Here is a 71,157-nt window from a genome sequence, read left to right on the forward strand (position 1 = left end):
GACTATGTTTATCTAAACCTTTGATGTTTTCATTTGCCAAACTCTGCTTCTCTTCCTGTCTTATTACATCCCATATCTCCTGATGCACTTTTCACACTTTCCATAGCATCACTGCCCCCAAAGCTTTTGCTTTTGCTGATTGATGTCATTATTGAATGTGATCTCTTGCGAAAATCTAGTGTAGACTTCCCAGCAACTTATCAAGACTGGACAACTACAGATCCTCTGGATCTTTTTGAAGCACCAATTCGTAAGACAGAAACTAATCCAAAGGTGAGTTTGTCAGCTGAATTGCAAATATTGCTCTTACTGTGAATATTGATCTATCCTTCTATCTCTGTGGCACATAAAGCTGGATTAGCTACTGATCTATGATTGCAAATTAAGAAACTACTATTAAAAAAAAAAAATCTTTCCAGTTGATCCCTAATTGCATTTGGTTCTGAAACTACATCTCAAATTTCTTCTATTTGCTTTCATGCAATAGAATCTTTATATATCTAGAAATCGGGAATATTGTTGTTTGCATTATATTTGTTTGAAATCGGGAAATGTGCTTTTTTTTTCCATCTACAAAAAAATTATGTTATATTTCAACTCAAAATGAATACTTGTGAAAAGACGGTTGTTTTTCCTGTCTGTCCCTTTCTCTATAGTTTGAGTACTGACAACAAAATTTGATATAATAGCTTTTGGGGTGTTTAAAAAGGTCGTCAGTCATGTTCTTGCCTGTTCTCATTTTGAAAAGAAGTGTTTGTAGTCAGTTATATATGAAACTTGAGTAGTTTTATGCAAATACGTCTGTAGAAGATGTGAGCTTTCTACATCCAGTGCTCATATCATTCTTCTAATCCTCATAAGGCTGGAGGATCTTTGTGGTTCTAAATGGCTTGTAATTTCACTAAATTATCAGTATACATCTTAAAAACACCAAATGATGTGAGATTCTTTCTATGATTGGCATCTCATAAACTGAGCTAGAGCAACTTTTTTATATCATTCTACTAGCTTGGTTGAATTTCCCTCTGTATACTTGCAATTACTTTTTTTTTTTTGGGGTTTTGCTTTTCTCAGGCCAGGGGAGAGGTGTTCATGGTGTAGGAAATCTTGGCATGAGTTTTGATGGTAATACATGGCTCAAAGACAAAGTAGAAAAAGAAAAATTAGACAGCATCAACATCTTTCTCTATTATTTTAGTTTAGTTAATGGTTACTTGCAATACTAGAAGCTTTGTATTGTTTGTAGTTTATATTCAGGTCACAGTTTATAGAATTAATTCTCCTTTTTATCAAGTAAAAGTAGCTAGATTATTAGAAATAAGAGCCAACTCTACTATATCTTCTGCTTCTTTTTCGATTTCTAAAGCGTAAAAAATTTTCTTGATGGTAGTATATTTTGGTGTTTGCTGGACAGTTTCTGTTTAGAAATTTAACTTATGAATGGATTTTTCATGCCACTAAATGGTGAAATGGCAATGATTTTCCCTTAAACTTTTGATTCTGAATCTGACATCCATATTTATATTATATTTGGAATATTTATTTCAGACAAAAGGTTTGTGGCCTCATCCCCGCTTTTCTTTTAATTGAGGGCATCCCCAATCAAATCTTAACCATGAACTGAAGAGTGTAGAAACTATTAGTTTGGTGATGTGACTTGTTATATATATATTCCTGCTATGCATTAGAAGATTGCTTACTAATCTTCTGAAGGAAGGCTCACATTTGTAGGCATTTAAGCCAAGAAGCTCGTGGTTGTGGGCACCTGGTGTTATGGTTGGATTGTGACCGTGAAGGAGAAAACATATGCTTTGAAGGTATGTGGTTAGCTGTGTTTTTGTAATTCATTCTCATACTTGATGAATGATAGTAAATGATTGCAATTATATTCCATTATGTGGTGCACATTGAAAGTGCTGTTCTGAGGCAACTTTGAACAAGCAGTACAGAGGTTGAGTTTGTCAAAACAAAGAAAACTACTATCAGTGAGTGATCTGCGAAGAGCCATTCTTCAGGCAGAATTCAGTGTGGATATCATAACCAGCAGGTTAAAGAATTTAAGGAACTGGGGATTGATTGCTGCTCAGGGAACTTTGTTCGTTTCACCCCTAGAGGGGGGAAAATTAAAACATGGAAGTTCTACTTGACCTCATTCAGTGGTGTCTTGTGCTAAAAAACATGTCCCGTTATGCTCTTTATGTGTGGTCCAAATTGGGGCAATATGCTATCTCCTGCAATTAACCAGCTATCTCAAAATCCTGTTAGCTGCACTAAGCAATTAGGCATCTTCTTTTCGATGCTCTTACCAACTGATTGGATGTCGATTGAAAAACATCTACCACAACTTCCTTGCGGCTTCATTGTCATAAATGTATATTGATAGATTCAACATGCTTAACAAAAGGGGGTTTTCCTCTTCTTTTTACACAAGATCCAAAATGCAGATGAGCTATCGAACTTTGAGGGGAGCTTTGTTCCTCCAAATATCTTTCCCTGGATAAGAAACAGTCCCCTGTTGCTTAAGGTATTAATTTTAGTACCTTCCCAGTCCACATTGTAAGAATCAGCCCTATCTTCCTCAGCAGTCTATGTATATGCATAAACAGTAAGGTGCAGTTCAAGTTTCTAATTATACTGCCCACCAGTAGGTTCGCTGGAGATAGTCTGAACTTACCACTAGATTGAGAAAGGCATTTGAAGTGAGATATAACACAAGTGATATTGGTCCTTAATAACAGGAATAGGTAAGACATGTTTTTGTCAATAGTAGTAGCTAAATCTGATTAATGATGCACAACAATGAATAGGTTGCAGACTCACATGTTCAGAGTTAGCACAGAAACTACTTTAAAAGTTAACTTCCACAAATATCTTCAGCTTTGCCTTCATCTTTGACATTAAGCAAAGTATTCTGAAGTATCATTTGACACGAGAAGTCTGGGATTGCTGCAGCAAATTATACATTTGTTTAAATTTTACTTTGAGTAGGAGCTCACGAATTATACTTCCATGGATTAGAACTACTATTGTTCTGATGGGAGCAATTATATATCAAACATCATTAATCTTTAGAGATTGTTAGTTTATACTATTAATTATCAAATCATTGCTGTGCTTGTATGCAACATGTTTATTGTTTGTCCTAACAAACTTATTCAGTTAATTTTTCTTCATTTTGTACTGGGACTAGCGTATGAAATTGTGTTGTTCTTGGGTTTTTAAACTAATTGTGTTGTTTACCTGGATTGGTTTAGACATGATGCACGATTGTTAAATGAATCTGCTCTTTGTTAATTTTTTTTCTTGATGGTGATGAGACATGGCTGGTGTGTAGTACTTGTACACCCGGCAAAGTTTGTCTGTTTTACTCGAGGGTTTATTTTGTTCCTGTATTTTCTGTTCCAGTTATTGAATCCACTGGATTTCATGTAAATGATGATCGAAGAGTTCATCGTGCGCGATTTTCATCTGTCACCGAGAAAGATATTTCTAAGGCCATGAAGAACCTTGTTGAACCCAACAGAGATGAAGCATTGGCTGTAGATGCCCGTCAAGAAATTGACTTGAAAGTTGGAGTTGCTTTCACTCGGTTCCAGACTAGTTACTTCAATGGGAAATATGGCAATCTTGATTCCAGAGTCATATCGTTAGTTCTTTTCTTAGCTTACTTGATAGTGCATCTGTCTTCAATCTCTCTTAACCGTCTAAAAGTTGCCTGAAAAATTATGCTGGGTGAGAATACAAAAAACCCATTGTGGTTTCCATAAAAGTCAGATAATTCCCTTTAGTGTACGTATATCCTGGTGCTATGGATTAAAATGGAAAATGGAGGGAATCGTTCAAAACTGACTCAAAACAATTTTTTAAATGTCTATACCAACCTCAATATTTTTCTTTAGAATTTCATTTCTTATATTTTCCTTTCCTTTTTCCATTCCAAGCCTTACGAACAATTTCTTGAACTTTGTTTTCCCTTTGTTCTTTTCTGTCTTGCTTCTTCTTCCTCCCATCTCCTTTGTCAGAAACCAAAGAACTTGCAGCCATGGAATTGCAGCAGCACTGTTGGCAGCCATTGGTGGCTGACAGCCATTTACCACCATGGCCACCCTTTTCCACTAACAACTTTTGGATTATATTACATGGTCTGCTTCATTTTTTGCATTGATCTCAAATCAGCTTTTATTTTTCTGAAACTGTCATTCAAAATGCCGTAATTGGACATGAACAGCGGTAGGTCCACCAACTCCTCTTCAATTTTTACTCCAAACTTCACAGGCTTTGCAGAAAAAATTCATCTCATTGCGTTATTTATGAACCCACCATGACTTGACCCCAAAAATTGCCCCAAAAAGTAACCAATTAATGCCAAAAATTGTGAATCCTAAAAGCATTGTTCCTAAATACATGCACTCCCAGATCAAAAATCATTGCCGCTTGCTGAACCTTGTTTGGTGGGGAGTCAAAATCTGTGAAAGCCAAAGCTTGAATGATTCTGGATTGATGCGTTATGTGGATGCAGTTCTCTGATGAATAAGCTTTGGCCTAATCACAGAGAGAGAGAGAGAGAGAGAGAGAGTAGGAGTAGAAGGATTGGGTACACAGGGTGTCCGGTTGGTAATGGCTGAAAGGTTAAAGTAGAGAGATGTTAATATGGGATTTAGATGGAGGTACAGGAGGTAGAACAACAACAAGAAAAGCATCAAAATAATAGATATGAAACGGAAAGAAAACTGTAAGGCTTTAGGGTTCGTGGGAAAAAACATTTGTATGGCTCTTTATAAATCCTTTTTTGATGTTGATAATTGCATCTCAAGCTGTGTAGTTCAATATCCATCAGTTTGGAGGGTTTCTATCCTTTTCCCAATTCAGTCCAAAGCACAACAAAGTTCTCGTCTGACTTTCTTGGAAATCAGGAGGGGTTTACTTTGATTTAACTCTTTATACTGATGTTATCAAAACCAAATAAGGGCACTGCTCAACACCCGCAAACAATTGCTAGGTCCTCTTATGTTTGCAGGCCAGCCATTTGGTGAAATAGTGCCAGCATTATAGTTCTTCACAATTGTGCCCTACAGCACAGCGCTCATTCTTCTTTCTAACACAGGAGCACAGAATTGTGTTGTTTAATATAGTTTAGTTTAATAGTCAACTCTGCTTGAGTTTTTTTGTGAGTTCTATAAACTCAATTGAATTGTCTTTCATAGTCTCAACACTTTTGCAAACTTTATCTATTGTAACATAAACTATTGCCCTAGGGCTTGTCAAAGACATAAAATCTCTTTCAATGGATTATTCTTTCCTCTCGAATTGATTACTATATGCTGTAACTATGTCACTATTAAACTTCTGAAGTAATACAACCCATTTTAGGTGCAGCATTTAGGATGTCATCTATTTGATTTTACACATTCTTTTATTGTTCTATGTCTTCATCAGCATTACTATTTGAAGATGCGATCTATAAACTCAACTGTTGCAGTTAAGTCCTCTTTTTCACACAACTTAGTAGTAAACTTAGTAGTATTATATTGTTCTTTCAGTTATGGTCCCTGTCAAACGCCTACCCTTGGATTTTGCGTGCAACGGTACCTACAAATTACCTCTTTCAAACCAGAAAAGTTTTGGGTTTTGCATCCTCATATATTACACAAGGGCTATGAACTCAAACTGGAATGGGCTCGCAATAAGCTTTTTGACATTGATGTGAGGATCACTCTAATTTGATTTTTGCAGTAATAACTATTCTTTTTTTCCATGCTCATGTTTGCCGTACTTTTCACTGATCTCAGGTTGCTGTCATGTTTCGCAACTTAGTAGCAGAAGATGGAATTCTAAAAGTCAAAACCATATCAGAGAAATATGAATGTAAAACTCGTCCTTCTGGTCTTAATACAGTGAACCTTCTGAAGGTAAGAGTGATAACAGATAAAAAGTAGTTTATAGCACTTTCTTTTCTTTGATCTCTTTGGTCTATATATGCTAGGTTTACTAATTTAAGAGCACACTGTTGTCTTCTCGTTAGAATGGGTCCAATAATTTGCTCAGTGTACAAAATAACATTAAAAGTGGTTATACACACTAGAACAGTAAAAAGCAGAAAAATTAGAAGCTAGAAAGAGGAAATATGAGAGAGGCCAGGAACAAGACTTACAGGCTAAAGTGTGGAGAACAGTAGTGCATAATATTGATAGACCCTTATATCAGTCTCAATGCTTCATTGATGGCAGCTAAAATAAATCACTGCTGGAAGGGATATTACTTTAGTTTACAAACTAGTGCTTATCAGTCACCAGTGACAAGATCCACGTGGTCTACAATTTTTTTTTTTTTTTACGTGTTCTACTTTTTTGAAATGGCAGATATTCTATGAGAGCGGTAAATTTTGAAGCATTGACAGAAACCAAATGAAAATGATCAAATGGTTAACTTATCCAATGACCTCTTCCTTGTCATATTCTTTTTTCTCTATCATTTTGATTGCAAATGCTTACCGTAACAAGACAGCAGAGGGAGGCTGTCCTGTTTTATTTTATGATTCTTGTGTCTGAAAGCAAAAGCTGCCATCTTTTAATAGTAACATCATCGTTCACTGGCCCTTCTACGACAGTTGAGGAATAGAAGGACCAAGTTCAAACTGACGGATTAACTCCCATCTAGACATTAAAAGTATCCCTTGAAACACAGAGAATCAGAAATTTAATTGCAACTTCAGTTTATCCAAAAATAGGTGTTTTATCATATATCATTGTTCTCCACTCTCTTCCTTCAAATGTCTATACTTTAGGACTAGACATATTCTTTCTTATACACATTAGGGGGTGCCTTGGTGGTAACAGTGAAGTTTTTCAGCAATGACTTGAGAGATTTCTTGTTTGATATCCCTACGAGGAACAGAAGCATCAGAGAACCCTTTATTGGTATAGGTATCCTTTTCAAAGTCAAGTAGTGCCGCAAAATGAAGGGGCTAATACCTTGTGTTTTAGGAGAAGGAAAAAAAAAGGTTATTACCTGGGAACCTTAAAAATAAAAATATAAACATATGTCTAGGTTTACTTGATCTTCTCCACGGTATCCTGAAGGAGTCGTGTATGAAAATAATGACATCTTAACACTTCCAGGTTGCTTCAAGCGCATTAGGCTTCGGACCTCAGTTGGCTATGCAATTAGCTGAGCGCTTATACACCCAAGGTTTCATCAGGTTTTTCCTTCTCATCTCGGTATTTCAATCTCCTAGTTTGTTTTGAAATACTATACATAGTAGCTGTATAAATGTAGTCATTCACTTATAAGCTTAATTTTAGATGTATAAGCTTATAGCATAAATGGCTTTTAGTCAAGTAAATTCTCTATTTAACTTCTATCTGAAGTTTCCCGACAAGAGCTATATATATATATATATTAGGTTTCTGCTTATTTTTTAAAAAACCAACATATGCTCATACTGCTACCTGAAGAAGTGTTTAATTGCTTTAACTGTGACCTCCAAAACTTAGATGCAGTATACTTGCTTTCAAATGGACAGTGCCAGATTGATGGTTATGTAGGTTGGTTATGAGGGAGAGAGTTTAATGATAGAAAACTGATGCAAATCCTTATTCTATGCTTGCACTAGTTCTAGTTCTTTAGGTGCAGCTGTCGCTAATTTGAAATGATTTAGTTATGACTGCACTCAAAAGCCAAACTACCTATAGTACACTATTCATTCTAGTTCTTTAGGTGCAGCTGTTGCCAACTCGAAATGATTTAGTTGTGACTGCATTCAAAAGCCATACTACCTATGGTACACTATGTGTTCAACTTGCGTACCTGCAAAAACTTAGCTATCATATCTAATTGATCTATTGGCTTCTGATACACTTTCTGAAACTGTCCTGATTCTCCTTCTCTTGTTTCAAGAAAATTTAGGTTAGGTTATGATTTTGTTGAAAGGAAACAGTTAATTTCGTAATAATTTTTTTCCAATCTCATTCTATTCAATAATATAACACTCCATATGGGCAAATGTATGCAATTTCTGTAAATAGCACTTTGTTCAAGTTTTAATATATCTGTACCTCATATTGCTGATCCTCCTGACTAATGCTTGTTTCATTCTTTCTTGGTGCTCTTTAGCTATCCTCGAACAGAGAGCACAGCATATCCTTCTTCATTTGACTTTAAAGGTACCCTTGAAGGACAAGCTCATAATCAAATATGGGGTGACCATGCTCAGAAGCTTTTGGCTGATGGTTATTCAAAGCCACGATCAGGAACTGATGCGGGTGATCATCCTCCAATCACACCTATGCGTTCAGCCACCGAGGATATGCTAGGGCACGATGCATGGAGGTTGTATCAGTATGTTTGTCAACATTTTCTAGGGACATTGTCTGCTGACTGCAAGTACAGAAGGTAAGAGCTGTATTCTTGGTTTTAGATAGCTAAAGTCTATCTCATAATCTAGTCTCACATTTGTTCTCTAAGGATTACTATTTGTGCCACTTTTGTCCAATTCTCCAGCATTGTCTTGTTTCAACAAGTTTCTGAACTTTTTAATATTCTAATGCCAAATGTTGGCCTGGCATGCTGATGAATTTATTTTTTTCAATCTTTGAATGTGCTCAATCACCATAGACTTTCCATAGACTGTTAAAAGTTCTTCCTTTTTCAGCTATATCTAAACAACCGAATCATTGATACATTGATATCTAACTTGTGTTATTCACATATTTTGACAAGCATCCAAGTATCACAACTCGAAGTGTATTTTCATACATGTGAATGTGAAGGAACTTTGGAGTACACTTTATTTCCTGTAAACTTCACTGCTAAATACAATGAACTAGAATAAAACATGTATAGTTTGTGTGGGTTTTAGTCAGAAATTGTGTGGTCTTTTCATGTTGTGTGTGTGTTTCTCTCACGTAACAGGTTAGGAATTTATGATATGACCTTTATCACTGACTAATCACACAATATAGCCTGTTAAACTGCTCACCCTCTGGGAGATGATGAGAAGGCTTCTTGTGAACGGTCCTTGCTCTAAGCAGATGGTTTGGTGCACATAAAATGAATGGTGGCACCAACTTTTCAAGTGCATCATGTAGTTGTCAATTTCCTATTAAATAGCTCAGTTCTTGAATGAGTCTCAATCCTCCATGTTCGAATACTTTGACATAATTTAAGCATTGCCTCGCTTATCTGAATTCAATTACTGGAGAATTTTTAATGGACAAAGATAGTTGAGCTAGTGTGTTGTAATTTTGATCACTTGACATGAATGTCTTGCTAAAAGTCTTGATCTTCTCAAGTGTTTATGTGCATATTTTGATGTTGAAAATAAGACATGCAATCATGTTCCTTCTTCAGGATAAAAATAGAATTTGAAGCTGGAGGAGAATTGTTTCATTGTAATGGATATAATGTTATACAGAAAGGATTCACATCAATTATGCCATGGTTGGCAGTTTCTGAGAAGAATCTTCCTCAGTTTACTGAAGGGGAAAAATTAACAATTTCAAGACTTGAACTTGACGAGGTATTGCATTGAAGCATTAGAACTTATTATGCTATTTCAGGCAATCATGTTTATCTTATCAGATACAACTTCCTTTTTAGTTGATTTTCCATTCTTTTGTTTGTAACTAACTTCTGCTACTTACATATGGTCCCTTATACTGTTTTCTTTTTCAATCATTTAAAATAAGTGGCAGAGTAATACAACAAGCTCATCATATGTCTGCATGTCTCATGGATTAGTGGCCTGGGGTTTGCTGGCATTTTTAACGCATTGGGAAGTGCTGATGTATCTTCTTTTCCATGTCAACAGAGACAAGTTTTACAAGTACAGACACGTATAGTTGTGTGTATGGATTTATAGCTATAAGTTAGTATATTGATGTTTTGTGTTGTCTTAGAGTGATAGTATTTTGAATTTATTTTATTTTTGTTAGTCTCGTCATATTGTGTGTTGGTCCAACATCTTCAATTACATCATCACTACTGTTTTTTCTAGCTGTATTTTTCTGGAGGGATTTTTCCTCATTTAGTAATACTATATTCTCTTTTTTTTTTTGTTACCTGAACATCTTTTTCTGGAAACATGTAGGGCAATACTCTGCCTCCAGATTACTTAAGTGAGAGTGAGTTGATCTCACTGATGGAGAAGAATGGAATAGGTACAGATGCGTCCATTCCTGTACATATTAACAACATCTGTGAACGGAATTATGTACAGGTTTGTCAATAGATCTTTAATTTCCAACACATGCCAATCTAGATGAACAACTCTCTGCATATTGTAATAATTTCATGTCATGCTATTGAAGTTAGTGTACTTTGTTGTATAACACTGCAGGTACAAGCAGGGAGAAGATTGGTTCCTACTGCTCTTGGTATCACTCTGATCAGAGGCTATCAATGTATAGATTCAGATTTATGTTTACCAGACATCCGTAGCTTTATTGAGCACCAAATCTCTCTCGTTGCCAAAGGTCAAGCACACCATGCTTTGGTTGTACAGCATGTACTTGAACAGTTCAAAAGGAAGTTCAGCTACTTCGTAAAGCAGGTGATGAGACAGAAAGTTATTGTTTCACCTTAGTTGTCTTCTGTCTGTTTTCTAATTTACACTTAGTTTGGTTGATTCGATCCGCCAAAGTTTCTTGTGAGTCAAGTCCATTAGATAACATAGAACCAGTTTTGAAGTTTTCTTCCCTAGGGTTTTTCTAAGAGCAAGTTCTTTTCCTAGATGTGAACTGGATGTAGATTCTACATTATTTCTTTTTCCTTTGGGTTGCGTGTAAAAGTTAGAATCTCTTAGTACAAGCCTAAATATGTGGTAAGTCGTGTTCATTGATGGCAAAGTTATTCTTTCAAGTAAACAGTAAGTACTAGTTTGCCTGCCAACTTTTAAAGCCTACATGACTTGAAGCTCTGTATTCATGATTCTTATGATTTTGTTGATCAAATAATTTTTTGCTTTCTTTAGTTGAGGAAAAAGGAATCTGCATCAAGCAAAAGTTTCTTTATCCCCTGTCCAGTTTAGCATCGCAGTATGCCACAAGAATGGGGACTTGTTTGTCATTTAATTCCTTTAAAGGTTTCCTCTAGAACATAATGCCTTCTTGATGCAGATTGAAAATATGGATGCCTTGTTTGAAGCACAGTTTTCTCCACTTTCTGAGTCTGGACGTTCGCTGAGCAAATGTGGCAAATGCTTGAGATACATGAAGTACATAGCAATGCAGCCATCACGGCTCTATTGTGGTACATGTGAGGAAGTTTATTATGTTCCTCAGAAAGGTACAATCAAGGTAACAGATCAGCATTCTAAATCCAATTTCCTAACTCTGTGATGTGAGGATAATATGGTGGACTGAATTTCCTTGCCGTACTTTCAGAATGTTCTAAAACCTGGCAAAGGACAGAAGGATACTTTATATGATGCTAGTGAATCCAGTTAAAAAATACCTTATGTGATACTAGTCAATCCATATTGTTGTTATGTTTGCATCAATTAAATAGCAAAACAGATACGGAACTGAAAAGCTAGAACGAGGGAGGTAAGGATTTTAAAATAATGAGTATTTGAAGTGCTGAAAAGAAGTCACGATAACTCTTGTCATCAGAAGTGCCTTGAACCTCCACTGGTTGTTAGATAAAGTCCTCATGTGGATGGTATCCGAGTGACCATCGAGGATTTCTGATCTTAGACCCCCTTTTGGATTAACACAAAAGTTAATCTTTTCATCATAAATGTTAAGCCCTCCTGCATATTTCCCTTATGACTTCTGCAATATTTGCTGTCCTCTATTAGGGAAAACCTCACGCATAGTACTCCTTAAGTACAAGTAGATGTATGACAAAATTCGTTCACAAGTAGGTTAGGGTTAGATCTTGTGTCGAATAATTGCTTTATTCTTTTCCAAACTCAACTTCATCACTTTTCCTGATTGATAGTACATTTTGAAACTGTCATCTTAATTTCAGTCATTTATGATGACTTTGCCAGGTTTAGACATAGAATGAATAGATAAAGATTTGTTTTATTTCTCATTGGTGATCTTTTTTCTTTTTCTCTTTAGGATGACAAGGCGATTGAATATGTTGTGAGCTTCTAGGGATAGATGATTGGATAAATAGAATACCTTCCTCCTGCTATTTTATTCATCTAAAGTCTCTCTTCTGTATGATTTGCCTAAATCCTATAATAAACCTGTCTTTCATAAATTTTAACTTCGGAAAATTTTCTTCTGCAGTTGTACAAGGAACTTACTTGCCCTCTTGATAACTTTGAGCTTTTGATCTTTTCCATGCCTGGCCCTGAGGGCAAGTCCTTTTCTCTTTGTCCTTACTGTTATAACAGTCCTCCATTTGAAGGCATTGGCACGTTATATGGCACCACTAAGAGTGGGGGTTCAGAAAAGTTGGGCAAGGGAGCTGGGATGCCTTGTATCCTTTGTCCACATCCTACATGCCAGCACTCTCTGATAGCATTAGGAGTTTGTGGCTGTCCAGAATGCAATGGGACGCTGGTCCTCGACCCCGTCAGTGCTCCAAAATGGAGACTTCATTGCAACATGTGCAATTGCCTTGTTTACCTTCCTGAAGGTGCTCACAGAATCACCACCACCCCTAGTAGGTGTCCTGAGTGCGACTCCACTATTATAGAGGTGGATTTCAACAAGAAAACAACTCCTCTGAAGGATGGAGCCACTTTATATAGTGGGTGCATTTTGTGTGATGAGCTACTGCATTCACTCGTGGAGATGAAGCATGGAAAATCATTTTCAATGCGGGGACGAGGAAGAGGGCGAGGAAGGGGTAAAGGCAGGGGAAGAGGCCGAGGCAGCAGGATAAAGCAAGATCCTAAAATGAGCTTCCGAGATTTCTGAAGCGTTTCTAGAATTAGCATAATGCAATTCTTAATTTGATAGGATCATAGATATCTGCCTAATTGCTTATCTTGTGGGTGTTTAGCCACATATTCCCTTGAGCATGTACAATTTGTGCATATGCAACTGCGTGCACACACAGTTCCTACTTATCTTTTCTGTAGCTGTTAAAAGGTATTTTCAACTCTGTCGACCATGTAAACTGTCTGTTCTGACAGAAGCAATTTGGATGCCTCTCAAGCCTGGATTGGAGGTAGGGAGCCATCCAAACTCCGTTAAATCTCCAGTCTACTGTAAACTGAGCATTCCTCTTCATTAGGGTGTCACTTTTTGAATGCTCAGATAAACAAATTGTTAGAGATAAATTATTATGTTCTTATTTGGCAACTGCTGGCTACAATTGTTCCTTTTCTGAATGACTTCTCATGCTCTTTCTTGCAAAAATTGCGTCAAATTTGTCTCAAGTACTTGAAAGGTTTACTAAATCACATTTGCCCAAGAAAACAACAAAAAAGAAAAAGGGTTTTTCCTTTCATTTTAGAGCCATCAGATTGGAACCAAAGCTTTGAGAACCTTGTGGCGCCAAATACAGGAAAGCAAAGTACCATTTGGAATGCCTTTTGTAAGTATATGCTTATTTTTTATTATTCCCGCGTGATGGCATGAACCCTAGTCATTACACTTCTCCTAACTTTTTCTTTCTTGATGATCTCCTTAAAAGCATGCAGGATTAAAGCTTAATTTCAGGCAAACTTTGCATGCTTTGCTCATTGTCTGGGCAGTATCAGTCAAATTGTGGGTTGAGCAGGATTCATCAATAGTAAACCATGAAATCTACTTTCATTTGAAATGCTAAGAAAAAGAGAGGTCCCCTAAGTAATCACTCCTGCCTCCTTAGTCCAATCCATTGTGGTCCAACAATTGGAACCAGGATTTTGGGATTGATGAATAGTACAGAACACTTAAATTTCTTCTTAGTTGTTCCTTGTTTTCATATCAAGGGCAATGATCGAGAGGTTCTATTTTGAAACAGTAAAGCATAGTAAGGCACTTTCTTCCCCATACATAGTTCTTGTCTTTGTGAAATCTGAGCCTATACATTTGCAAGTCCACATTTCTTGGAAGAGTAAATAATACCCCACTAATCTACATTCATGTTGATTCAATAAGCAACAAATTGCGCAAAATTCTAAAGAAAAAAAAGTATTAACTGTCTGCCCCTCCAGCTGTGCAACTTTCAGATGATGGTTCCTTTCCCACATATATGTTGACAAGAGTCTGTAACCCCATTTTCTTTTCTTTTTTTGGGAGCAAATTATGTTATGTTATGTCATGCACAACGTTTTCAATCTACTTTTTACTAACCTTAAACAGTTTGTCCTAATTTTTAAGAAATTCACTTGATGGACATATTTAAACAACCATTTTGAAGAAGAATTATTCGCCATAAATTCCCCCTCATCCTGCCTACCAAATGATCAAGATGACTTGAAAGGTGTAAGTTAAAACATTAGACAGCTCAAAGACAACAAAAAAAAAAATTAAAAAAGAAAAAGAATATTCAGTTTCGCATGTAAATGACCCTACACCATATCATTACAGTGAAGAAAAAGCTAGTCCACATGCAACAGTGTCATTCATGCCAAGGTCTGCCTTCTTGTTTTAATTCAAGTTGTTCATTTCTTTTGTCCATATCAGCATCTACCGATGTAGTTGGTAAGTGCAAATCCACCAGAAACTCCACAAGACCGCCCAGCTTTATTCAAAAACTTCCTCCTCAAAGTTCCAAAAAGTGCATTCTCACAATCTTATATAAGAAAAACAGATTCAGTTCCTTAATTTGAACCCCACAATATGGCATTGTTTCAAACACTAATTCCGGCACTATGCACTTTATCTTTGCTGTTCCAAATCCAACCTTCATATTCTGCTACCTGCACTTCTCAGAAGTTCGGTAGAAACAGGATTTTCCAGCACTGTAATGACTTACCACAGCTGAACTCTCATATTCACTGGACATATGATTCCAGTAATAGTGTTCTTAGTTTAGCATTTGCAGCCTTTCCTGCTAGACCTGATGGATGGATTGCATGGGGTATTAATCCTAATGGAACTGGAATGATCGGCACACAGGCACTAATTGCATTCAAGAAACCTGGCGGTGATTCCATGATAGTCAAGACATTCCGTTTGAACTCATATAAGTCCGTTGAGCAAGCTGAGATTATGTACGATGTCTCCAGATTAGAGGCTGAATACCACAGAGGGTTGATGATGATTTTCGCAACCATAAATTTGCCAAATGGAATGACAACATTGAATCAGGTCTGGCAAGTGGGAGCTTCTGTTATGAATGGAACATTTCCTGCAATTCATGCTTTTCAGCCAGAGAATTTAAGTTCCAAGGATAAGCTTGATTTGAGGAAGGGCCAAAGCTTAACCAGTACAAGCCAAGAAAATTCTGGCTTAAGGAGTAAACAAGTGAGTTTACCAACCTCCACTTTTGTGCTAAGATCATATTTCATGTTAACAAGTACAAACCTCCTCACATAAATTTTATCCTTTTCTCGGTAGAATTTTCTTGTTATGCACTTAACCTCAGTTCCTTTTATCCATGAATAGCATGCAGCAAAAGCTATGAATAGATCAGCTACAGAGCTTTGCTCGTCTTTATTACTGCAAAATGTATATCCTAAGTCATTAAATTTTGTTATTATGTATGACTTAGATCCATGGAGCCCTCAATACAGTGAGTTGGGGGATGCTGTTTCCAATTGGGATCATGATGGCTCGATATCTGAGGACGTTTGCTGATCCGGCCTGGTTTTACGTTCACATTTCATGCCAAATGTCATCTTACATTGTTGGAGTTGCTGGTTGGGCAACTGGATTAAAGCTAGGAAGCCAATCCAAGGGAGTTGAATACACAATTCATCGTGATTTTGGGATCACCCTCTTTTGTCTTGCAACACTTCAGGTACCTTTCTTGACTAAATTCTACGGACAACATTTCTAGTTTCTGAAATGCAACTACTCTAAAAGAACTAAAATTGAATAAAAACATAAAAATCAGAAATCACAAAATTTAAGTTGAAAAATGGACATGAAAATGTCATCAATTTGCCTACTTGCTGCCCCTTCTGAAATATTGGACATTGACTTGATCCTGGAAATGAGGTAACCTGTTGATATCATATTGTTCTTCTGTTCCTTTTCCTGTCTCAGCTTAAATTCATAATCTGAATTGTGCATTTTATTTTCCAATTTCACTTCATTCAACTTTTCCTCATCAATTTTCTTCATGTTGCTGACAATACTTTGTTTATACATGCTTGAATATCCTACCTTTGGCATGTAGATTCTTGCCCTTTTCTTGAGACCTAAAAGGGATCATAAGTACCGATTCTACTGGAACATCTATCACCATGGTGTTGGATATGGAGTGCTGGTCCTTGGCATTATCAATGTGTTTAAAGGCCTTGAAATGTTGGATCCACCAAAGAAATGGAAATTGGCTTACATCTTCTTTCTTGCTGTATTGGGAGGAATTGCAATCTCCTTGGAGGTGATCACTTGGATAGTGATCTTGAAGAGGAAACCAGGCAAATCAGGCATATCCATTAAGCTATATGATGGCCAGAAAGATTCAAATGGAGGACAGCAGCCACTAACTTCTTAATTTTGCCTTGGTATTTAAAATGCTGCAAATGCTTACTATATTCCTCTACTGTTGAATTGGTTTCCTATTGTCATGTAATTTGAGGAGTGTATCTTGTCACTTATCATTTTTATGTAATTACTAAATTATTTATACATGGTTAGCCTTCTTCATGTCTGCAGCTTATTGAAGCCTTATTGTGTTTATTGATGTAATTCACAGTATACAGTCCAAAACTTGTGATTCTCATCCCCTTAATGATGCTTGCTTCTGATTATATCAAATTTCATTGTGTCCAAAACAATTGATAGTATAATTGCAGTGAGTTATTTGGAAACCTTATACATGAGGAATAAGTGCAATGAGAAATGTGGCAGCTTTATACACGAAAGTTTGGAATTGAGAAAGCAAGATATGAAAAAGGATCTCTGAAGAAGATGCAGAAGTCTCCACACTAATTATCACAAGAGTAATTTAACTAGTAATAACTATGCCCATGAAACAAGAGAACATGTTCAAAATTTTCCTTTGTTTCTGTGTGCTTGTGAAGATTAAGGCAAGAAACCTATTATGGTCCTTTCCACACGTATAACTAGGCAATTTTCCTGTATTTTGGTGGCACTTTTTCTTCAATGTCTGCTAATTTCCTCTACTTATTGCTGATTTGAGTCTTGAAGAAATTTCTTCCAAGTTTATTTATTATTGCAAGTTCTGCTACAAAAGTATCATATTAGCACCAATTAACATTAACTACCAGTAGTAATTGGCAATGATCATGCGCCCTGCAAGCAGAATAAGTAATAATCATTGTCTCACATGTTTAGGATGTAAGCAAGTTAAACCCTGAAAAAAACCTTTATAGGTTGAGATGTGAAAGGCTACAAGTAAAAGGGACTGTCATAAATAACTTCTGCACGCTCTGCACCATTATGGCCTTGCTGTTCATTGCAATGCCCACAACTACTTTTCTTTACCCTCAGTTCTAGAAGAATTAATCCCCTAAAAAGTTATCATTATAGTACTAATTACGTTTTGTTAGTCATAGGAATAATAAATTGCTGGATTGTCATCAATCAGCAAAGTGAAACAAAGGCAGATTGACGTTGCTTTTTGTTTAGGGGATTAGATAATTGAAATTGATTTTAAATATTTCACACGGCAAAAGCTAATAATGACAATGTTTAGTTGAATTGGTCAGCAATTCTAATACCAATTTCTTGAAAATTGATTTCACTCACAACAAAGAAGATGATTTTACTGATAAAATTTTGTCAATTCTGGCTCAGTTTCAACTCGAAGGAACAACATTAAAAAAAAAAAAAAAAAAAACCAACAACTTAAAGTTAATTTGTCTTGGTTTGCTTACGAATTAAAGGGTTCAAATCTTTTTGAGCATAATAATTTGCCAAAATCTTTTTGACTCATTGTTGTATAATGTGGAATGAAAAGTAGATAAATTTCTTTTTTAGTAACGATTTATATAACTGCTAACATCAACTCCGAAATTATTAAAAAGAAAATCGATACGATATCTATAATTTTTTGCCTCACTCAATATATTTATTTCCCCAAAATGATATTATAAATAGACAAATTCTTGACATTAATGGACACCCTACATTTTGGCCAAGGAACATAGATCAACTGTGAAGGTTAGTTATTATGGACCCTGCTTTTGCAATAAATCCAGGCTACTTGTCATTGTATAAGGTCCCAAATCTTGGAACAGCAGTGAATGCATAGATGTGCTTAAAAGCATTAAAATCCCATTGCAAATCAAGTGAATATGAAATTTTCCATTCAAGTATTCATGTCCCTGAAGGATTAATCATAAACTACTTCCTAATTTTCTGGATTTAGCAAGATATTATACGACTGAATTTGGCAAAAGTTCCACAAATACTAATGAATTCCAATAGGAAGGAGTAAGAGTTACTCAAGGACTACGTATCTGTAGTTCACATTCTCTTCTGTATCATGTGAGTGTAAATTATCTGATCAGAAAATTGATTTTGCTAAGGCTATCTTATCTGGACTATGTAAAATCAATCATGAAAAACGCCACGCCAATTCCAGTTCAGGCAAATTGCCTGAAAACCAACCACCCACCTCTAGATTTTTTATCCTGAGCAACATGTATAATTTCCCCATCCCTTTGCACCATCATCTACAAGGCTTACCCTGTTGACAGACAATTCTGTCTTGGACATATCTGGATTCAAGACTTTCCGGCTCACATTGCTGTAAATCTCGCGGATTACAATCTCAAAAGCTTGTTTAACATTAGTGGAATCCAAAGCTGATGTTTCGATGAAAAAGAATCCTTCTGCCTCAGCTAGACTCTTCCCATCTTCAACAGAAACCTGCCTCATACTCTCCAAATCACATTTGTTTCCAACCAGCATTTTTGCCACAGTCGAATCAGAATGCGCTGCACCATTATACATTAAACATAATTCAATGGTTTCAAAAACCCAAAACACAAAACACTAGAATGTTATATGTGCTAAAATGTTTAAAATTAAAAAAATGAGAAATAAGCGAGTTTGTGAGCCTAAACAGACTGCAACAAAGTCAAACATGCTTAACGTGAAATTGCATACATCATTTCAAATGGCAATAAGCACAATAATGAGTTCTAATGCAGCCATTGAGAAATGAAACTATAGTGCAGAGAGTTGCCTATATGTCTTAGACAGCCCTTGTTATCATCATACAACATAGTGGGTAACAAGCCATAAATTTCATTGCAGTCTTCATGGTTGGCAACATTTTCAAATCCTAGATCCCTGCAGCATACAAATTGCATGGCCCAAGTACTTTCAGATACAAAGTTCCTCCAAGTGAAAAACATCCCCACTACTTCAATACATTTGAGTTGTCTAAGTATCACTCCTATATTGATCTGGTTGTAGCTTGTATATATGTATATATATTAAGTTCAGTCTCAATTCCAGATTCAACATGATAAAATAAGTGCATTACCTCCCAAAGAATGGTTAAAGCAAGACCACAATCTTAACGAATAATCACATAACTGCAAAGATCAAGTGCCACATTGTACTGTGACTCTCTCCAGGACCTTTACCTTGGTCTGACTCAAGATTCCATATCATAATTGTATCAGATATAGTAATGCTTACAGGTTTATGGCCTTCATTATCATGCTTTTTCCTGCTCTTAACCAATTTTGATCATCAAGTACATTTTCTACCTTGAAATTGATTGCTTATATTCCAATGATGAATACCATTCAAGTGTGCCCCAAAATTCTTCATGTTGGATGTTAGACAGTTTTCCGCGAAGTACTTACATGATGCACATTTTTATAAGTTCCAGAACAATATTACAGAGTAGTCCTGTTTCATTTTCTTCCCTCTGCCTGTAGTTAAATGGTAAAGAATATGATTGAATTCAACACCAATTTACCAGCTACTGAATAGTATGCGAACATTTCCGGTTAAGAAAAGAATTGTTCATTCACTTGCCTGCCCTGCTACACACGCATAATTTTAGGAAAGTATTTGTCAAAATTGAGCGAAGATCAAAACTTTTGCTTGCCTTCCTCCTTTCTTTTCTTTCTCTGATCATAACCTAGACACTTTCAACCACGTTTGAGGATTGAAACAGGAAAGAACAGAAAATCTAGCAGAACTTAGCCTAACAATGTCCTATCTAAATGCAAGCCCTCCATTACTTGTTTAATTCAAACTACCTCCTCTCCTCACCGAATACACGACCCCCTCCTGGTTCAAATTTCAGCTACAAAAACCATAACTTTACCCTGTCTACATCCACTTTCCTGTAATCATTCCCGTCCATACCTAATATATACACACATTTGCAATGCATATAAATCAACATCTTCGTTCTAGCATAGCTCATCATATTACCACGATAGGCAAAAGATACTAAATACAAGTAAAAAAACCAACTATACCAGTTCACTTCACAGTCAAAATTCTATCACTACTAAGCACCACAAAAACGTACTCACAAAAATCCCTTTCCTAGAATCCACATCCTAGGATCAAACATCCCACTTCAACTTTCCTAGGATAAACAATTTTCCTATAATCCCATATCTTGGAAAAGAAATGCGTATCAAAACTTCAACTTTCCAGCAACCCCACATCCCACCCCTTAAAAAAAGATTGGAACCAGAAACATCAACCTTTCCTAGAATCAAACATCTCAATTCCTGGAAAGAAACGCATATGGTAAAGACAAAAACTTTGATATAATCCAAACATCCAAATTCTCAACAAAAAAAAAGGGTAAAAACATAAAACATCATTGGAATCCCACATCCCAATATTTCAAAAATCAGCAGGAAAAGCACACATACCATTGAGCTCATCAAGCCACTTTCTCACGCTTTCAAAAGTATCCTTTCCAGTAATATCATAAACCAAAAGCGCGCCAAAAGCACCACGATAGTAAGCAGAGGTGACAGCCCGGAAGCGTTCTTGACCAGCAGTATCCCAAATCTGAGCTTTAACTACTTTGCCATCAATCTCAATGCTCTGAGTCTGAAACTCCACCCCAATTGTGGCTTTAGAATGCGGGTTGAACTCATTTCTTGCATATCTAGACAACAAGTTGGATTTTCCCACTGCTGAGTCCCCTATTATCACTATCTTGAACAAATACTCCTCTGATCCCTCTTCATCTGATGAATCCATAGCAAGTTTTGCAGTTGAATTTTGGTTAAAAAGTTCTCTTTTTCTTTTCTTTTCTTGAGTTTTGAGTTCGTGTTAGAATGACAAAAGTGCAAAGACGGAGGGGACAAAGAGGAAGAAGAAGAAGAAAGTGTAAGTGGTGGGGCCCAAGTAGGGGGAGGTGTATCTTCCATCATAAACGATGTTGGCGTTTTTAATACTAGTAAAAAATGGTACGGATACGGGGCAGGAGCGGTCCTCAGAAGGACCGCTCCTGAACGGTCCCCTCACAGAAAGAAAGGTAAGGCCAGAAATAAACCACGTCAAAAGGCTTCAGTTTGGCCCAAAACGACGTCGTTTTATTAAGTGAGACAATAAAAAAAATGGTTATGCTCTGCTGACCGTAACGGCAAGAAACGGAACGTTATGACCACTAGTAAGCAAAGTCCCGCCCAAACCAAAATGAAAAGCGGCACTTAGACTCCCACCCAAACCAGACGAAGCAGTTGCATGCGAAAAGCCACGAAGGGAGAAATAAGAGGGGAAAATACGAGATTGGCAACACTCTCCGGCGTGACATTGCGAAAAGCTGTGGAAGTGCAACATTGGATACTGAAAAAATAGCAAGGAGAAGCAAGAAGCGGTGGAGTGGTGGACAAATTTCTGGTGATTCGGATTTGTTATAAGAAGAAGAAAGGTGAACCCAAGGTTGAAGAGCGGAAGATCGTAGGCGCGGGAGTAGTGAATGACCGAAAACCAGTCAGGTATTCAAATTTTTTTGAGGCCTACGATGATGCAGTAACATGTGTGATTTGACATGCTTGTTGAAGGACCTTACTTGTGGATGTTGTTGGCGTACAGTAGGATGATCGCTTAGAGGGATATCACGTGAGCACAATTTTGTGTATAGTAATGAGTAAGTGCAGCATGATAGGAGTATTATAAGTTAGTTTTTGAGCATGACAAGTGAGAGTGGGAAAGAAGGGGGAAATCGTGCGGCACAACTGCTTGAGAAAATGTGTGCATGGGTTCGATAGTTAGTATTGAAAAAATGGATGCAGATTATAATTGAAAAAATGTTATCATGAAATTGGGATGGCGTTTTTGGGTCTTGAATGGTGTAAGTTTATTGTATTAGTTCGTGTGCACGAACACAGTGTTGGATAATTGTTACATGTTGTGGTTGAACAGGTACATAGAAATAATAGAGTTCAAATGTTTTGTACTGAGTTGTGCGTCTCATAGTTGCTAATGAAAATGTTATTTTGAAATTGGGATGGCGTTTTTGGGTCTTGAATAGTGTAAGTTTATTGTATTAGTTCGTGTGCACGAACACAGTGTTGGATAATTGTTACATGTTGTGGTTGAACAGGTACATAGAAATAATAGAGTTCAAATGTTTTGTACTGAGTTGTGCGTCTCATAGTTGCTAATGAAAATGTTATTTTGAAATTGGGATGGCGTTTTTGGGTCTTGAATAGTGTAAGTTTATTGTATTAGTTCGTGTGCACGAACACAGTGTTGGATAATTGTTACATGTTGTGGTTGAACAGGTACATAGAAATAATAGAGTTCAAATGTTTTGTACTGAGTTGTGCGTCTCATACTTGCTAATGAAAATGTTATTTTGAAATTGAGATGTCGTATTTGTGTCTTGATTGGTGTAAGTTTATTGTATTAGGGCATGTGCATTAACACAGTGTTGGATAATTGTTACATGTTGTGGTTTAACAGGTACAGAGAAATAACAGAGTTTTAATGTTTTGTACTCAGTTGTGCTTCTCATATTTTCTTTTACATTGATGTTACAGGTTATTGGTTTACTTGCATAAAGAGAGACAAGTTTCTAGGTTGGAAGTGAATGAGTGCGAGAGTAGGTTATAAGTTGGCAATATGAGACAGACGGAATAACAAATCATGAGGTTTAGCATAGTTAGTGTGGAATAACGGTTAAGAATCTTACTAGTTATTGTAGGTGCACATCATGTTGGATAGTCATTACACGCAGTCATTTAATAGTGACACTAGGAGAAGTGCACTGTAAAATTGGATGAACAATGACGTAAAATTGTTTAACGGGTTTGTTGCTTCATTCATATTGTTGAAGAGGGTGATAAATAAAGGAGAATGTGATTGAATTGAACTTGATAGGCAGGGGAATAGATTATGAAATGACTAAATGAGGGATAATTAACCAGAAAATTTGGTATTGAGACAAACAAATTGTGAAAAGGAAGATTACTTGTACAATAATTGTTGTGGTTGGACATCATCTTTGATAGTTGTTACACGTAATAGATCAGAAGTTACAATAATAGAACTGGTCTATAGAATTTCATGAAGATACTATAAATTTGGATGGCCCCTTATTCTACTGCATTGGTATTGTACAGTAGCATAATAAATAGAAGAAGAAATTGATGGATGAAGTACAATCTGATAGGTAGAACAACAGATTATGTAGATTAGTGGCAGTTGGAATAAATAACAAACTGTGAAGAATGAGTTACTGAGTGTGAGAAAAAATGTTACAGGTTGTACTATAACTAGCGTGACTAATATTTGATGCTCATATATTATGTTTAGCAGTACTTCATGATATGTTCTGACTGTGGTTGGAAAAAAAATTTTGGAACTGAAGTGCAATATGTTTGTTAAAAACATTAGTTTACAATGGCAAGAACGCGAGCAGGAAGCACACTTCAGGAAGCAGACAGAGAAGAACTCGCCGAAACAAGTGGTGGTACAGAACACGGTGCAGCACCCACTTCATCGAATAGGTAAGTGGCCAGTGCTTGCGTAAGGTCTTGGCCGGTTAGACTTGGCATCATTATTCAGCATTACAATGTTGACTGTTCAGGGGAAGGATGAGAAGGAAAAGAAGTAGTAAAAGGAATGATCGTTTAGGTGGGGAGGAAGAACTGATTACAGCGGGAACAAGCGAGGTCGCAGAACCAGTCCCACCATTGAATCCATGGATGAAGTTCAGGTAAGATTATTGAATATGAGGGAAAAATAATGGTACTAAATAGCACATATAACTTTGGAGTTTTGAATGTGGACAGGAAAGAGTATCAACACACGGTTTCGGCGAAGGGTGTTAAGCTGACTGAGGTATGCTGTCCTAGCAAAATAAACTGAAGAATCATTGAACCGATGGGGTGCCTAAGGGAAAAATAGTGAAACGAGCAATTATTTTGTGTTTAGTCTAACGTGTTTTTTGATTTTATTTATTCAATGCAGTACAATGACATTGTCCGGGCAGCATATAATAAGTTGAGTGAGGAAGAAATGAGGAAGCGAAAGGAGGAATATTTGAAAGAGAAAGAAGAGTATGAGAAAGAAATGGAACGTCTAGGAAAGCCGATATTGCGAAAAACACGGGTTCAAATCAAGGTAAATACACGGCATGATTCATCAAACATTTAATGAAACTTATATTAGTCTAATGCATATATCTAAAAAATGGTGTAGAATCAGAAGTACACTATCCGATGCTCGCCAAAGCAGATGTCAAGTTTAGTTTCACGAATCGATGAAACTAAGAAGCAGCAGATTAGAGACATAGGATTTGGAGGGCTGCTAGACATACAGTGTCACTGGATTCCTAGTGGCATAGCTACCTGGCTTGTTGACAACTTTAATCCGACATTGAGCAGTTTAAATGTTGGTGGAGATGGTGTGCTACCTTTAACGTCAAAGGATATCAATTTAATCCTGGGGATCCCGAACGAAGGTCCCATTCCAGTTGAAGACACCGATACAACCGAGGTTGGGGGAAGTGGACCAAGTCGTAGGACATACAAATGGAATGAGCTCCCAAATGAGTTGGTAGCCATGAATGCAGGGGAAGAATTCTTAAGACTATTCGTGGCATTTTGTTGTGGATGTCTACTGGCTCCAACCACTAGAGCCGAGCACAAAATAAAGGTTTGGAACTGTACGCAATTGGTTGATAGGGTAGCCAGATTGAACTGGGCTGAGTATGTGAGGATCGTACTATGCAATAAGGTGCTAGAGGTGCAAAAGAAAAGTGAAAAGCAGCACCAATACGTTGGCGGTTGTATCTTCGTTCTGCTGGTAAGATTAGATAGTTGTAGTCATGACGAAAATATGCTCTAATTGTTACACAGTGCACCAGAGAGTCAATTAGTTTTGCGAGCCTTCATAACTACTGTCTGTATTTCCACATTTTATCAAATTCAGTGCGATGGATTGATTAGATTATGCTCAAATGAATGCGTCTACGATGATGTTTTAACAGTGTGGTCAAGTTTATCTACAGTTGAATTAATTACTGTATTGTATTGCAGATTCATTATCTTGATCGGGTACAAATACTGAAGCATAAAGTGTCGAGGACTACTCCGCGAGCTAAGGCATGGACAGATGCTCTGATCTCTGAAAGGGATGCACTTGAGATTAAAAATCTTGGAGCTTATGGAAAAGGAAAACTGGTAAAATGTTATATATTATTGATCTCATTTCATATAAAAGGTAGTGGTCTATGTATTGCGTGGCTTTTCTATTGAAATGGTTGGTTTAATTTGTTGTTAAAGATTGGACAACATGATCCGGAAGATAATGAATATGATGGGCAGAGTACTGAACTACCCCCTGATTTGGTAGGAATGCTGATGAACAGCGGGCACGCCGATATCGGTGTAAGTGGGTCTGTTCCATGATTTAATGAAATTTGTTGTTTGATTAGACGTAATTACTGCATATTGTAAGCAACGTTATTGGTTATTGATAGGCCTATCAACTTCATTCATGTTGTAGTATTGGGAAGATATGTGATACCAATCCCAATATTACATCCCTCTCGAGAGAGTTATTAAAAATTAAGTCACATGAATGGAAATACAGAAATATAGTGATCTCTTGGCCAATCATGTTATAAATGTATGAAGTTTCAATGATCCCGGGTGATCATTTTATTTTTTAGTATATAAGTTACAGTTATAGAACCTATGGCCGCAATTCAAATGTTAAATTAAGAACCTTTGCGTAAATGTACTATTGTATATGCCTGTATTGTATGAAATTGTTGAGAGCATGTGGCTCATTTATGGATTGATAATTTCATCATCTAACTGCAGGCTGAGCTAAATGAGCTGTATAACATTGCTGTTAGTAGCCAACGAAGGATATTGAAGATTGCAGAAATCCTCTCCTCTCAGCCGAGAGCAAAAGCTTCCACTTCTGGGACTGAAGCATTGGACAAAGGAAAAAAACCTGTACAGGAGGACTATACAATGCACAAGAGTCCTGATACCGAAGAAGAGCCGGAATTTCAATCTGCCGAAGAAGGGGCAGACGACGAGGATGATGATGCTGAAGAAATTGATGCGGAAGGGTCTGATGAAGACGAGCATAATGCAGCGCAGGCCGAGAAAGACGATGCCAATACGAGGACAAATATTGAAGGTATCCAAGATCCAGAGCTGAATGAAGATGTAATGGACATGGAGAATCCAATTCCTACCTCTTCAGTCGTACCCGATAACAGCAGTCGCGGATTGGAACAAGGAACCACCATGACAACAACTGCGCAAGGAAGCATTATACAGCTTCAAGAGCAAGAGCAGGAGCAATACAGGTCAAACGTCATAGAACCTGCCGAAGAGGGTCAATGTACGGTGCAACCACCTTTGCACGCCAGTGCATCGACGTCACATCTGCTTGAGCAAGAAATGCCACGAAAGTTGCGATCATATGGTCGAAAGCGGAAAGGTTGGTATACTGTTATTATTCATAAGGTTGTAATTCATGTACTATGACTGTAACATCTATTATCATATACGGTAACTTTGTTTATACCATCATGATGCTACGTACACGGGTCTGAACTCTGGCTTGTCATCATCGAAAACTTGTTAAGCATACTGTCATACCCTGTCCGATATGAAACACATATGAAGTTGATGTAACAAACGTAATTAGGCATATTATGAAAGTATGACTTTATTAATGTTAAGAAGTTAGTGTGTTTCGAAAAATGTTAGTTACATTGCAGTGGAAAAATGTTACAAAATAGTTATTGAAAAGTTACAGTGTGTTTAAAAATTGTTACCAAAAAATGTGGAAACTTATAGATTAAAAGTTAGTATGTTTGAAGAATGTTTACAGTGTGCTTGAAGTTTGTCACGAAATAGTAACCTGAAAGTTACAGTTTGCTCTATTGAATACACAACTCCATATTCGCGGATCGTTAGTCACGGAATTTATTTTACATTATTGTACAATAGTTACCGGAAAGCTATTTCATAATTAATGCAGGTGATGTAATTGAAGAATTTTAGTTACGAAGTGTTTGTAACTTGTTACATGAGTGATGATTTAGATGAAAGTTGAATGTTATTGGAGACTGTTAGTCATTATAATTAATAGATAAGTTACAGTTTCCAAAATTCAAACATAACTCCATATTAAATGATTGCTGTTTAAATGTGTGTTTGTAGGTTGATACTCACTTATTTATTGGTCAAAGTGCATTTGAAAACTCTTAGAAACGGTTAGTTTAGCATACTGTTATGGTGTGATTGAAGTCTGTTACAAATTAGTTATTGAGAAGTTAGTGTGTTTGAAAATTTATCACAACTGTTTGAAAAGTGTTAGTTACAGTGTGTTTGAAGAGTTGTACAAATAGTTCTTATGACAGTTACATTGCATTTAGTGAATTATCGATTGGTGTTTGATGACTGCTAATTGCATTGTGTCTGAAGAATGAAGCAAAATACCTTATAATTTGTTAGACGACAACAAATGAATGTCATATGAAATGCATGTTATTTGTCTTTTGTAGGAGGCCTTGACGTTGAGGTGAAGCACAAGTCTACACGTGCAACAAAGAAGAGCACTGTTCTGCGGTCAGCAGAGTTCATTCTACCAGCACCTGTGACAGTTAGCCTATACGAAAAAAATGTTGCTGCATATGCATGGGATCGGGACCAAAATCCCAAGTAAGATTCTTGACAAAACTATTAATTCGATCTTGTGATCCATTCACTACAATAAGTACGCGTGTGGTTCATAAGAAGATGGCATAGAAAAATAGATTGAATATGGATGAGATTGGAGTTCATATACATTAGTCAGATTTTCGTGTTTTGGAGTAGGAGTAATAATTATTAGTAAATCGTTTAATTGTGTCCTGGATGTGATAGGGACATACTTGTTCAAATGTATCAATTTTCGCTGACTCGGCTTGACTTGAAGACTATGGAAAATGGCATGCATGTGTCTAATCGGGTCAGTAGTTCATTACTTTTAGTCAAAAAGTTTGATTATGTATCTATTGATTGGAATAGTCATACGTAAACTCACCCAAGCAACACTCAATTATATGTTTTGATCACCATTTGCCATTGATTAGGTGATTGATATGTTTGCCCGTCTCATGAATTGGGGTGGAAGAACTGCCAAAATTAGGAAGCTTGAACGCTACATCGTAGAACCTGTTGCAGTTGTGAGTTTGAAATTTGGATTGCATCCTACAGTTGTGTTAAAGATGCTCATCATCATATCTGAATTGGTATTACGATCCAACACACCATTATTAATGTCTTCTATGCACCTTTCACTCGGCTATGTTATTGGTTGCAGGAAGGAATTTTAAAAATGGGAAAATTCGACAAGCTCTCTGATGCCAGCTTATCTGCTAAGCTTCTAAAGCTCTTCAAGGTTCGCAATAACAATACGGGGGTTGATCCTGCAAATTGTGATTGGGTATGCAATTATCAGTTTTAATCCAAAACTTCTTATGTGACTGTTAAACATTCAAAACATAGTCATACTCGGTTATGTAGAATGACCTGTCTGACCTTTTTCATACCTCATTTGGCGCAGATACTTGTGCCAGTATGCATAGAGGGGTCTTGGTTTGTCTACAGCTTCGGTGTCTCAGAGAAAGAAGTGCACGTGCTAGACCCTGATAGCAGTCAAGCAAAGAGCAAAGACATTAGTGTACTGAATCGACTGGTATGTTGGACAAATTGCTAAATGCATTACACGACATGACAGTGACACATTAGTGGATTGTAATCAGTTTTACATAATCTTTGGTGATATAGAAACGTTCACTGGGTTTGGTTGTGGCGGCAAAGTTTGGCAAGGAAATTGACTTCTCCAGTTTCGGATTTTCTGTTGCCGATGTCCCTCATCACTCACCCAACAAAGTGTAAATAGTTTGACTTCTCCTGTCATTATTGTTAGAGCGTGTACTAAGTTTTTTGTCCAACATATATACCATAACTGACTAATGAGAAGACAACGTGACCAGGTGTGACAGTGGTGTTTTCGTTATGACATTCCTAGAGCATTGGAGCGGAAGGTTGGCTGTTCGGCTTACACAGGTATTACAATTGATATTCCTTTTCTCCCTACAATCCATCTGAAATTGATTTAATGCTTGTTACCTCGGCACTCAACTATGCTAATTCCTACCTCTTGTGCTGATAGGAAAATGTTGGCAAGTATCGAGTGCTGTACACAGCTCGATTGTGTAACTCAGCGGCGAACTCAAAGTTTCCGGACAGCTTCGCAAACCTGCAAGTACCTAAACGGGCGCAGTTGAATGTTGGTAATGCCTGATTTATAAGTATTCATGACTGGGAGAGAAAGAAATTCACAAAATTGCATTTGACGTGCTTTTGTATATTATTACATGTGTATTACAGCTTTTGGATTGCTGTAACTAATTTTATTATGGAGTCTACTCAGAAGGACCTTTCTTTTGAGACAGTAGTTTTGTTTTTCTGGAGACATTAGCATCAATACTGATTAGCAATTTTTATCGTGGTGCTGTTTATTTATCATTTGTGGCCATAAATTCTGAATTTAATTCAGATTTTCTATTGACACTAGAATAATGTCAGTAATAACATTAACGGAGCATTAATTGGTTCAATTGTGTCGTGAATCTATGGTTCAAAGATGCTCGTCGTGACTCTGTGCCAACTATACTAGAACCTACATTGAACAATGTGTAACTATAGAACAAGCGCCCAATTAGTTTGTTGCAAAATTAGTTATTGAAAAGTTACAGTTTGAAAATTAATACAAAACTTTCATATATAACTGCTGGTAGTTACAAAGTGTTTGTAGGTTGTTAGTCAAGAATTATTGGGAAGTTACAGTGTTTTGTATGACTGCAACAAAATAGTTATTTGGGAAGTTACAGTTTGAAAATTAATACAAAACTTCATATTTGAAAACTGTTAGTTACGATGTGTTTGTACGTTGTTACAAAATAGTTTTGGGAAAGTTATAGTGTGTTCGTAGAATGTTACAGAATAGTTAGTTGGGAAGTTGCAGTTTGAAAATTAATATAAAACTCCATATTTGAAAACTGTTAATTACAAAGTGTTTGTAGGTTGTTACAAAATAGTTTTTTAAAAGTTACAGTGTGCTCGCTAAGTATTACAAAATAGTTAGTTGGAAAGTTGCAATTTGAAAATTAATACAAAAGTCCATATTTGAAGTCTGTTGGTTACGAAGTGTTTGTAAATTATTACAAAATAGTTATTGGGAAGTTACAGTATGTTCGAAAACCGTTACAAAACAGTTACTCGCAAGGGGATAGTTTGAAAATTTTTACAAAACTCCATATTTGAAAATTGACATTTTTTACGAAGTATTTGTAGGTTGTTACAAAATAGTTATTGGGAAGTTGAATGTTAATAAAGACTATTACAAAATGCTTCAATGGGAAGTTAGAGTGTGAAAATTAATACAAAACTCCATGTTTGATGATTGCATGCTATAGTGTGCTTATAGGTTGTGTCAGTGTAGTTATTGTGACAAATGACGAATGACATTCAAATAAAATAGTTTATTTGAACACACTCGAAAATGGCATGCATGTGTCGAATCGGGTCAGTAGTTTATTACATTTATTCAAAAAATTTGATTATCAATTTATTTATTGGATTAGTGATACGTAAACCCAATTGTAACAGTCAATTACATGTTTTGAGTTTTGTGTATGTCTTAAAAAAACATGTTACTTATTCTATACTTACTAATTGTCCAGAATTTAGTTACTAGCTTATATCGTTTCTTGCCGGACTCGGGGCAGGGACGGTTGCAGGTGCAACCGTCCCTGACAAATTTCCTCTTCATCAACAGCGCGTAACTTCTTTTGTTCACCGTGTAACTTTTTTTCCACTGGTTGTATTTTCACAACAGATAGTGGTGGGCCCCACACTTGACGCGGAAATCGAGTTACCACTTGTTATCTGAGCCGCACATTTTTTTGAGGTCCAATCTGGACCATGAACCGTGCATGTGTCGGTCATACTGATGGGTACTATCACATTGTGGGTCATTGAATGACCAACGCCATTCAGTTTTACACATCTGACTCTGGGCCAAAAAACTGACATTCATTGTGAGATTTTGTGCACAATATTTTGCGTATTACTGTGTATGCACAATGTCGAAATTAAGGTCACTAATGTGTAACTCAGTATTCACATCGGTACCCTTAATGTTGCAATACAGGTCTTACCATGATAAAAATTGCCCAATTGGTATTTTATTTTCTGATGCTGATTAGTGACACGACGTAACACTTATTATTTTATGTATCGATACTAAAAATATAGTTCAACAAATTTTGTCCATACGATTGACAAACTGTTCATATATTGTTACAATTCGTAAGTTATTATTTACCTCTTTGTTCGTTCTGAGTTACAACATACATAAAATTTCTGGTCGAATTTGAAATCTCCTATAGAGCATTGGAGCAGAAGGAGGTACGAACCGGTCATAGAGGTAGTAAATTTGGGTCATACACCGACCAAGGTCATAGAGTGTTACACATCTGACTCTTGGCCAAGAAACTGTTGCATAATTTGGGCTGTCATACCTCCCTGTGACAGTGTAACTGTGCATGCACACAGTGAAATGTACATGAATCTAAGGTGTAACTCTGTATCCACGTGACTCTTAAAAGTTGGTGGACAGGACCAAAATATGATAAAAGCTGCAAACATGTGTTGAAATCTGTAAACGATTGGCAACAGCACGTAACACGTATATTCACTGTCGGTACAACAAATCTGGCCTGGAAACGTAACAAAACTTATCCGACATGGTTCAGGCACTGCATGTGGGTCTACAGTCTCTTCTCCCGTGATGTACTAGTTGCCCTCATATGCGTTCGTGAAGATCTCATTATTTTAATGAGATGTTCGAGAAAGTCTCGCTACGCAATGTTTTGGGGTTCGAAACGATCATCGTAACTATTCTCAATAGATACTTAATAAAGTGTCTAAGAAATTTAATGTGTCAGTGGGAGGAATTATCGTTTCTACCAAGGGCAATAGCACAAACAAGAGAAGAGAAAAGATTCATCGAATATTAACTAGTTGTATTATTACTAGTTGTAATATCGGGGAATATTTAGTTGGAATATTATTCAGTTTTAAATAGAGCAAACGAAAAGCTGCTGATTGCAAATTCATTAGTTATAATAAATTGTAACATACAGCTAACTGGTTGTAACGCAATCCGTACATAGTGAAACGTACAGGTCACTGATGTGTAACTGTTTATCCACATGACCCTTAATATTGGTGTACAGGTCATTTCATGACAAAAGCTGCAAAATATGTTTTATTGTGTGAACAGATTTGACACAATTCAATGGCATGCATCGAACTCTACAGCTTCCACTGCCACGACAAAATTGTTTGGTCTGGAATGCGTTGTCCAGTGATATTTTACTACATTGTGAGGGTCCTGCGGACTATAAAAGGGCGCGGTTGCAGTAGTATATCCCTCAACAACAAAGATTTTTCCGTCAACCTTTCACTACTACACAAACATTTTTCATTTTCAATAACTTCACACTTCCTATTTCATTCTACCGTCTGGGTGGCAATGAACCCGTGCATGAAATTTATTATTAGTATTCTTCAACCCTCCTCTAACCTCAATTGCAGTGTCATCAATAGAGGGTTCACACTGAAATCAAGCTCTTGGGTGCCAAATAGCAGCCAGTAGGTTGCATGATGTTCGAGAAGATCTCGCTAATTTAATGAGATGTTCGAGAAGGCCTCGCTACATCAATTATTTTGGGGTTCGAATCGACCATCTCTATGTTCTCAATAGACACTTAATAAAGTGTCTAAGAAATTGTATGTGTTAGAGGGCCGGACTTATTGTTTGTGCCAAGCGCAATTGCGCAAACGAGAGAAGAGGAAAGGTTCATCGGATATTAACTAGTTGTAGTATCACTAGTTGTAATATCAGGGAATTTCTAGTTGTAATATCAGTAGATTTAACTAGATAAGACGAAAAACTGCCGTTTGCATATTCATTAGTTGTAATCAATTGTAACATATACATAACTGGTTGTAACTCAACATGTACATGGCGTAATCAAAATTTGTTGCATTTTAAATATTAGTTACCCTACTTTCAAATTACTTGTCCCAACGAAGTATCATGTTCTTCTGCGAAACTGTTACTTATTATGTGGTCATGTGGAACCAAGCCAAGCCGCCAATATCAAGTTCATTTCTGTACTGAATGAGTAATACATATTGAAGTGCCTGTAATACTATCTGTAATACTTATCGTTAATACAATTGTAAACAAATTGTCTAAATTTTAACATATAGGCAAATGACAAGGTGCCTGTACAAGAACATCAATAAGAGGTAACATCTTATTAACGTCCTGTAATTTACGTAAATACTGGTGGTAACTTCTTGTTACACAGGAAAAGTAAGGTGACTGATGAATAATTGGGTATTCACCTGACCCAATTGTTCTTGGAGTACAGGTCATGGTCGAATCAAATTCAACAATTATTTCATCCACACACTATACATTTGACTACACGTTGAGTCTATTGTCTCGTTAATAGGTGGTGTCATGCCTTCATCTACTCACCCAGGAGTACCATCCCGTGGAGAACAACATGAAATGACATAGCAAGCAGTTGGTCAAGTTGTCGGAAGAAACCATTTACTATGCATGGTCTTAAATAGGTGCTCTGTTTAAAATTTCTACCTCTTTTTTTCTATCACCTAATTCTTTATCAGTAGATCCTTCCTTTCATCCAACCAAAAAACAGTAGGTATTAGCATAGTCATGCAATCCACAAACGAAGGGTCTCATACAAGCTCACCATCAAATGTTCGGCAAAAAAGACGGAAAGTATCATTGGATCCAACAAATGCCATAAGCAAGTATGAAACACCAGATGGGAGGATTTTATATGGTACCAAACGCGAGTTCAGGAACGCTCCACTTAACACCAACAATTCTCTGGGACTAGCTGGTCACATTTTTAAAAATACCGTCAACGATCATCTACCGCATGGCTATTTCGTTATGGACCATGAACCCATATGGGAGCCTGTTCGTGAGCGAAGAATGGAATTAGAGGTATTTTGTCGCTGGCATTGCATCCGCATCCCGAGAACAAGGTCAGCGGATCTTGTTATAGGACCACAAGCCAATGATGCAAGCGTATTACACAGACTACAGCGAGAAGTTATGCAGACGGAGCGTAGGCTTCACAGGTTCCACGAGATCCAGGCCGCAAAAAAACATGGTATTGGAAAACAATTTAATGTTCAGCACATTTTAGCAGATCCCATGCTTATATCCGATCCGGACCTATCTGACTTTACTGAATCAAGCGACGATGACTTTCAAAGGTACATACCCCATTGTCTAATGCATGACGGCGTTCCCAGGTGTTGTATGGGATACAACTGATAACAAGAGATGTAGTTCAATGTTTGTTAGGGTAGCGGTAAAACTATACTCATTATAATCTCTACTCAAACAAATTGCTTACCATATTTGGATATTAATCATGATTGTTAAACAGTCGTAATTAGTTGTAACGTAACAGTAACAGATCCCTAACTGGTTGTAACCCATTGTGTACTGTTCGTTCTTCCTTTTTGTTGCATTGTAATCCACTTGTCTAAATTTGAAAAGAGTGAAACATCAATGGTGCCTGTATAACCTCGTCAATAAGTTGTAACAGCTTACTAACTGCTTGTAACGTACATATGCAGCATTCTCAAGTTGGGATAACCACTTAATGTCTCGTTCAAAATGTACAGTTACACATCATTCATCAACCTCATTTTGGGGGGAGGCGACGTCAACGCGTAGTTGCAATCCCTGTGTGTTATTTCTTCCCTGAAATGCGTAACGATGGCAAATCAGCAAATATTATTAATAAAACATATGATTAATGATATACGATGTCCAAGTCTCCAATTAATAACATTACATAAATATGTGCTGTAACGATAAAAATTTGTCACCTGAGGTGATGGTGCAAATGCATGATATGCATCAACATCACAGTGTGTTGAAATTGCCCCACGCTCCTCCTACATTATATAATATAAGTAATCGACTGTCAACAAATCATTACCAGTGCCTATATTGCTCACTTATAAAGTTAAATTGGACTAGACATTATAACAAAAATGATATATCAGACCATTAAGACATCTCTGACGGAGTTATGCTTGGAAAAAATAGAAAATCTGGGATGCATCCATTCTGTAGGGACACTTGCAGGAGGCCCCTGATTAGCGAAACGGTGGACCTTGAAATAATAAAAAATAATACGTTATTAAAGCGAGCATACATTAATTACATAATTTGCATGATTTGACAGCCTTCGGGAGCTCACCGTTACAATTAAAGAAAAAAAGGTAGCTCTATTACATGAACAAGAAGGTTTTATTTTAACTACTAAATGTATGCATACCGTTTGATTTTCATCGATATCGGGAGCAACAGCATTTGGAGGGCCATTCACTGTCTGACTCATTGAATGCGTCTACAAGTTTCGTATGGGCAAAATCATTGTATAACACAAATAAAATACGTATATCAGGAGGGATGACGGCCGTAACAACATTATCACATAATGTAACATCAATGTAACTATTTAGGCTGTTAGAAACATCCAGATAAAAGCAAGAGTCATGTCCCTTTTATACTAACCGAAACAGAGTCAGTAGATGAACGGCATCCCATAAACATGTATTCCTCAAATGAAACCGATGTCGGCTCCGATTCTGAGACCTACAGTATTGACACGGTAATAATATTATTTCATAATGAATGTTACCTAAACTTTAGTTAATAGTATAACAATAACTTAATTTTAGCATAAATGTTTCCCAAGTACCAAATTTTGATCCATACCGTAGTCTGTGTAGTCCTTGATAATCTAGATTTTCTTTTTACTCTGTCAAATTTATCGACCCAACTTCGCATCACTCTACTTTTCTTCCCACAGCCTCGTTTTTTAATGCCTCTTGCGACTACTGCCTCCCCCATTTCATTTACAATTTCAATTTTATCTCGTTCCTCCATATTCAGATTTTTTTGATTTTGCAAAGGTTGCTCTTCACTTTCTGAGAGGAGGAGCTCAACTCTCTTTGACAAATCGGATATGACAGTGATTGCTACTTTGCTGGTGTCCTCCGACATTGCTGCTCGAGTTGCGACCTTAATCATGGCTGGAGCGAGCTCCCGATAACGAGTTGAAATCATGACTTTAGGATCAGTCACAACTTCCTGTCCTCGCCGATCAAAACAGTCTCCAGCCCGAGCTCTTTTTGTCCATCGCCTCTTAATGTATTCAAGAGGAATTATTTTTATGCCCACGGTATCAAACACCTTCAACGCGTGCCCACATAAAATGCCTTCATTCTCGTATTTTTTGCAACTGCAACGTACACTTAGATCATTCCGATTGAATACTACTGTTCTTTCAGGTCCTCCATCATACCTCATGACCGTAAACTCCACAAACATCGCTGCATCTTGTTGTCTCAATATAACCATAGCTGTTGACTCACCATATTCATTTTGGAATGCAACAAATACGGTTGGTGAATACGTCTCTGATGCATGCACAAGCATAGGTGTTTGTCTTAACCCTACCATGGGGAGCTTTTGCCTCATTTCATATTCTGCGATCAGTTCATTATATCTCTTTTCATCAACCACCCGATTGAAATGTCTAAAGAACTGCACAAGGTCATGATCCAGTTTCAAATGATTTTTAATTGCTGCATTTAGGCTTTCGCTGAGTTGGGTGCTTCGCATTCCCGCGGTCCATCTTTCTTTCATCATGCACCTTGCCCATTTATCACGAATTTTGTACAACCCTGAGAGCCATTCATTATTTTCAAGATTGTGTTTCTTCACCATCGCCTCCCACACCCTATTGAATTGTTCCACTTCTTCAAACTCATACATGCAGGCACCAAACATGTATGGAAGATCACTATTTTCCTTGTAGTGATTGCCAAGATGTTTCATAAAATTACGCCTTATGTGAAACGTACATAGACCGTGAAATGTTTCAGGCATGACAATTGAAAGAGCGGCTGCCATGGCGTGATCTTGGTCGGTTAGTATGGTACTTGGATGTTTTCCGCACATTGCTTCTAAAAATGTACCAAACACCCATTTGAAAGAATCTATCGTCTCATCATACATAAGGGCAGCACCGAATATCACAATTTGCCTATGCTGGTTAAAACCCACAAATACTCCAAGTGGCCGGTATTCTTTATTTGTTTTGTAGGTTGTGTCGAATGTGACTACGTCTCCAAAAAAGTTGTAGTCAATTAACATTCCTGCATCAGCCCAAAAGATATTCGTTATCTGCTCTTCACAGTCCAGCTGTACGGCATGAAAAAAGGATGGATTCTCGAGTGTTTGCTCTTGAAAATAATTCAGCATGCTACCTGCTTCTCCATATTTCAAGCTCCTTTCCCGTCTCGTTCGAAGATATCGTTTAAGATCATCCCGAGTATATCCCACATTACCCATTCCACCTGCTTCCGTTCCCATAAGCTCATGGCTCTGTTTCAATGAAAGCCCAGCATCCTCGCTTATTTCAGCTTGGAATCCTTGAGCCACACTCACTTTTCTTTGTGATGGCATCATGTGAGCACATTGAGCAATGTGCAACTCATGATTATGCTCTAAGACAAGGTCATGCACACGGTACTTCATTGTCCCTCTAAACAACACGATAACCATCTTAGCTCCACACCCTGTTTTCATCGGCGCTCGTGTCCTCTTTGGCATCACATCACCTTCGTACTTGCGTTTCACACCTTCCTTGCAGCAACTATATCTCCTAGACGTGGTCACGCCGTCTTTATCTTTATTCAGATAGTCTTTACGTACACTGAAACCCATTTTAAAGGCATACTTGTTGTAAAACTTGTACGCATCCTCTTCACTGTTGAACTCCATTCCTAATTCAGGGGTCCCATTTTCTGCCAATTTGCTGTAATCCATTACTTCTACTCCTGCCAATTATGCATCAAACACCCTAATTTGCAACATTTCATGAATAGTATGTACATAAACGACAATATAAATGTATATTACCATTTATAATGTGTTATGAATCACACATTACTCGTATACCAAATCCTATTATTACGCTTATCAATATGATTAATGATTCACATCACCTTACTTTTACTCTAAGACAACGACATTATCTATGTACAAATACAACTCCATGTACACTAACTTATACGGACTGTAATGTATTGGTCACACGATGTAAGTCTATTTTAACTGTATGTACATCCACGCTGGTGATTATATTTTGATTCTAGATTCTTTAACTTACTGGACCTTATGTCATTCGTTAATGACAACCGCATAAACCAACTCCACATTTTCTACTTTTTCTACATTTTGAGGGCCAAACAAGTACTTTCTACTCATTGTAATATATTTCTTACATCATGTAATTGACTTACAACACAAGGTTCACCCATTTATTATTCACATATGTGTCTTTTCCTCTGTTTCACCTCATTCAACTCTGCGCCTCTATTTTATACACACTGTATGGTTAGGAGAGGGGCAAACTAATATTGCTCCATGAGCATGGACCAATTACTAGATGCACAATAATTCATATCAATTGTAATACGGTGGCTATAACATGTAACTAATTTACAACAAGATGTATATTCATTCACTTGTTAAATGTGACTTTGTTTCTCTCATCTTTCCCTAATTCTAGTCGATGGTTTACTTGAATACATAACCCTACTTTCTACTCATTGTAATATATTTCTTACATCATGTAATTGACTTACAACACAAGGTTCACCCATTTATTATTCACATATGTGTCTTTTCCTCTGCTTCACCTCATTCAACTCTACGCCTCCATTTTATACACACTATATGGTCAGGAGAGGGGCAAACTAATATTGCTCCATGAGCATGGACCAATTACTAGATGCACAATGATTCATATCAATTGTAATACGGTGGCTATAACATGTAACTAATTTACAACAGGATGTATATTCATTCACTTGTTAAATGTGACTTTATTTCTCTCATCTTTCCCTAATTCCAGTCGACGGTTTACTTGAATACATAACCCTAGGTCTTCCAAAAACTACTATCCCATTATAGTCCATCACTGAAAAGCTGAATGCTCACACACACACAGATACGGTACACACATACAAATACAGTACAACTTCACTATTCTTCTATCATTTTCATATTATGTCTTCAGTGACTCTAATTTCAGCCTTCCTTTAACAGATGTGCATTTGGGTGATAAATTATTGGTCACAATTACTGACATGGTTCAGTCATGTTACCTTGGTCTGCTAATACGCTTCACGTTTCACCGAAGTCGGAGACGTAGCTGCTTCTGCTATTAAGTTGAAGGACAAAATCTGGTTTCGTGAGATGCTGAATTTCCTCTATTTGCTTCTACCTTACCGCCGCTCTTGCACGCATTCAGAATACATACAACACTCTTATACCCAATTGGAGACCACAACTGCTTCTGCTATTCAGTTTTACGGATAAACTTTGGCTTCATCTCTGTTTGCTTCTTCCATGCCGCCTGCCTCTCCACCCACTTTTCTGTCAATTGCTACCTTCATCAGAGTAGACTACACCCACTTCACCTAGAAACACCTAGTAGGTTGAATCCCACCTGAACTTCAGCTTTCTGCTTTCAGTGAGTGGTTGGTCAGAGTAGATTACCTTCACAAGCACATGAAAACGCTTCCCTCAGTTTTGTTTTCTGCGGCTAATTCAAAATTTCAACTTGAATTTCAAAAACCAATTCTCTTCCGTTTGCTCCGTCTGCTCCCGTTTAGAAGTCAACATTTTTTTATTTGGAACGGCATCGTTTTTGTGCCCTGCTTCAGCCTTGCTGACTTGGCTCATTTGTCTCCTCACGTTTTTTATTGTGAGGAGACCGTTCAGGAGCGGTCGTCTGAGGACCGCTCCTGCCCCGTATCCTCAAATACATGACTTGGTCAGATGATTGCATAGACAACGGTCCTGTCCCGTTGATGTCAGATAAACTTGTTTAGGATATTTGTGATTTGATGTCAAATATTTTAGGTTAGCAAATACTTCCCTAGGAAACATTTTACATGAAACTGTTTACTTTTTTTTAAAAAAAAAAAAGAGTAAGTTTTGATGTTTGGATTGAAATTTGAAGACCTTTAGCGTTGTATTTTGGGTATTTGTGTTGCTTTAATTTATGAAAGTATTGGTTTAATATTAAGGCGACTTAAAATTGCATGACAAATACCAATGGTGTAAAATGGTCTAATTATTACTAATAAAAATACCCAATAACTCGATTACAATGGTAAAGCATACGTAATTGTAGTTTAATATATACTGAAGCTAAATTGAGATCTTTGAATGACCCAAAATTTGTGATGTTATTAGGTGCCATATAGATGTCTTTTTCTTAAATGAAATTTGGGAATTGAGACACATTCTACAAGCTTTCCTCCATTTAACCAAAGATGTGTAATTTCTGCATTAGTGCGGATTTTAATGAAATTATGATATTTTATTAAAAAAAAAAACCAAAAAAAAAAAATCAAAGATGCAGGAGTATAATTTTTTTTTCTAAAATAAAACATGAATTTTGATTAATATCAAAATGTAATTGAATTCCTGCCATTGGAATAGTGAAAATTATGTTTCAACTTGACATTGAACTTGAGCTAAGATGGGGGGTTGTGTAGTGAATTAGGCATTTTGGCTAAAGGGAAAAGAAATTCAAAAGGCATCATTGTTATCACTTGAAATCCACAAATTGATAGGGGTGAGACTACCTTATTGATGATCCATCCTAATTTTGGAAAGAAAAAAAAAAAGAGAGATTATACTCAAACAAATAGGGGCATGAACAGCAACTATTCTTCAAGATTGACGGTCATAAGTGGTTAAATTTTAAATTTTGGTGAAAGATAAGATTCTAACTACACTTTGTTCGTCATTTGTTTAAACTTCACGAGATTTGCAAAATAATATTTTAAATTTGCACTATATTCAAAGTAATGGAATTTTTTTTCACTCCTCCCTACATCCTCCATATCTCCAACTGTCAGATTTAGAATTCAAATCTTAAATCTATAATAGGTGAGAACTCTAAAAACCTTCCGACAACCAAACCTCAATAGTTAAAGTAATTCACATCATTGATCAAATGGTTTACAATTTATTCAAATGAATTTAAATGTAATTGGAGTTACTCAAAATAAAGGATCGTTTCCTTTTTTAAATGATCTGCTTGACCCAAAACGGCTCCTCACATTTTGAGACTCAATAAGGTGGTAACTGTATCCAACTTATTGTGACTGTGAGAATTATCAATACTTGAATCCACAAGCTTAAACTCAATAACACAAATTTCTCATCATTTTCTTAATAGCAACAAATAACCACAACCCCATGATGACTTCCCAATTAATGCTAGCTAACATAAATATAGACCTTTTTTCTTTTTTCAAGAAAAGATCCAGAAATTTACAAGAAGGAGGTAAAGAGGAGGGTTTGAAAGTCTTATCACGAAACTCATGAATCAATGCCGTTAGCAATTAATTTAGGTGGGTTTTGGGACTCAGAAAAATGCATTTTTTTGTCTCAATGTTTGGTTTGTTGACAAATTTCATCCACAAAGTTTCACACGAAACACATTACATCATCAAAGTTACTCAATTATGGTCGATTAAAGACAATTAATAGAATGAAAGGTAATTTGGACGGGAAATTAGCACATGAATTGCATGCCCTATTAACCATCGTATTTGAGCCAGTAAAATGGAAAAAAAAAAAAAACCCTTATTTCTTCCTTCTTTACTTATTCTCTATCTTCACCTCACTTCATCGAGCCCTAATTTTGCAACCACCACCATATCCTCTTCAATCCTCAATTTGTATGCCTCATTAATCATCGTATTTTAGCCAATGAAGGACATGCTAAATTTCCTTCTAAATTGTTTTTTATTCTATCGATTATCCTTCATCGATTAAAATTGAACACCTTTGAAGATGTAGTGTGTTTCGTATGACACTTTAAGAACGAAATTGATCGACGAACCAAACAAACATTCTGGGCGAAAGGTGCATTTTTCCCTTTGAGACTATGTAAACTTTTGTTAACAAAAAAATACAAATATGCACGGCAAGAATTCTACTAGTTAATTTGTATTTCAAAAAGAAAAGAAAATTCTTATTTTTAATTTTCTTTTTTGGTAAAAGAAAATAGACTTGTGGATACGGGGAAGACAAGTGCATAACGTAAACTGCTCAGAAAACAGCCGTCCATTATCTAACACGTCACTGGAAAACCAAACCCATGACCGATACCTTCCGAATTCCATCTACCAGAAAAACTCCACCCTCTCATCACCGTGGAGGAGTGGCCCTCCGTCCCCCATTTCCCCCCAAAATCTTCATCAACTCCTCTCCAAAATCCCACTCAAAATGCCTATATTCACTGCATCACTAGGCTCAGTTTCAAGAACCAACATTGCCTTTCATTCCCACCTTTTTGCATGTGACATTACTTCCCAGAATCATCATCATTATCATCATCAGCAGCAGCATTTTTCTTCTTCAATCACATCAGTCAATGGAAGTAGGACGAACCCTCCTTCAGTTTTGAGGTTTCCTTTCTTCTCTGGCTGTTGTTCTGCAAAAAGGGCTGCATTTTTTGCACCTAAAGTCTCAGTTTCTAGTGATAGCGCTGCTAAAGCAGTTGGAGTTGATCAGGAGCAATCTTTGTCCCCGGAAGATGTTAGACAAGATCGGGTGTGTTCTTTTGTAGTCTTTGTTACTTTCTTTTGGGAATTGCTCATCTCAAGGTTTTGGATATTGAGATTATAAGACAAGATGATAGATTAGGATTTGAAATTTTTGTTAGAGCTCAATTATTCTGGTGTCCGAAAAGGGTGACTTTAGTATATATATACAAGTTAATGACGTCAGTTGGATAGCAGGGATGATGTTGTTATGACTGTATTATCCATATTTAGTGGAAAGTTTGGCTTTCTTTCCTATACTTTTAATGGAGATTTATCTTTAATTCTCTTTCAAAGATATTTAGGTGGAGGTCGGATTGCTGACTTTATCAGCCATGTAAAATGTCAATGTTGTGGTGGATTATATGGTTCCTGTAGCAACCTTTGCTGATTGATTGTTGGATCGGTCCAAGATAACTTTTTTGTAGTTGCACTGAATTATGGAGTTTAATTTCATTAAGGAATCTGAATTAGGAGCTAACTTCTAGACTGCCAAATATTTATGCTGTTTTCTGGACTCTGCAATCAAAATGTGGTGCTGTTTTTGTTGTGCTTTATCTGCATTAAGTTTTTAGGTAACTTAATCTGTAAAGTTGGAGAAGATCCTGAACAATTGTCTCGTGTTTAAAGAAGCTTGTGCTTTGTTTATGGTAGTGCCTGATAGCTTTTGGCGAAAAAATATGCAGGCTTTACATTTTTTTTTTCAATTACTAGGTGTAATTGGGAAGAATATTCATATGATTCCTTGCAACTGTAAATTGACCTACTGATCCTATCATTTCTGCCATGATAGCAGAAGAGATGTATCAATCAACTAACTTATGCTTATCAAGTTGTTTTGTTTGGTTGTACATTAAATGCTTATGATTATTTCTTTGATCTATTCTCTTCCACAAAGAAGTAGAGGTCTGCTGATTGGAAGGCAGCGCGTACTTACAATGAACGGGGACTCATCTTTGAAGGCAGAGTTGAGGGTTTCAACGGTGGAGGATTGCTGATTCGATTTTACTCTCTTGTTGGTTTTCTCCCTTTCCCTCAGTTGGGACCCTCACACTCATGTAAAGGTATTTATTTGCCTAATTACCTCTTCTATATCATAATGCCAAATTACATTTTCTTTTTGTTCTGTGTACTTCTTAAGGAAAAACTGACTTTGACATGCAAAATATCTCTTTTTAGAGGGAGAAGGGATAGAAGAGTAGAGCATAATCTTGCACCATACATAAATATGTAGATTGTAGTACCACTCGTTCAAGTATTTGTTGGTATATTATTTTCTACAGAGTTGAGATAAGTTAAATTCCTGCAGCTCAGCATCATTAGCTTCTATAATATCCAAATCAATGCCTACCTCTGTTTGTGATGATACACTGCATAGATGAAAAATATCAGCTTTTTCATCTAAAGAGAATCATGGATGTTCAGAATCAAAACAAATGATGACTAAATGAAAATTACATACTAGTTCTAAATATCTAAATCACCAAAACACATTTATGACAAAATAGTTAAGTTTATGACTTTGGAGTTCCTGCACAGGGCATGTTCCGGCTTTAGAGCAGCAGCTAATAGTAATAACTAATTCAAAAATATTAAGTTTGCGAATAATTGTTAATTTTTTTAAATCTTTATCTTGATGAGACGTCGTTCTGAAGTCTTGGTTCATAGTCTTGTTGACATAGTTCAAAATGAGTTTAATTGTATCTGGCGAGAGCCTGGAAGATATGGAAGAACCTGGGGTACTGCAATGTGGTCTATATTGAGCAGTATGCTGTAGCGTCTATTTTTTTTCTTGCTACACTAACATTTCTTGGGTCAGTGCATGGAATATTACAGTAGCACTGCTCATTATAGTTAAGATTATATTTTTTTGGGTTTCCACTTTGATAGCTACACTTGAATATGCTTGAATAACAATATGAATTGTAATTGCACCAGATAAGTTGCTACATTTTTGCTATCTATGGTATTTTTGGTGAAAAGCTCTATTTAACTTCAGGTGCCCAAGGAGTGTGGAGCTTGATCTAATCAGATATCTTTCCACGTTGTTTAATCTTATATCCTGTTCTCTATATCTGTCCGTATCAGTTGTTAGTGAATTGAACTTGCTGTCATTCTTCTGTGAGGAATCTGATCTCTTGAATTGGAACAAGAAACAATTTGACGTCCAAAGTTACTCTTTCCAAATTCTCAGGCTGACAGCTCCTTTCCAAGACATGCAAGTTTAGTCTTTAGACTACCATCTAGTACTGTAGTTAGTCATCTGTTTGATGCACATTTTTCCTGCAATATGCAGAACCTAACAAGAGCATTCAAGAGGTAGCAAGAGCTTTAACAGGTTCTGTAATTCCTGTGAAGGTATGAAGTTCTTCGAAGTGATGTCCACCTGTCAAAAATTTGTGCAGAATCCATAAACTTGGGGAATTTCCCCTTATAATGCTATTTTTTTCTTCATCATATTGATTTTTTTTTTGGGTTTGCCTTTTCATATTTGTGAAGTCATTTCCAGGGAATTGACTTTAAAATTCACAAATCTTATTATCTCCTTCACCAAATAGGGTCAGGTCTTCTGGTGAATGTATTTGATTTTCTAGTATAGTTATCCTCGATGACTGAACTAGAATGAGTACATAGAGGTTGATGACGATGGCAGTTATGGTGGTCCAATTAGTTATCCACCTCCATGTAGTCATGCAAGAACCATGGTAGAACAAGATAGTTATCCTGATGAATTGGTAGAATGAAACTCCATGTAGTATGGATAGTTATCCTGAGGAGTTGGGAGAACCATGGTAGCCACACAGACACTGAATCTGATGAAGAATGCAACTCCCACAAGACACAGAGCATGTAGTTCCTCCACCAACGACAGTCGACATGCTTTAGGGTTGTAGAAGTGTTGATGATTTTGAGAAGCTGAACTATAAAAATGAAGGTACTTTCTTGGTGTAGTTTACAGAGCTGGGTATAATAAACAGAAGAAATAGTTGCTTGAAGAAGGTTAGGATTAGAGGTGTCAAAATGGGTGACTTGAGCGGGTTTGGGTTGGTTAAAATGGGTAATGAGTATAAGTGAGTCAACCCATTTATATCCATCTAATTAAATGGGTATAAATGGGTAAGTCAAAAAATGAATTGGGTAACCCAATTACCCATTTATTTTAACTTTTGTAAACTCATTTAAATTCATTTTTGCAAATTAAGTTAGTAATTTATACCACCCTTTGCACCCATCATTAGTTTTAAATATTTACTTATAATGCTCAATAAGACTAATTACCAATTTTTTCCCCTCCGTACTCTATGTCGCAAAATTACATACTATTTAATAATTTAACAATAAGAATATAAAATTTTGAACTAAATACTATAAAAGTTAACATAAAAACTTAATCCAAAAATTTTGGTCGCATGCTTGTAGTTACGAACCTGATGATCATGTGTTCGAGCCCCCCTTCTACCGGTTGTGTATCCTTGGGGGCGGGGTGCACTCCCGCAGGGGGATTAGTCCAATGTAAGTTGGGATACCCCCTGTGTTGACAAAAAAAATTTTTGTTTTTGAATCTCTAACATTTTTTTTGTGTGTAAATTTAAAATTTCATTTTGGAAAGGTAGGAACAGAGACTAAAACTTGTCATAAATTGGTAATGCTGAAAAATGAGCAAGTTAATAAGCTAAGAGAAAATAAAATGATAAGATAAAACCAACAAATAATAATAATAATGAAACAAAAGTAGTTAACATTATAACAAAATGACGAATCTGAAAAAAAAAATGGGTGGGGAAGAGAGGAGGTTTGGGAGAAGACAATTCTAAATGGGTTAATTGGGTTTGATGGATTATCCAATAATATCTATTTATTAAATGGGTATTATTGATTAACCCATTTATACACATATGCAAAAACTTAAGATACCCATAGCCATTTAGTCATGGGTAGGTATTGGTAAATTTATTTAAATGGGTTTGTTTGCCACCTATAGTTAGGATCTGCAGACAAAATGAAGGATTTCCTATGAGTTTTTTGAGGAAAATTAATGTTCTTTTTTTTTCATCAACCATAAAATGGTGAAGCCAAAATAGTTGTTGACAGCATATTTATGGTAATGGAGCACATGGAACATGATCTGAAGGGGTTAATAGAGACAACAAAACTTTCAGCCAAAGTAAGTTTAAGAAATGGCACTGCCACTGCCAGTGGTGATGGAAGCACAAGGTGGTGATAGTGGTGGAGACTACACAGAGAGAGTGGAGGAAAAGAGGGAGAGAAATGGAGAAGGGGACTGTCATGGTTGCACAAAGCGGAAAAGATAAGTTCGGAAGAATGTGGAGTTTGTTCAGGGTTCACAAATATGGAAGGCAAATAAAAAAGAATAATTTTTTTCGCTTATGAATGAAAATGAGAATAATAGTGGAAACTGGAAACAACCCTATAAACTTCTATAATTAATGACAAGTAACTCTTATCCTGCGATAAATACGTGGCTTTCTTTATAGGGCTCTTCAATTGCTCAAATATATCTAGTATGCTGAGTAAATTCAAAAGTTAGTTTAGAAATGCGTGAGTTTACATCTTTATTCTATTTTCAGGTGACTATATTGGCAAATTCTTGATGCTTTTTTGTGCTTGATAGAAATTTTTCACTTAAAACAGTTAAAACTCAATAACTTGAAATGCATTTTATAGCATGTCTATAAATGATGGTGAGTTGGGATAGAGTCTTAGTAGTTATATTACCCAAAGATAAAAAGAGTCTCAATAATTAACCTTTTGAAAGTTTTTGAATAATTCTTCGGTTATGACGGATTCAATGCAATAGGTTTGATCATGACGATGTGTTGATATTCTGGAACTTTAGGACAAAATATATGGGTGGCTATTTTGGACTATGTTATAAAATGCGAATTTCCAATTGCATTCTGTTTCCTCCTAGCTAAGTCCTTCTCTTTGGCGGCAGAAGTTTGTCTTTCATTCCAATGAAATCGAGATAGCTTCTCTGTTGTTGAAATTTCAATTCAGAATCCTGATTTTCCTTGTTCCAGGATTTGCCAATAGTCCTCTGTCCTTTTTGAATTCATCTCTCAGCTTGACAGAGATACCTTCTTTCTTTAATTTCTGTGCTTTCTGATCAAAATAGTGGCACTATTGGCAACACCTGGAATTATGACTAACAACACAAAGGCTAAGTAGAATTCCTTTCTCCTAAATAACTTGAATATATAGGACTCAATTCAGGGTCGTTTTAGAAGATAAATCTCTTTAATCACATGCCATCTGTTTTCTGTTTCTATAAACCTCAATTCTAACCAGTGAAGCTACTGGGATTGCATTCCATTCTTTGCAGTTGTTGGTGAGGCAAAACTCTTTACTTGTATCCTGAATATTGCCAATAATCTAAATATTGCCATCATTACTCTGACAAATTTCAGTAATCTATTTCAAGCAATGACACAGAAAGAAATTGTAGCTAAGATAAGAACAAATTAGTTTATCATCATGGCTATTTAGGCAAAAGGATTAAAGGGACACTTTCCTCAAAGTGCTGTCTTACTTTTTCTTTCTTTTCTGAGTATTCATTTTTGAAGGATTTCTTTACCTGTAATTCCATTTTCTTGCCACTATCGCCAAGCATCTTGTTTTCCTTCCTGGTCATCTGAAAATTGGACATTTTTTAGTTAACTAGAATCACTGATTCAAAGAGTTTGACATCTCTTCCCTAGTTAAGGTGTCAGTTCTACATGGTTTCCACATTGCTTATCTTACCATACTTAGAAACTGCAAAAAACTTATGTCAGCTCGAATCCTGTTAGGTAATCCAAGCAGATGAGGTGAGTAGGAAATTGATATTCTCGGAAAAAGAAGCTCTGTGGTCAAAGTTTTCTCACCAGATAAATGTAGGGGATGTTTTTCAAGCGAGGGTTGGTTCTGTTGAGGATTATGGTGCCTTTCTTCATTTACGCTTTCCAGATGGTAATGATCTTTCACATATGTTCAATAGTTGAGATATCTCTTATTTTAGTACTTATATCTGTTCTGGAACTATGCAGGCCATTATCACCTTACAGGTCTTGTACATGTCTCAGAGGTGTCATGGGATTTAGTTCAAGATGTAAGAGATGTTCTGTCTGATGGTGATGATGTGAGGGTTAAAATTATCAATATAGATAGGTAAATATGCCACATTCTGCATCATATGTTTCTTTCAGTTTTGTCCAATGCTGACAAGAAGAATGGTTTTGTTTATCAAATTTGCTTAGCACTTAATAATACTTATAATCGTCTCTAGACTTATAGCTGAAAAAGTAAAGTACAACCACTTGAGTCAATTGAGAACTGTGTAAAGCTTTACTTCAAGCTGTCTCACTCCTTAACCATTTTAAGGTGCATTGCCTTCAAATTTAGCCAAATGATGTTTCAAATGCACGAGTATTAAAGGAAATCTTGTTTCCTTGTAGAAGTATGAATCTTTGCGGACCTTTCTAGGCTATCTGATTACTAACCATATTTCGGTATTTTTTCTTCTTGCATATTCTATGAGATTATTGTTATTGTTAAACATATGAAGTCTTAATTATATTAACTTTGCAAAATAATGCAGGGACAAATCTAGAATTACATTGTCAATAAAGCAACTTGAGGAAGATCCACTCCTGGAAACTCTGGAAAAAGTAATGCCTCAGGTACATGTGAGATGGTCTGTAACTTTTGTTGTGCATATCTGTGTTTATCTACATTATTCTTTTTGCATAGTTTGGCCATTCATTTGCGAATTTACACAGGATGCATCATCAAGTCCTGATTACTCAGAAAATAGCTATGAAATTGAGCCTCTTCCTGGCCTGGAGATAATATTTCAAGAGCTACTGCAGGAAGATGGGTATGCAGAACATTTTTATTCTTCTGGAATGCTGATGTATTGCTTATTCTTCTTCTTCTTCCTTCTTCTTGATTTTATTTTATTTTATTTTATTTTTTGACATCTTGATTTGCAAAGAGGTAAAAGTCGTATTACTTCATGATCTTTCTGTCTATGGTTAAATCCTCAAAACTCGTTATGGTATGGTTCGAGTCCAAAATCGTGCCATTATGGATATTGATGTCTCAAGAGATTCCCTTGGCTATTTTCATAGTTTATTCAAATCATCTGTAATGTGGAACTTGATAAGGGCTACATCTCCTAGAAATATAGCAATATACCATATGGATTGTGAAGTATACCTTGGGAGTCCTATTAAAGTGCCACCAAACACTATAATTCTATAAACATGTTGGATTGCACATGGTCTGCAATAGGATTAACAGTAAAATTTTCTCCTTTGCTGTTTACTTTCTGCATTTCTTTTGTCCAGCATTAAAGATGTGAAAATCAATCGACAAGGATTTGAGAAACGAGTAGTATCACAAGATCTGCAGCTTTGGCTTTCAAATGTAAGTCGGATCACATCACACCATACACTTTTCTATGTTTATTAAAGGTACTGGCTCAACACCCCATTCTACAGGTTCCACCAATTGGAGATCAGTTTACGCTCCTTGCTCGAGCCGGGAGACAGGTACTTTCTCATCCGTCTGGCTCCCTTCCACCACCTCCCAAGGAACCTCCTCTCTCTCTAAACTTTACCTTATCTTCAGGTGCAGGAGATACTGCTCACAACATCACTAGATCAAGAGGGTATTAAAAGGGCACTGCAGCGGGTGTTAGAACGTGTACCATGACCGTATCCTCCAAGAATACAATGATACAGGCATAAAAGTCCAGCAAGAACCATGATTGACTGAAACAATAGAACGATCATCAAGGAAAGAATTATTGTTTGAGCAAATTCACCATAACTTTGTACAGGAGGAGCTTATATAAGAACCACATTCTTGGCCTTTTTACCAACACAAGTGCACAAGGATCTTATGTATTCAAATGCTATTTCTTGTCACTTGCAGGTTTTGTGCATATATTTCATGAGTTTGAGTAAGCTTATCTTTTCTCCTCCCTCAACTATATTTCTTTCACTTGTAACGTTTTTTTTAATCATATTTAGTCCTTATTTTTGTCATTTTGGGACCTAGACCCATTTCACAAAAACTTTTCTACCTGTAGGATACCATACAACAGTTCCTTTTTTCATGCTAAAATGTACTATTAACGGTATGATATATAATGGGGCCAAAAGTCTTGTTGAGCCAATATCCTTGAAGAAAAAGACCCAAGTTGTACGCAAACTTTTACCGGTAAAAAAAGTTGCTCAATTAAGCTTTTGATGGAGACGGTTTTCCATTACGCATCTCCTAGTTGCAAGAAATCTGTGAATCATGTACTTCATATTAGTCAATTCAACCGGTGAAAAAACATCCTAGCAATAATTTTTTACTTCAATTCCAGTCAAATTTTGCTTCTTTGTAATTGGCACGAGCAAAAATATAAAGGTTCACCTTAGACTAGTATGAACTTTGGAACGAAAACTGTATCGTCGGTAACTTGTATATTTTGAACACTTTCATGTATGACCTCTCTTTCAAGAATGCAAAGTCTAGTCTTCTATGAGAGGAGTTTGAATGGTTTACCACAGCGCACAATCTCTATATCGAACATGGAGAAAATTTTTCATTTTAAAGGGTTCGAATTGTAAGTGATTTCTAAGGTGCTGTTAGGTTCTTTTCTGATCAATAAGATGCTAACTGAAATCAATTTTGGGAAGCTATGTTATGTCTGGTCCATATGCAGCAATCAATGATTGATTGCATTGATCATTTTTGTGGTAATGGACACTGAACATGTAGCATTTCTTTGCTTTATACGAAGAACTTCCTGGCATTTCTTCTAGGTAGGCAACAAAATACTAGATCTTCAAATCATAATCTGTTGCATGTTTGATGCAATTCTTATACAGTTTTTATACGTTGATATCACTGCTAACTCTACACACACACATATATATATCTTGTATTGGTATATGAGAGAGAGGTACAAACAGTTATCAGTGTAACCGTTTATAAACGATGTAACACTTTTCAAATAGGTTGTGATTCATTACAAATCATTTGCAACTACTGTTCATGTGAGATTGTACATATCAGTTACGTCAGAATTACGTATCATGATTTGAATCTACGTTTTTTAAATGTGTACTGATGACTAAATTCGAACCTACATTTTAAAAATTTGTTGTTATGGCTAAATTCAAACAGTAGATTGTTTGGGACGGTTGCCCATGGTACATAATGTATATATCTTAGGAAACTTGAATCTATGTGACAAATGAACCCACCCAACAGCCAAAACAGAAAATTATAATATATGTTATGCATCAATCCTTTGCCAACTAAACAATACAAAGTACTAAATATTTAATACAAAGCATAACTATGTAAGCCCACGCCTGTTGAAAGCTATTCGACCAAGATAAAGGTTCCATGCTAGGAAATATCACTGACCAAGAAAAGGAAAACAGCAAATATTCCACAACATTAAAAATGTACAGCTCCTATACTCGTGAAACAATAAAATATAATATCTTTTTTTTTTGGAAACTATAAAGTATAATATCTTAAACACTCTTAAGCTTATTAATTAATGTGAAACATTTTTTAAAGTCATGTTGATGGCAACAAAGGCACTAAACAACTGTCATTTTCAACTATCCTAGTAAACTAGATGATTACGCTAATCTAATCCGAGATTTGCATCAACTCCAAAGCAAATGCTAGTTCTTGGAAGTGCTGTTTGGACCCATTATAGTATTACGTATCAAAAGCTTGTCACTTTACTCCAAAAAAAAATTAAAGATGTAAAACCAACTAATTTTTTTAATCTTGTGAAAAAAATGCCAAAAAGGACTACTTAATACCCCCCCCCCCAAAAATATTCCAATTGTGTCTTAAGGGAGGGGGTCATTCCTGCAAGCAACTAGAAAAGTTATGCATTAATATTTCCAACATTGTTAGCGTAATTTTATACATGAGCAAGTCTAAATTCATTAAACAAAATTTTTATCTAGTTAAAATCTCCAACTTGGTTGCACATGCGGCATACATCTACTTGAGTAAAACGTTTCTTGCACTATTAGCGTAGAAAAAGTTGATCCATAAAAGAGGGATGAAAACGTTTCTTATAGTGTTAGCGTGGCAAAAGTTGATCCATAAAGGAGGGATGAAGGAATTTTGAAAGCTCAAGAATATTAGTAACCATAAGCGTCAATAAGGTCCAATGACTCCCAAAAAGAGTTTATTGCGTTAGGAAACAAAAAGATGATGAAAAGGACTTCAACCTTCAATTAGAGAAAGTAACAAGCAACAACTTCCATCACTATCATGCTTTAATCTTCCTCCCTTGATGCATTGAACATGGTCCTTTGATATTATATAAAAACCAGCAGAATTGTAGAACTTCAAAGGCCTATGTTCAATGTGACAAGTTAGCAAGATTAGAGCAAACCTAGGCGAGACTAAGTCCAATTAACAAACATTCTTGTACATAAAACGCGTTGATTTTGAAACTTGTAACCAAGTGTCTAAATCAGTAGTATAATTTATGGAGAATGATTTGAAAATTCTAAGACAGCTCTTAGCAGTTGCTGTCTCCTCACTTAATTATTAAACATTTGGGTGTTTGACTTGATACGTCTACTGAATTAGTCCTAGATTAAAATGTTAGTTTGAAAAAACAAAATGAGATTCCTAGACTTGTATTAACATTAGGGAAAAATTTACGTCCACTAACTAGGTTCTTTCCAAGAAGAAAAACTATCCAGTAAATGCATATTTTGTCATCGAAATAAATCTTGGTAGGAAAAGTTCAATTGGTCTTTGTGTTGAAGGCAAAATCAAACTTTTATTATCAAACATAATAATGTTGTATGTCTACAAGTGAGATTAATTAATAAATTTTCACTATCCAAAAATAATACAAATGGTCCATTTTCCTACTAAAAGTTGTACTAAGTAGTTTTCTTGAGTTGTTAAAACTCAGCATAATTGTTCCAGTTGCCCTATTCAAATGCTTTCCATTTTTGGAAAAAATAAGAATTTTTTTTTAAAATAATTGGATGGACCTAATCCAAAAGAATCAAACATCCCACATCAGATGGATAATATCTCACTGAAATCAGCCATATCTATTGGCAGATACATTGACTGGGTTTCAGAAGTCAGTCACCAAATCTCTGATGACTAAACCTAAAAGAACCATGGCACATCACCCTAGATTGTGCTCATGCAAGAACCCCACCAAGACATATGTCCACAACTTTAAAGCTATCCACCATTCTTTGCCAAAGTAAAGTGGATCCTGGCTCAGCTATTTGGAATAAGGAATTGGTCTATGCACTCTTAGAGTAGATGAATGTGCTACAAGTGATAAAATTAGGTACATTGCTGATTCAATGTATACCAATATATATATATATATATATATATAAACACAATGTAATACAATATGAATCACTAAATTCACATTACAGAATTTAAAACTGATTTTTTTCCACATTAAAAGGTCTAAGTGGAGGGGAAGGTTACCTGTTCCAGAGTTAAGAGCAGGCCACTAACATATATTTCAATGACATACATATAGAGATTATTACAAATCGCCTGCTAATAGAAGACTGCTGATAAGAAAAATCAGAATAGATCCAAGCTCCTCTTAAACAAAGTTAAAAAATCTTATCACCTGGCCAACCCACATTTGCATTACGTGACAGATTGACTGACAGTTTCATTGACAACATCAACTTTCCCAAACCACCAACAATAAACTAGGTACGACCAAGTAAGAGCAAAACATGTGCAAAAGGTTCTCTCTTTTTTTTTTTTCCTCTTCTTTTCTGTTTTTTGGGTATAACAGTGGTACAAGAACCATTGTACCATTTGGGAGCACAAACAAATTACCATACATCCAGAAGAGGACAAAGGGGCATGAAAAGCTACCATAACTCATGTCTAATGGAGAACCAAAAACCAAAACATATGCAGTTCTGTCACTGAAAAATACAACTACTATATTAGTTCAAACTAAGAAGATCAAGTAAAGAAAGCTAAGAAGAGTCTACAGGCCAAAAGTAGGACATGAGATCAAAGAAAGATCAAACAGCATTATCAGCTACACCATTCTCGCTGTCATTGATGATGCTGGTTGAGGTGGTAGTTGTTGCATTATTGTGGATATGCTTATACTTTTTGGAAGAACCTTTGCAAAGGTTGACTGGGTACTTGAGGGCATTGAGTTCAAGTTTTCTCAGAACAGCTTTACCCAAATCAACGCCACATATGTCAGACAGCCTGATAAGATATAGTAGAACATCTGATAGCTCTTCACCCAAGTGCTGCTTCTCTTCCCCCTCCCAATCAGGTAATCCTTTAGGGACCTCACCTTTCCACTGAAAAATCTCAGACAACTCTCCCACCTCACCTACCTGAAACATGAGAACAAAAACACATCAAGAAAATGCTAGTACTACCTCAAAAAGTCTGACAGCGCCCCCACCCACCCCTTACTTCCCCCCCCCCACCCCACAACACACACACACACACACCACCAAAAAAAAAAACCACAAAAAAAGGATTATGATAGGTGGGCTATAATGCTAAATTGTCGTTGTACCACGTACTAGTTCATGTTTATAAAAGTTCAAAAATGTGGCGGAGCCAAGGCAGTGATGATACTACAGTGCCATAATGATATTCTGGATAAAACATAAATTGACAGAGGAGTAGGGCTAATTGATCTGATTCCCAATACAGAACCTAAGAAAAAGAACTCCTCTTTTTGCTCCCTGGGGTTCCATTCAATGGAAAGTCATCATCAATGTCCTCAGCTACATCCACAATAGCAAAAAGGATGGCAAAAAAGAAAGAAAGAAACTATAAAAAAAAAATGAGAAAATGGTTTCCAGAAAACAAAAAGATCAAATCTTTCTCCAAAATCTAGATGACTAAAGCCCTTCAGTTGACACAACTATCTGATGTGTAAAGTTAGGACTAAATTACTGAAAATGCTGAAAACCCTTTTCTCAAAACACAAATTGTAGGTGAAAAAAATGCAAAAATTTCTTGATGGAGTATTAATAAAATCCAATGTATTTTGGTTAAGTGTGTGTTTTGTGCGTGTTTCACAAAGTTCAAATACGGCAGACCAAGACTTCAATACCAACCTTTTCTTTAAACACAACACAACAAAAATGTGACATATATCTGCAGGCAAAACCGACAAAAAAACAAGTACAAATACAAACCAGTGCCAAGAGAAGATTTCTGGGGCTATGAAACTGATCCCAATCCCTTTCTTTAGCAAAATCAGCCATCTTTTCCTTCAACTCATCAAGGGTTACACCCATCTCTGCTGTTCTTCTTCTCCTTCTCCTCTCTCTCTAACCTTTCCCCTTCAATTCTATGGCTTTTGCTTTGTGGGTTTTATGGCTTTTTGCCCAAGTCTTTCTGATTTGATGACAACTGCGCCGACCCTTTATGAGGGGATGCACAGAGGATATGTTGGTTGCGTAATGTGATTGTGATGATGTGCGTTATGGGAAAATGCGGGGTTAGTACTGCTGTGTGGGATTGAGGCTTTTAAGGAGCTTTACGTGTGAAAAAGGAAATTGGGTGACAGAGTACCAAGTTGTAGTATAGAATAGTTTGCCAGTTCATCCATTAGCCTATGTATAATAAGTCCATGCCTTTGGGTGTTGACACTTGTCGGTTGAGGCGATTCATGATTTTATCTATACATGGCCTAGTTATTAAACCTGGTTTGGTTCGGAGGTTTAACCGGCCAACTCGATAAACAAATCAACCAATCCAATCTAGTCATTAATTGGATCACATAAGGACGGGATTCAAGAATCGCAAGTTCAACTAGCGAAATTCAGAAAATCATGTGGGTCAATCGGTTATATAGATAATCAAAATATAATATTTTGTTATATTAATAATTGGGTTTGTTTGGATTGTAAGTTATTTGAGATTATTTGAGATATTTTTACTGTAACACTTTTTGTGATGTGATGTATGTGCGATAAAAAGGCAATTGAGAAGATAAAAAGGTGTATTGAAAATTGTAATGATGATGTAAACAAATAAAATTGGGTAAATAATGCTCAATCCAAACAAACCGACACCATTGGTACAATCGAAAAATTTATGGTTGAATCACTAATTAGTTATATCATGACTGGGACTGGTGACGACTCGAGCTGCTCGCGAGCTGCTCGCGAGCAGCTCGAGTCAAAGCTCGGCTCGAGCTCGTGTTGACCGAGCTCGAGCCGAGCTCGAGCAGTTCGTTAAGATAAACGATGCGAGCTCGAGCCTTCGTTTCTTAGGCTCGATAACTCGACGAGCCGCTCGTTGGGCTCGAGTAAGTGTGAAATTACAAAAATACCCTTGCTTCAATTAAAATTTACATGTTCTCTGCGCACTAAGCTATAATCGATGTTCAGCCACTGTTGGTAAACTTTCCTCCTTCCTTCACTTAGGTTAACTTTTATGCTCTGCTGACTCCTTCGATTGATCTTCTTCCTCCGCCACCGACTGTCCCAAACTCCCAATTTCCACTTCCGTCACTGCCATTGCTGCTACCGCTAGCTGCATCTCGAGTTTCTTCACTTCCTCCCACTTCAGCCACAGTCATCGGTGCTACTGCTAGCTGCATCTCCACCGCTTCCGCCATCTCCACTTCAGCAACCTCCAAGATCTTGTAGTGCTAAGGGCAGGTTGGGAAGAAAGGCAAGTTCCAAGGAAAGGCAGAGGAGCAAAGCTGCGAAAAAACAGAGCAAGGAAGGTTCATCTGAAAAAGTTAATCTTCTCCACTTCAGCAACTTCACCGCGAGAGACCACTGTAAGTTAATCTTCTCCATTATATTTCAGTTTTCATTCGAACATAAGCTTTGAAAGATTTCAGAGCATGTTTGCTGATGAACGTGCCATGTCCGCCGTTAGCATGTTGTTTCAAATTTTACGTCGATTGTTCGTGGCCTTTTCTGTGTGTTGATTAGACTGTATTCTTTTGGTTTTGCTGTAAATTGTGGGGGCTGAATATAGATTTAATTGAGTAGAAGATTAGTGAAATTTGTGATGCCCCTAACCTGTTCGACGAAATGCCTGGCTGAAAATTCTTATTGAAAGAAGATTCGTTTGCATTTTTTCTTTCATGTTAAAGAACCGGCTAAGTCCGCAGGTTCATTTCCTCGCACCTGAGAAATTTTGATGTATTGCAGTCTTGCATTTTTTTGTTGTTGCTTTATGCCTCCCATCGTATGAATTTGGATTGAAATGGCATGGGAAGGATCTTGTGATTTTCATTTTGATTGGAAATGATCAGACTTGAGCTTTTTGATGTTCTGTCCGCAGAGGAGAAAAGACGACCCCATTCCTAGGATCATGATTTTGGTCCTTCATTTTACTTTATTATTATTTTTTTATTTATTTATCCCCCAAAGTTTTTATTTATTTTTATCAAGCTGTCTACAACAAATATTTTGTGTTGTAAATTTGTGATAGCTTGTAATATTTTGAGCTTTGGCTGAAAAATTGGACTAAAAGACCTGTATTTCCTCATATAATTTCATTTTAATGAGTATATTTCTATCTTTTGAAGTTCTTGATGGATTGAAGGAGCTCTTGCATGTTGCCTGCAGGTTGGTTTGTAGATCCATTGCTGGCATTAGTGAAGTTATCATAATTTGTATTAATGGATTTTTGTGGACATTTGGATAATTTGTATTAGTGGATAATTTTTGGATAATTTGTATTAGTGGACATTTGGACATTTATGATTGTATTAGTGCATAATTTGTAGGCCGCAAAATCAAGAATATGTGAAAAATTGTAGTTATTTCATGCGCAAATTTTGTCAAAAAATGGGGAAAAAATGCTGTATTCTTGCTTAAAGTTTCAGAAATTTTCGAGCTATTTTCGAGTTCGAACTCGAGCTCCAAACGAGCTAGAATTCGAGCTGCTTTCGAGCTTCATGCGAGCTAGAAAATCGAGCGAAACTCGAGCTATTTGCGAGCCAGATTTCGAGCTAAGCTCGCGAGTCATAAACGAGTCGATCTCGAGTTTTCCTTTTCTTACGTCGAGCCGAGCTCGAGCTCTATTTTTCGAGCTCGACGAGCTCGAGCTCGAACTCGAGCTCTCATATAAATATGCCTGACTCGACTCGATAAGCTCAAAACTCGACTCGATTCGGCTCGTTTGCACCCCTAATCATGACTTTGCTAAGTTGATGTCTTGACTGGGTCTAATAAATTTGATAAATAGTGCCGGTTTGAATAGTAAAGCCTAATTGTTTTTATGTAAACTTGAGTCGAGTTGATCTGTTAGCTAAGTTGATACCAAAAGTTTGGTTTAAGTACGTATATGAAAACTGAATGAGAGTGTTAGTGTACTAACTTTTGACTCGAGCTCTATTAATATCAAATCGAGTAGAACTATTAACCAATTATTTGCCAACCCTTTTTGAATAGTTTGGTTTGACCACATCCAACAATTTGAGTAAAACTTTTCACTAGGGTTCGAGTTAAAGGATGCTTAATAGGCAAACCAACCCTTTTTGAGTAGTTTGGTTTGACCACATCCAACAATTTGAGTAAAACTTTTCATTAGGGTAGTTAAAGGTTGCTTAATAGGCAAATGTTTAAGAGAGATGTTAGTTAATTTTTTTTATAAAAATAAAGTTAATTTAGAAAAATGTCTAAATACGAAAGAAATATATATGTATATATATTACATATGGCCCGTTATTAGAAAAATCCAATGATAAATGCTTTAACATGTCGTCACTGAGAAGGAAGCAACATAAATATTTCAGAAACCTTCCTTGAGGTTTTAAATAAAATAGATCAATGTTCTTGGAATTTTAATTATTACACTTTGTTAAGTTTCAATATAATGAAGTGAGCCTATATGCATAAAGATTAATGTAAAATACTAGAAAGGATATCTTTTCGAACATACCCTTACATGAACCATTAAAATTTAATATGAACAATTAATTTAAAAAATAGACTTTAACTAAAAAATAGAAGAAATGTTGGTTTTCAAAAAATATAAATCTCTATCTTAATGCTTAAAGACCTAAGCCCTGTTTGGCAAAGTGAGTTTTTGCCAAATTTGTTTCCTACAAGTTTTTTAACAACTTTAACTATAGTAATGATAAATAATTTCTCAAAATTTTTAAACTACACATTTCAAAATACCTAAAACACAAAAAAAAAAAAATTCCCTCCCTCCTTTCTTCTTCCACCTCAACCCACCACCACATCCGTCACCAGCCAAGACCGGTCGGCGCCGTTTCTAGTGCCACCCACCTCTTTTTTTCTTTCGCTCCCCCTTCCCTCCCTTCCTCTCGTCCTCTCTCCCCCGTACCTCTCTCCCCCTCTCTCATTCCCCCTCCACCCTCCCCCTCCTCTTGTTTCTACTGTTTCGACCTCTATCCTGTTTCCCTCCCCTCTCCCTCTTTTTTGTTTCTACTACTATTTGTTCCAATGGAGGGAGAGGGAGAGGGAGAGAGAGGGGGAAGGGAGTAAAATTTTTTTGCTGCTTCGTTTCCTACTCCTACTAAATTATTCTTCCTAAATGAAATCAAAATCCCAACAAGTCAACATTCTTATATGAAAAAAAAAAGTCTTAGTAAATAGATAGACTAGTATCCTAGTAGGAGTAAAAGACTATCCATCTAGTGAAACATCTAATTCATGCAACTTCAATTCACGACTGGAGATCACGTGCCAAATTCGAAACTTCCCAGACGTGTAGAGTTTAGACTTTTACGTGCCCATGCTGAATTGCACAGAAACCCAGTTAAAAATTACATCTTTAATTTCTTTTTGCTCCGGATTCCCACCACCAACACTAATTATCAAATATAACTAGAATCCACGAATTAATGCAATATTTTGCTAAAATCAAAGGAAAAATAATCATAAATTCAATAATAAAAATGCAACCTATCAATTTTCGCCACACCTAAACTGTGCTTGTTCTCAAGCACGAGAACAACAAATCAAATAATTAAGTTCAAATAATGGCTATCTCCCAAATCACCTATTGTCAAGATACAATTAAAACATATGTCAAGTATTAGTGGCTGGTCTCGAGGAAATATCTCTTCGGTTAACTTTTAAAACTAAGGACCCTCCTAATTCTTGACTAACTAATCTAAGGATATAAAATATTCAACCAACATTTGTCAGCAAATAGTTCAACTATTAAGTAAAATCTCAACACTAAAACTCATGGATCAGTAGGCTAACATAATCATTATATACTTCCATAATTTTCACTATTAGCACATTTTTTCTTTTTTCTTTTTAGAATTATTTAGTCCTTAACCATTCAAGCCTTTTTACGCAAATTCCAACATCTACCAAATGAAAGAGGTCAGCTACTCAATTCTCATTGTTTAAAGACCACATACTCATAGTTATCAATACCTTTTAACGCGAAAGTTGACACTTATGGTGAAAATCCCCGATTACTAGGCAACGATAACTAACAGAATATAGCCAAACATAATTCACAAATAAGTACCAAAATAAAATTAAAGACCACACAAGTCTGCTTCATTTTTCAAACATGAAGAACTAAGATTAATACTTGAACCAATTCATACGAAAAATGCCATAAAATATTTACAATAACTAGAAAAGTTAATCAAAAATTGTAAAAGTCACAAAATCTCAAACATTTGTTAGAGAGACACCCTTAAATCTTATCACTTCATACTTAACACATTAGCATATAAAACCTTAACAATAGTCACATTTGAGATTCTAGCTACTAATTATCAGGAATAACTACAAAAATGCTCAAAAATTGACAAAAATAGATGAAATTTTAAAATTTTAAACAGAAATGCCAAAAAATGTCATAATGATTACATTTGCACTTTACCAATATACTACCCCCAACTCCTAAATCTTATATTGTTCCTAATATAAGAAATAAAGAACAAAATAATAGAAAGAGGAACAACGAAACTTTTCTGAACATAGAGGAGAGGAGGGCATCATATTGCTAAATATCAAGAGCAAAAAGTGAGATGAAACCAATAGAATAAAAATAGCCACCAAATTCTTTAGTTATTTTAGATGTGAGCTAAAACATAAGGAGTTTTCTGATAAAAAATTTCTAACTCGTCAATTTCAATGTGACTCATAGACATGGGCACATCTTGTTGACCAGTAGTCTTCTAAAATTTCTAAACATGACATGAAAACTTGTCAATTAGTTGGGTATGGGCGTGCCTTATCTGGTAGTAGTCTTCTGTCCACTAAAACAACAAAATCAAAATTAAACAGGCAAAACACAAGAAACCCAAAATAAAAGTAATCAAAATAAACTAAAAACGAATTGAGTTATTTCCCAATAAGTGTCTTTCTTTAATATTTTTGACTAGACATTGCCATATTTGTTCAAGAAGGATAAAATCTTATAACTCGTTTCAATACTTCATTCTCTATGTAATCTTGATAACTTTCGTAAGTAGAGTGATCCATAAGAACACGAGTTACTTTCTTCCATTAACTAGTAGATAGAACTAAACAAGTAAGCAGTGACTTAATTTTTCACTTACTCCTCCATCACGAGCAATTATCAATTCAAAATATTTGGCCATCGCAACTTCTAACTTATTCCTGCTATGAAACTCAAAAATTTCTGATATAACAAAGTCAACCTCATTTACAGAAATTATAGAATAAGAGTTAAGAGAATGTCGGCTAAGGAATAGAGGGGGTGTCACCACATTTGAAAATTGTTCACTAAAGCGATTTGACGTTGGAGTTTCATTTCTTCCTTTTGAACTTCCTTTTCAACTGTATCTTTATATCATTTTTCTTGAAACTCTTGCAGTTCCTTAACACTTGTCGGGGTAATTGCATTTTCATCTTTTTTAAGGTCGATAATGGTCTGTGAGGGTGATTTTTCACAAATTTGAGAAGTCAATTGCATCACTGTAGATGCCAATAGACACATTTAATCCGCTATGTTTCTAATTTTCATTTATGTCTCCTGCTGAAATTGATATATATTAGTAGCTAGTAATTCAAATAATTTATTTAAGAGACATACTTGGCAAGGATGATAATTGTTACTGTTGATATTGATGTTGAAAACCTATTGGCCTTGTTGCATAATTAAAGTTGGAGTTGTTCCACCATCCTTAATCATATATGTTTGAATAAGGGTCATCTCATATTTGAGATATGGTTGAAAAATCTTCAAAAGTATTGATTGGGGTTTTCAAGTTATTTTGAAATGCAGGGCACACATCAATTAAGTGATCCGAGGTATAACACATTTCACAAGTTGTAACAGCCAATTTTTCTACAAGAGAGATTAGTGTATCTAAATGTTGATCATTAGAAGAGACACGAGCCTCATTAATCCTCATAGGAATAAAATTCTGGCTATTACCAAAATATTGAATATTGGTAGCCATAAATTAGTAAAAAAAAGAGAAAAATAAAAAAGAAATTGAAGAAAATAAGATGAACTCAAAATGAAAACAAATTAATCAGATACCAGTCCCCGACAACGACGTCAAATATTGACAGGAATTGAGTATATGCAATAATAAATATCTATCCAAAAATTTATAGATATTGACCCTGTGTAATAATAAATACATACTCAAGAAAAATATAAATTTTATATATAGCGATGAGTAGGGTTAAATTCACAAAGATTGAAAAAAAATTCGTTTCTTCCAAAGTCCAGGGTAAGGGGAATTTTTATAAAAAAATTGAGAATAATTAAATAATTCAAATAAAAAGAACTAAATGACAATTTATTAAATTGAAACAATAATAAATAAGTTTTAGCCAAGAAATAATTTCAGAGATGGTTCACTTAATTGATCATTGACGCAATAATAATTTCATTTACTCACTCATATATAAGTTATAACTGCTAAATAAGCAATATCAATCAACTTCTCCTTATTATATTGGTGGTTAAGGTACAATCATTAACCATTGTCCTAATCAAGAAATAACTTTAGGTAAGACTTTAAAGTTCAATTTTCTAATTGTTTTAAGAATTAGAGAAGCCTTATTCTAATCAAATAACACGCTATGAGAATTATTTTGAATAGCTCATATGTCCCTGATACAAATTCAATCATGCCAGTTACCACTAATTTAAATCAATTAAACAATTACGATTTGATTATTCTAATTGGGTTTTAGGTTATTAGATTAATTTAAACACCGAGTTCTGGTTATTCAAATAATATAATAATCATAAAAAATTAAATCAGAGAACATATGAATACCAGTAAATAAAAGAAATAAATATAATCAATTCCATCTCACAATTTTAGTTGAATCAAATGCTTCATTGTTGCTTGGCTAGAATGAAAAGTCCAGTTTCTCCATTAAAGAAATCCCATGCGAAATAGTTAAGTTAGAAGATCATTCTCCAATTGTGAGATAAAAAGTCAAGAGGAAAAAGGGGAAAAGTACGTTGTTCCTATTCCTATGAGAAAGCAAAAGATATAGATCACAACGTTTTTCCTTCATTTCGAACTCCTACTAAACTACCCTTTCTAAATGAAATCAAAATCCCAATAAGTCAACATTCTTATCGGAAAAAAAAAGTCTTAGTAGATAGATAGACTAGTATCCTGGCAGGAGTAAAAGGCTATCCATTTGGTGAAACATCTGATTCTTGTGATTTCAATTCACAACTGGAGATCACATGCCAAATCCTAAGTTTCTAAACATGAGTTTAGACTTTTACGTGTCCACGCTGTATTGCACAGAAACCCAATTAAAAATCACGTATATTTTTTTTTCCGGATCCCTACCACCAATACCAATTATCAAATATAAGTAAAATCGATCAATTAATATAATATTTTGCTAAAATCAAGAAAAAATAATCATAAATTTAATAATAAACATGCAACCTGTCACTCTACTCCTCTCTAAAACGTACCTTCAACCATCAAGAGCTAGATAAGTAATTCTGGTCAATTTTTCCCTTCAAATCTAACTCTGTCAAAAACCTCATGCAAGGTTCCTGAACTTAACCCTAACAGAGAGGCAACACAAGTTGGATCAGTTGACAAGAATAGATCGCTTTCTCACAAAAGGTCATGTGTTCAAATTTCGCTGTTAATGTAAGGATTGTATTGATGGGTGATCTATAAAAAACTCTGTTAACGACCTATAATTTTATAAATATGTTCTGATTCATAGTGATGACTGAAATTGAATATATTCAAACTTTTTTTTCGTACAAAAAAATCCCTACCTGGGAAAGCCAATAGATTTGTCAAACGACATAATTCCTCCAAGTGATTTTAATAGATAGCGGTTGACAAGATCTTGACTTTCTTTCACCACCGAACAAAAAAGATCTTGACTTTCTTAAATATTGCAAAAGGGATCCTATTCAAACACAAACAAAAAAGAAAAAGAAAAGGCAGTACAGTAAATATATCCCATCAAACTTTTGATCTCCATTCCCGTTGAATCGTCAGAGTGAACAATGAGGGATGGAATTAATTGATACATTCAATATTCGAAACACTGGTCCCAAAGAACGGTAGGTTCATTCTCTAGGTAATGCTTAGCTTTTACCATAATAGGAAATTTCCGGCACATTGTACTTTGGGTTAATTTCTTTGCATCCTTTAGCTATACTTGAATTTTTATTTTGATTTCTAAACTTCAAAATAGAACATTTTAGTCCCTAAAATAAAAAAATTTGTCTAACTTAAGTAAAATTGTTGATGAAAGTAAAGTGGGACAAAATTTTATATTTTAAGCTTAAAATGTGACAAATTATATACTTTAGAAAATAAAGTGAGACGGATATGATATTTTAAAAAAAAATAAAGTGTTCCATTTTGAAATCTAGAGACCAAAACTGAAATTTAGATAAAGTTAAAAAGTACAAAGTGAAATTAGCTGTTATACTTTTCTTGCAAGAAATATCTTTCAGTTGCATTGCAAGCTTTTTTGTCATCAAAAGCAATATCATTACATAACACGCGAATATGATGCATGGAAAAATTAAACTAGCCAGTAAGTTCATATTATTCAAATACGAATTAATATTTTATACATTGACAATGTGGTCATTTTTTTTATTCTAGCAATTATGAATGCATGTCAAATATACAGATTTGAATTTCAAATTTAAATTCATATTATGTGACATGATCTAAATCTGTTAGTGTAAAAAAAATTTATACATAATAATGTTTAAAAAGTTACCCTTAAAATATCTTTACTTCGTTACTTAAGAATAATTAGGAAGACATAATCAAATATTAGTTTTCTCTATTTTGTGTCTTAAAATGGCACCAAAAGAAAAAAACCACACCAAAAATGGGAATCTGTTCATATTGTAAATTTCAAAATTGCCACCGATCAACTTAATCGTAATACTTTTTTCAGAGAAAATCTATTCTTTTGTTAGAAAAGTGACACCTTATCCATAGGGTTAATTACAATTAATCCCCTTAAAGTATACCCCATTTCTCACTTTATCCCTAACCTTTAATTATTATTACTTTATCCTCTATAGGACAAAATTACCATTTCATTATTTTGACTTTTCATTTATCCTTTTTCCCTCCCTTTCCCCTCTTTTGCTTCTTTTTCTCTTCTTTCTTTCTTCTCTCTTCCATCCTTAACAGAAAACTTTATCTAGAGATTGTAATTGGGCTTATGGGTGAAACTTTGGAAGGCATCAAAAGTTAATTTCAATTTTTTGTACGATGTCATGTGTTACAAATTCCAATTAATAATCACTAATCATGTAACAAATTTGTCTTGTGATATTTTCTTGACAATAAAATAAGAAACTAGAACGGGAAGGGGAAAAACAAAAGAATTGAAAGGTCAAAAAATGGTATTTTGGGGAAAGCATTTGAATATTTTGTGATCATTTGAAAAGCGATAGATCTTTGCAATTTCTCTTTTTTACCTTATATCACTAAAATGAAGTTTCTTGTAGGAAAGAAGAAGAAGCAAGAAAAGAAGAAAGAGACAAAAAAAATTAGAGTGGAAAAGAGGAAAAAATACGAAAGGGCAAAAAATAAAAAAGAGAAATTAGAATAATGGAGGGATAATTTTATTTAATAGGAGATAAAGTGAGACAGAAAAATAATTAGGGAATAAAGTAGGAATTGAGTAAACTTTAAGGGATTAATTGTGCTTAACCCCTATCCATATCTTATCATGTGACCCTAAGTATGTTATTGTTTGAAAATAATACTAGGAAGAATTGACTAACAATGGTAATTAGGGTACCACCGATAATAAGAATTTTTTTTCAATTAATTGTCATTATCTGCATCTACTCTTGCTCATATTCTAACCTATTCTAGGTGAATGGCTCAACCGAGTCACAGGAACCGACGGGAAACCGACAATGAGAATGAAATGGTTATTCTTGATAATAAAGTACTATTGAAGCGGAGAACTTTTGATCCAATTTGCTATCAAAATTGCTTTCAATGATGTACTAACATTGACTCTCAAGTTTGGTAAGCCCTTTCCAAACCTAATGTCTGCAGTTGAAGAAAACGTGTGGTGGAACATTGGAAGTGTACTCCAAGCACACAATCACAATGGAGCTTAAAGAAACAGATGCTGCAAAATTCCTTTTGAGTTCCTCAATTTAAGACAATTCATTGTCCTTGGAACCACCAATGTTTTCTTATTCATCATTCGAGTGGAGCAGCAAAAAGATCTCAACAAAATTTTCTTCTTCATGACTTGTCAACATAGGTACTAGCACCTAGCAAGTTGGGTCCTCCTTTAACAAGGGGACTTTGACTGAAGATAACATAAAGTGTGGTAATTTGTTGTCTGTAATCATTTATTCTATCAAATAGTGGAAGTGCCCCAACCACTCAGCTTTAGTTCAGTGATCACGTACAGGGATTAAATTTTTGCTTGGACCATAAGTTAAAGTTTCGAATCTCACCTACTTTAAAAAAATTGTCAAAACATCTTTTTAATCTAATTATACCTGTATATTTGTTACATCTTACGTAACCTCGCCTTCCTCCTTTTCCAAGCATATGTTTCACTGTTAAAAATCTGTCCTTTTAATTCTTTTTTCTTTTTTTATTTTTGGATTTAGGTGCTTTAGCACTTCCATAAATTAACTTGTCACAATTGAGCCTCTTCAATTTTGCTTTTTCTCAATTTCATCTTTGAAAAATTAAAATTTTGAGTCAATTTTGCTTGTTGCCGTAATCCTTCTAGTATTTAAGGAAAAATAATCTATCAAAATTCATTAATCACTCGAGCGGCCTTTAAGGAACTCACAAAATTTGCAGAAAATTTATTCACATCACACCTTTTGATGGAAAGAGGAAAAAAAAGTCTCTCATTTTTCACGTAATATGTCATAACCTTGCTCGTGAACTCTTTAATCCTTCCACTATTTTTTACGCGGTTTCACTCCTTTTTTGTCGTTAGGTTATATGGTATTCTTTGCTTAAATCAGCTGTTTTTCCTTTACAAAAAATGATAAAGTTGTGGTGGGTAGTGAAATTTAAACGAAACTTAACTGTTGAATATAATATGGGGATAAGCAAATTAAAAAATCCAATCATCAGCGAATGCGAATTGTAAATTGTAATTTTTGATCTCCTTAGACTAGAATCTGTTGATTTACTAATTTCCATCCCAAATTAGTGCATGCTAATTATTTTACCCCATAAGCGCCGTTTCCGTAAATAATTATGGCAAAATTATAGTGACAAGATAGATTGATGAAAAGTTTAACATTTCGAGGGGGCCACATGAAAATAAGCAAAATTTAAGGGATTCAATTAGGTCATATAATTATATAAATGATAGTGGCACATTGCTATTCTTTTTTCTTTTTTCCTCACTTGCGGTTGAAGAAGATTGCTCCAATTAAGGGGCTTTTATACCGGCATCTTGGTTAGGTAACTCGAAGTGTTCAAACCTACGAGTTTCAATGAGTGCATTTGCTCGGACCATCTGAAGAATTAATAGCAGTTGCAATGTCAGCATATGCTAAGGTCTTGTAGTGGAGTTCAGCGTCAATTGGTAACTGATCAAGTACAATATTTTTGCCAGTCCACCTTCACTTAAAACTGATTTGGTTAGGTTGTGACCAGTGATAAAGGTCCTACCTATAAGACCATAGGTTTCAGTCAATTGAAGTATGGTAACTTAAAAAAGAAAACCCAAAAAAGTTCGACTTCATGGCTTTTTTTTAAAAAAAAAAAAAACTGGTAAAGGAGGGTTGGAAATTAAGAAGCGAGAAGGGACAAGAAATCAACTCCACGGATTTTTAAGTGGAAAGTTTTGAATCCAAAATCTCATACTTAAAATCTCTGTTTTGAAACTCGGACCGGACCGGCGGTCGAACCGATCGAACCGAGAACCGGCCAGGTAGCCGGTCCGAGTCATATTAAAAAACCGGAAATTTAAAATCCGGTCAAAGCCGATCAAAAACCGGGTTTGACCGGACAAAAACCGGTTTTTCCGGTTCATCAGTAATTTTTTTTTAAAAAAATTTAAACTTTTTAATATTATGTTTTGACCCCCTAAATTGTTAAAACTTATTGATATACCTCAAATATTTGATACTTTATAAATATTGTCCTAAAATTTGATGTTATTTTTCAATTAAATTCATAATTTTAATTCTAAACTTGTTAATATTTATTAAATAATATAAATTGCTACTTCATTGTTCTAATTTCTTTGTATTTTCTTGTTAAATATATTTGAAACATCAAATATATATGAATATACATTTATTAATATCAATATATTATTAGATATTATATATAATATTTTAATTTTTAAATAATTTTTATTTATGACGTCATCCGGTTCGACCCCTATCGACCCCCGGTCGAACCCATTGACCCCTGACCCCTGACCTCGGCCGAATCGCTATCCGGTCCGGTTCTGAAAACATAGCTTAAAATCCCTTCCATCTTATCATTGAACCTAACTTTTCCCAGTTTCATGGGTAGTTGGTTGATGCCTTACAAAAGTTTAGTTTTTTTTTTTTTTTGTCTATTCAAGGGAGATTTTTCAATTAGGGGATACTTTCAGAAACTTTCCGTGAGATTTCTAACTATTTCACTAGCCTCCCTCTAAATTTTAAAAATTACATTATCCTCTCTTGAGATTTATTATCTTGTAACATTTAGATCCAACTAACAATTAAAAAGTGTTATTAAGAGAGAGAAAATAATATAATTTCACCATTATCCCTCATCCATTTACTGTTTATCATCAGGAATGAAATCACATATGATATAAAAAATAGTGTATCATTCTGTGTATTTCACTTAATGTAAGATCCAAATTGCTCTTTTCAATTACAAACTCATTGTCAAACATGATCAACAACGAATAATAAAAAAAATCTGTAACTAAAATACTACAAAGAGCCAATTTTAATATCATAAAAATCTCAGTAACTAAGTTTGATATGTTGACAAGAATATTTATGATATTAAAGTTTGCTCTCTGTAATATTTTGATCGCAAATTTTTTAATTATTTGTTGTTAATCATGTTTGACAATGGTTCTGTAATTGAAAAGAGTAATTTGAATATTGTATTAACTAAAAAAAAATATATATAATGGTATACTATTTTTTTTATACTATATATGACTTGATCCCTAATGATATACAACAAATTTTAGTATTTTTCTTTAAGGTGTGGGTTGATATTAAATTAATTAAATAATATAGTAGATGAGGGACAATGATAACATTATATTATTTACTCTCTCCTAATATTATTTTTTAATTATTGATTGGACCTAAATATTATAATATAAATAATCTCAAGAAAAGTTAGTGTAATTTTAAAAAATAAGAGGGAGTCC

At 35.6% G+C, this 71,157-nt stretch overlaps 6 protein-coding genes and 1 long non-coding RNA gene across 9 annotated transcripts in view; 4 read left to right on the forward strand and 3 right to left on the reverse strand.

Annotated features, from left to right (window-relative positions):
* The window catches only part of LOC113734637 (DNA topoisomerase 3-beta), a 15,970-nt gene extending 2,708 nt beyond the window's left edge, over nt 1-13,262 (forward strand). The window contains exons 4-15 of one of the 2 annotated variants that reach the window (XM_027261251.2): nt 180-273; nt 1,718-1,817; nt 3,406-3,646; nt 5,541-5,703; nt 5,790-5,909; nt 7,119-7,198; nt 8,113-8,391; nt 9,349-9,517; nt 10,088-10,216; nt 10,337-10,549; nt 11,115-11,294; nt 12,240-13,262. In XM_027261251.2, coding sequence (XP_027117052.1) covers nt 180-273; nt 1,718-1,817; nt 3,406-3,646; nt 5,541-5,703; nt 5,790-5,909; nt 7,119-7,198; nt 8,113-8,391; nt 9,349-9,517; nt 10,088-10,216; nt 10,337-10,549; nt 11,115-11,294; nt 12,240-12,875 — 2,404 coding nt within the window. In that variant the 3' untranslated portion in view covers nt 12,876-13,262. The remainder of the gene's footprint in view (nt 1-179; nt 274-1,717; nt 1,818-3,405; nt 3,647-5,540; nt 5,704-5,789; nt 5,910-7,118; nt 7,199-8,112; nt 8,392-9,348; nt 9,518-10,087; nt 10,217-10,336; nt 10,550-11,114; nt 11,295-12,239) is intronic. The other variant, XM_027261252.2, reaches the window with a different exon arrangement.
* Nucleotides 13,263-14,575: 1,313 nt separating this feature from the next.
* LOC113734639 (cytochrome b561 and DOMON domain-containing protein At3g25290) lies at nt 14,576-16,706 on the forward strand. The gene is made up of 3 exons (XM_027261254.2): nt 14,576-15,356; nt 15,604-15,852; nt 16,234-16,706. The coding sequence occupies exons 1-3, from the start codon at nt 14,730-14,732 to the stop codon at nt 16,552-16,554; spliced, it is 1,197 nt and encodes a 398-aa protein (XP_027117055.2). The 5' UTR covers nt 14,576-14,729; the 3' UTR covers nt 16,555-16,706.
* A 1,707-nt stretch (nt 16,707-18,413) lies between these two features.
* On the reverse strand, nt 18,414-21,378 carry LOC113734640 (ras-related protein RABA5c). Its single transcript, XM_027261256.2, has 2 exons — nt 20,882-21,378; nt 18,414-18,964 (listed from the first exon to the last, which is right to left on the reverse strand). Exons 1-2 carry the CDS (start codon nt 21,216-21,218, stop codon nt 18,654-18,656), a joined length of 648 nt encoding a protein of 215 aa, XP_027117057.2. The 5' UTR covers nt 21,219-21,378; the 3' UTR covers nt 18,414-18,653.
* Nucleotides 21,379-35,081: 13,703 nt separating this feature from the next.
* Nucleotides 35,082-38,511, reverse strand: LOC113737816 (protein FAR1-RELATED SEQUENCE 5-like). Its single transcript, XM_027264986.2, has 6 exons — nt 36,399-38,511; nt 36,195-36,275; nt 35,956-36,027; nt 35,683-35,790; nt 35,501-35,569; nt 35,082-35,372 (listed from the first exon to the last, which is right to left on the reverse strand). The coding sequence occupies exons 1-6, from the start codon at nt 38,469-38,471 to the stop codon at nt 35,301-35,303; spliced, it is 2,475 nt and encodes an 824-aa protein (XP_027120787.2). The 5' UTR covers nt 38,472-38,511; the 3' UTR covers nt 35,082-35,300.
* A 4,340-nt stretch (nt 38,512-42,851) lies between these two features.
* On the forward strand, nt 42,852-51,291 carry LOC113736472 (uncharacterized). Of its 2 annotated transcripts, XM_027263476.2 has the most exons (10): nt 42,855-43,331; nt 44,226-44,385; nt 45,618-45,679; nt 49,132-49,291; nt 49,369-49,489; nt 49,920-50,001; nt 50,101-50,198; nt 50,671-50,749; nt 50,824-50,874; nt 50,954-51,291. In XM_027263476.2, the coding sequence occupies exons 1-10, from the start codon at nt 43,005-43,007 to the stop codon at nt 51,035-51,037; spliced, it is 1,224 nt and encodes a 407-aa protein (XP_027119277.1). In that variant the 5' UTR covers nt 42,855-43,004; the 3' UTR covers nt 51,038-51,291. The 2 variants fall into 2 exon arrangements, with proteins under 2 accessions (XP_027119278.1, XP_027119277.1); XM_027263477.2 differs by lacking the exon at nt 45,618-45,679 and having other exon boundaries at nt 42,852-43,331; nt 49,220-49,291.
* Nucleotides 51,292-55,176: 3,885 nt separating this feature from the next.
* On the reverse strand, nt 55,177-56,784 carry LOC113737160 (uncharacterized). Its single transcript, XM_027264419.2, has 2 exons — nt 56,542-56,784; nt 55,177-55,722 (listed from the first exon to the last, which is right to left on the reverse strand). Exons 1-2 carry the CDS (start codon nt 56,641-56,643, stop codon nt 55,393-55,395), a joined length of 432 nt encoding a protein of 143 aa, XP_027120220.2. The 5' UTR covers nt 56,644-56,784; the 3' UTR covers nt 55,177-55,392.
* A 917-nt stretch (nt 56,785-57,701) lies between these two features.
* On the forward strand, nt 57,702-59,148 carry LOC113737153 (uncharacterized). Its single transcript, XR_003459945.2, has 2 exons — nt 57,702-58,139; nt 58,939-59,148. It is a non-coding gene; the product is annotated as an uncharacterized lncRNA (long non-coding RNA).
* Nucleotides 59,149-71,157: the final 12,009 nt, after the last annotated feature.

The sequence above is a fragment of the Coffea arabica genome, chromosome 3e (assembly GCF_036785885.1).
Source record: "Coffea arabica cultivar ET-39 chromosome 3e, Coffea Arabica ET-39 HiFi, whole genome shotgun sequence".
Taxonomy (NCBI): Eukaryota; Viridiplantae; Streptophyta; class Magnoliopsida; order Gentianales; family Rubiaceae; genus Coffea; species Coffea arabica.

Excerpts from the sequence above, each read along its gene's own strand:
- LOC113736472 (XM_027263476.2), top strand. The coding sequence starts at position 43,005 with ATGCCTATATTCACTGCATCACTAGGCTCAGTTTCAAGAACCAACATT. Across the intron at positions 45,680-49,131 it reads GTTCTGTAATTCCTGTGAAG|GTAATCCAAGCAGATGAGGT; the intron begins GTATGAAGTTCT and ends GAATCCTGTTAG. Across the intron at positions 50,199-50,670 it reads GAGCTACTGCAGGAAGATGG|CATTAAAGATGTGAAAATCA; the intron begins GTATGCAGAACA and ends TCTTTTGTCCAG.
- LOC113737160 (XM_027264419.2), bottom strand. The coding sequence starts at position 56,643 with ATGGGTGTAACCCTTGATGAGTTGAAGGAAAAGATGGCTGATTTTGCT. Across the intron at positions 55,723-56,541 it reads GAAATCTTCTCTTGGCACTG|GTAGGTGAGGTGGGAGAGTT; the intron begins GTTTGTATTTGT and ends CTCATGTTTCAG.
- LOC113734640 (XM_027261256.2), bottom strand. The coding sequence starts at position 21,218 with ATGGATTCATCAGATGAAGAGGGATCAGAGGAGTATTTGTTCAAGATA. Across the intron at positions 18,965-20,881 it reads GTGGCTTGATGAGCTCAATG|CGCATTCTGATTCGACTGTG; the intron begins GTATGTGTGCTT and ends ATAATGGTGCAG.
- LOC113734639 (XM_027261254.2), top strand. The coding sequence starts at position 14,730 with ATGGCATTGTTTCAAACACTAATTCCGGCACTATGCACTTTATCTTTG. Across the intron at positions 15,357-15,603 it reads CTGGCTTAAGGAGTAAACAA|ATCCATGGAGCCCTCAATAC; the intron begins GTGAGTTTACCA and ends TGTATGACTTAG. Across the intron at positions 15,853-16,233 it reads TTTGTCTTGCAACACTTCAG|ATTCTTGCCCTTTTCTTGAG; the intron begins GTACCTTTCTTG and ends TTTGGCATGTAG.
- LOC113737816 (XM_027264986.2), bottom strand. The coding sequence starts at position 38,471 with ATGGAGTTCAACAGTGAAGAGGATGCGTACAAGTTTTACAACAAGTAT. Across the intron at positions 35,570-35,682 it reads CCGTCAGAGATGTCTTAATG|GAGGAGCGTGGGGCAATTTC; the intron begins GTCTGATATATC and ends TATATAATGTAG. Across the intron at positions 35,373-35,500 it reads CATTTGCACCATCACCTCAG|GGAAGAAATAACACACAGGG; the intron begins GTGACAAATTTT and ends TACGCATTTCAG.